Source organism: Myotis yumanensis, unplaced genomic scaffold, assembly GCF_028538775.1.
Source record: "Myotis yumanensis isolate MYYU_CA2020_CCGP unplaced genomic scaffold, mMyoYum1.0.hap1 SCAF_1, whole genome shotgun sequence".
NCBI lineage: Eukaryota > Metazoa > Chordata > Mammalia > Chiroptera > Vespertilionidae > Myotis > Myotis yumanensis.
In genome coordinates this window covers 98,685,321-98,741,239 of record NW_027223752.1, presented here as the reverse complement: position 1 = coordinate 98,741,239, position 55,919 = coordinate 98,685,321, and the positions used below count along the sequence as shown (strand labels likewise).

General features: G+C 41.2%; 1 protein-coding gene across 3 annotated transcripts; it reads left to right on the top strand.

Moving 5' to 3' along the window:
* The first annotated feature begins 1,212 nt into the window (after nt 1–1,212).
* Nucleotides 1,213–55,713, top strand: OPTN (optineurin). Of its 3 annotated transcripts, none has more exons than XM_070428376.1 (14): nt 1,213–1,385; nt 8,673–8,849; nt 9,525–9,727; nt 16,667–16,849; nt 18,809–18,882; nt 20,937–21,071; nt 30,342–30,444; nt 31,563–31,678; nt 32,972–33,121; nt 33,662–33,755; nt 37,232–37,390; nt 45,877–46,007; nt 46,931–47,010; nt 51,953–55,713. In XM_070428376.1, the coding sequence occupies exons 2-14, from the start codon at nt 8,684–8,686 to the stop codon at nt 52,078–52,080; spliced, it is 1,722 nt and encodes a 573-aa protein (XP_070284477.1). In that variant the 5' UTR covers nt 1,213–1,385; nt 8,673–8,683; the 3' UTR covers nt 52,081–55,713. The 3 variants fall into 3 exon arrangements, with proteins under 3 accessions (XP_070284477.1, XP_070284473.1, XP_070284481.1); XM_070428372.1 differs by having other exon boundaries at nt 46,928–47,010; XM_070428380.1 differs by lacking the exon at nt 51,953–55,713 and adding an exon at nt 48,349–48,544 and having other exon boundaries at nt 46,928–47,010.
* The last annotated feature ends 206 nt before the right edge of the window (nt 55,714–55,919 follow it).

Below are 55,919 nucleotides of genomic sequence, written 5' to 3'. Positions count from 1 at the left end.
CCCTCGGGAATTGGATCTGGGAGTAGATAAGACTTGCTAGCCACCCTACCCTGTTCAGGGGTTAACTTCAGGATGGTGTGAAGGGGAGTTGCCCTGGAGTAGGCAGTCTAGATAGCAGGAAGCTGAATCCCAAGGGGATGCCAGGAAAAGGAATCTGCCTTTTCTCATTTGCATTAGGATCCAACCCCAAAAGCCCCGCCTTCCGTTTCTTTCCAACCAGTCAGCAGCATGGACATGCAACTATATGCTGCTTATTCCCACTGATTTCAGCAGCATCAGCTCCTTCATAAATCAAGTTCTTCCTGGTAAGACGTCCTTCTTAGTCTTCAGCACAAACTGGCTCCCAGACTCTCTCTTCCAGACCACCTGGGACCTGCCCTGATTTCTGTTTTCTTGTCTTGGCCTGCCGGGTGCACAGGCTGCACCACCTTGGCCAAGACCTTCACACACACACACACACACAGTAATCAGATGCCTTCTGTGCCCCGTGTTCTCATCCTTACTCATTCATCCCTGCTCTCAGTGCTTAGGATGCAAACTAGGCCATTTCCCCTCCTTCCTCGTCGTCTTGTTTCCTCCCTTTTAAATCTGTCTAATCCGGAGGCATCCTCCCCGCTCTGGTCTAGCAGATCCATGCTCCTGCTTCCCAGGTGCAATCCAGGTCAATCCAGTAACCCCTCTCCCTGGGGCAGCTGAAGCATGCGGGTGTCAAAGTTGGCCTGCTCCCTAGGAGCAAGTGCCCAAGCAGCATCCTGCAAGCTTTTTGTTTGTAATTAAAGGTCTATTTTAAGGTCAAAATTGGGTGGAAAGCCACGCATGCTCAGTTAACTATGTCCAGATGTAAGACTTAACAGAGATCGAAGTCTCTTTGCAAAGATGCCTGGGACCACCCTCTTTCCATGGGATCTGACCTTCCATAGGGACCCCCGCGGGGAAGACCGAGTCCGCGTGCTTGATTTAATTAATAATTTATTTTAATTCACTTCATCCGTCACGGTCACACTGACACCTAGGCAGGCGGTGGCTCTGGGTCCTCGCCCGGACCCGAAGCGAGCTGTGGGGTTGGGTCGCTGCAGGCCTGCTCCCGGGGAAAGGAGGGGCGGGACATGTGGGCGGGGCCTCCTGAGGGGCGGGGCCTGCGCCAGGGCAGGGGCGGGGCCTGAGCCGGGGCAGGCCCTGGAAATTCCCCGGCGGAGACTGGAGGCCCGCGCGGCCGGCTGTCAGCTGAGCGCCGCTTGGCGGAGTCGGAAAGGTTCCCGACCGCTCGAGGCTCCCCGAGTCCCCGCCGCCGTCCCCGGGCCGCGTCTGCATCCCGTCCGGAGTCCTCCCCCAGCGGGCGCGATGCCCAGGAAGCCGTGAGGAGTGAGGCGAGAGCGCGGGCGCCGGTGAGCCGGGCAGGGGGTCAGGGGCTGGGCGGGGCGGCGACTCCTCCTCTGCCCAGGAAGCTCTTCCCGCAGCCCCTTCCCTGCCGCCCTGAGCCAGCAGGGGTGTGGGTGGAGAGGGGGTGGGGTGCCCCTCGGATGGGCAGGTTTCCAGGTCCTGGCGGAGCCTGGCCTGGTGGGAAAGGGCAGCGGGGCGGCAGTCCCCAGCGCCCTTCCCCCCTTTTACTGGCCTGGCGAACTGCGGGTGACAGTCTGCGGGTCAGGAGGGTGTTGCAGCGGTTCTCAACCTGTGGGTCGTGACCCCTTTGGCGGTCGAACGACCCTTTCACAGGGGTCGCCTAAGACCATCCTGCATATCAGATATTTACTTTACGATTCATAACAGTAGCAACATTACAGTTATGGAGTAGCAACGAAAATAATTTTATGGTTGGGTCACAACATGAGGAACTGTATTTAAAGAGCCAGAAGGTTGAGAACCACTGTTTAGAGGTTGACTCCCTCAGGTTGGGAATGATTAAACAGCCAGTTCCTCATTAGAAGGGAAGTGGTTAAGGGTACACCTTTGGAAGACGTAAATGCTAAAATGTACCCTGGCTTTTGGAGATGGCCGGGAACACTAAAGAACAGGTGACCTCTCCCTAAGGTGGGGGGTACTGAACAGCTGGAAGGAATCTTCATAAACCGCAAATCTTCACACACACACGCAGAGAGAGAGAGAGAATATTTGATGAGACAGGAATTGGTTTTACTGTCTTAGTGTGTAAGCTGGAGGCAGTAAACATCTCTAAGAGAAAGTGAAACCCAGATCTGGGTTTGCTACCTCCACCAGGAAAACGGTTGTATGAAATGTATGCCACGAGCTGTTTAAAAGTGAAATGGACACCCAAACTGGAGGACAGTAAGGTGGTGTTAGGGCATCAAAAGCCTCAGGTCTGAGCAAGTGGCGCTTAGGAGAGCCACCTTGCTCTTTGCTGGGGGCCCTGGCTGACCCCCAGGATGTGCCCAGTTTGTAGTGGACTGGGGAGATCCAGGGCAGAGGCCAAGGTCAGAGTCTGCCCTGGAATGGACTAGGCAAGTGAAGTTTAAATGTAGCCCATAGAGAAAGGACAACCATTAGAGTCTTTGGGGGTGGTCGATCTGTTTTCCTACAGGGCCAGTTTAGCTATTCTTTATGTATTGTGAATAACTTTATAAAAGTAGTATCTTTTTTTTTTTTGTAATTGACCTCAGATTGCATTTTATGCTATGGAATTCAACGAAGCCCTCCAAAAAACAAACTTTATTCTTGAAAGGAATTTGTCACTATTATCTTCCCATGGAAATAAGTAGAACTAGCACATGGGTACTCTCTTCTCTGCTTTTCTCTGAATTTTATAGAGACTTGGACTGTTCGTTATATTCTTTGGAATCTATAGAATAGTAAATCCAAAGAAAAGGAAAATAAATTAAACTTTGTTTTTTTAAAATAAAATCTATAAAATCTATATCAAATGGAAAGAAAAAACATTTTATTATAAGTTTTCATTGTTTTCACTTTGATATATGTATGAAGATTGAATAATAGAATATGTGTTATGAAATGACATCCAGGTACCTTTGTAGTGATATAAAAAAAAAACAGCACTAATTTTCAAAGTAAGTTTTTAAAAAGTTGAGTTTAAAAATCAGGAAATGAGTGCCATAGAACTGTAGAAAAACTCGTAATACTAGAATGCCCGGTTGTCATCTACACAGCAGGAAGTGTTTTACTGGTGTTAGAGTTAGACTTTAAAATACCTTGTTAAACTGTATTTTCATTTCATTTCAACAAACATTTACTGAGAGCCTGCTGTGTGCCAGTCTCTAGGAAGAATAAAATAGAGATCTTAGCTTAAGTTTGACGGAGAGATGGACTAGCATCTTTGCTTTGCAGAAAAGGGCCAAAGAGATGGAACACACAAAGTGCTATTGGGTGCTCAGAGGAAAGAACAGTTGCTTTCACGTAGGACATCTCTTTGAGCTGAATATTGAACTGTCCAGTGGGTGTTTGCCAGGGCAAAAGGGGGCCAGCATTTCAGGCAGAGGGCAGAACAGATACAAGGGTACAGAAGCAAAAGAGTACAAGGAATTGTCCCTGAAAGGCTGTATTTATCTTGCTCAGGGGCTGGAATTCTGTCTTGTATGGGAAGGGTTTTAAGCAGTCAGCTGAGCTCGTACTAGAAAAGAAACTACGGAGGAAATGAGGCTGAGATGAAAAGAGACGAGAGTCAGACCTTGTAGGAGGCTATGAAAATTCATTCAGCAATTATTTGTTGAATCCCCAAATATGTCAAGTTGTGTTCTAGGTGTGGTGGACACAGCAGTGGACAAAATAGGTAAAAATCCCGTACTCTTTGGAGTGCAATGTTGTTGTAGTCCAGACATCTCTAAGAGAAAGTGAAACCCAGATCTGGGTTTGCTACCTCCACCAGGAAAACGGTTGTATGAAGCTGGTGGGATGGAGAGAAGGTGGAAGTGATAGCACTAATATATTAGACTTGGGGGGAGAGGGAATGGAAAGAATCAATCATAACTCCTAGGTTCCTGCCTGGGACGATAAGGTAAAATCTATTTCCATTTTCTGTATGTTAGCAAACTACAAAATCAGAATACCATTTCTGTCACAAAAGGTGAGGCTTTTCTTACCCTCTTAGTAGGATACGCAGTTTTTCTTTTTCCAGGATGGTGATGGGTTTAGTTGATGTGATCTTGGAATCTTACTCAGCCTCCTTGTGAACCCAAACCAGAATTTGCCCATAGCCAGCTATGGTCTCCAATCAACAAATACATTTTCACTCTTTAAACCTAATTTATCCTCTTGATGACAGACTCATAGAGAAGAGACTGGGGGTGGAGGGGGTAAGCACAAAAGAAAAAAAAAGAGAGAAAACTCATGGATATGGATAACAGTGTGGTGATTTCCGCAAGGTGGGAGGGGAGGTATAGAGGGAAGTGGAGGAGGGTATAGGGGGATAAATGGTGATGGACGGAGACTTGACTTGGGGTAGTGAACACACAGTACAGTGTACAGATGGTGTGTTGTGAAATTGTGCACCTGAAATCTATGTAATTTAGTTAACCATTGTCACCCCAATAAATTCAATAAAAAGGAAAAAACTAATTTATTCACTTGGAGATTGAACCTATGAATACTTAATCAGCAAATCTGGAGAATCAGCCACACCAGGGTTTGGGCCTGTGCTTATTCTGTATATGCCTGTTGGTCTAATGTCCAGTGGGTGGAAGTCAATATAAAGCAGATTTCAAAATGACTTTCTGACAATTAGAGTTATCCTGTAATATAATGAGCAGTTGCCTGCTAAGGTCATTGCTTATATTTTCTATCATTGAAATCATTCAAGCCTGGTCAAGACATTCTTGCACTGAATAAAGGAGTTGGACTGGATCATTTTTAAGGCCAACTCAGGAATGAGATTTAAGCTCATGCCTACAAAGTCAAGTCATTGCTATAATGACTTGACTTCTGGAATTAAGAACGATAAAAACATATAATCAGGAATTCAAATAGCAGATCTAGGAATTAAATCTAGGAGATTTTGCTTTGGATCTTATACCTTCCAGCTAGTTCTCATTCTTTCTCATTGGCAAAATCTTGACAAATCCTGTGCTAAATTAATTCACCTCTTTGTAGTTAAATATCACCTTTGCTTACAAATGACACGTTTCAGATCCAGATTAGTTGGTTTTTTATGAAAAATTCTGTTATTAGATAGAACCTTGGAATAAATGGCTTAGTTCAAATTTTCATAACCTTTGAAGATGTGAGCAAGGATTTCTAATGTATCTCTATGTTTGCTTAATTGAAAGTAGCTCAAGGTAATGTTAAAAACAGAGAATTCAGTGTCCTCTACCAATAGACAGTTCCCATATGCACTGCACTGTGATAACTCCTAATGAGGCCCTCCAAATATTCTAAAGCCATAAGTGCCCTTTGAGTCACCAAAACTGATTAAATTGCTTTTAGTAAAAATTTGGTAATAATTTACATGCTTATAATTTTGGTTTTTACATGCTTATGTTCAGCATATGTACTAACTTTTCATTTACTATGACATTTGCATTTCCAAATAAATTTTCCTAACAATGCCGGGTAATGAAAAGTTTAACTAGGACAGGCATATATATTACTAGAGGCCCAGTGCATGAATTTCGTGCACTGGTAGAGTCCCTAGCAGCTGCCGGCTGCCAGCCGAGTATTCCCTCCCTTCCCCCAGTTGCCTGCCACCGTTGCCACCACCACCACCACAACCACCAACACCACTGGCAGCCAGGGCCTCCCTCCCTTCCCCTGGCTGGCCCCGCCCCCTGGTTGAACTCCCGGACAAGTCCCGAGGGAACAATTTGCATACTATGCTTTTATTATATAGGATTAGTGAGAGGGGGTATCACAGCCATGAAAGTGTTAGGGTGTGCTGAATGGTGTGGGTTGAACTGTGATCTTGCTAGATGCTTAAGAATACTTTCTGAGCTGAAACCAACTGTAATGATTATCATTTGCTAGACAAGTTGATAAACCATAGCAAGAGGCTAGGTGACTTCTAAAGGTCACACATCTGGTTAGTGGCACCTGGTATATTTACTGCTGTCTCCTTAGTATAACCCTGTCTTTTTTCCTGGTGTCCTTATAAAATCTGGGCAACCTGAAAAAGTGAGAAGTATCTGTTTAACAACTAGAACCACTTTAACTGTATTATGGTTATGTCTGAAAGCTTGGTAGAGGTACAAAGGCAAGGAAAGGAGGAAAATATCTGCCCAATTTTCAAAGGAAAATCTCTCTTTTTCCCCCCTCCTTCTCTTGCCTCCTTTCCCCTGTCTTTCCTCCCCTCCCCTCCCCCCCTCCCCTCCCCTCTCTTCTCCTCTCCTCTCTTTTTTTTCCTCTTAACCCTCTCTTGGAAAAAACATTAAGAAGAAATGTGTGCATATAATACAATGAAATCAAACCCATCTACAGATACCTGCTTAGACACTTTAAAAATATATTTTCTTTATTGCCCTGACTGGTGTGGCTCAGTTGGTTGAGCATCATCCCATGCACTGAAAGGTCGCCAGTCCATTCTCAGTCAGGGCACATGCCCAGGTTGCAGGTTCGTCCTGGGTCAGGATGCATATAGGATGTTTCTCTCTCACATCAATGTTTCTCTCTATCTGTCTCCCTCTCCCTTCCTCTCTCTCTAACAAATATCAGTAAAAACATTTAAAATATTTTTATTGATTTTTAGAGAGAGAGGAAGGGAAAGGAGATAAATAACTATCTATGTGAGGGAAACATCAATTGGCTGCCTCCTGCATGACCCCTGCCGGGGATCAGGCTTGCTACCCAGGCATGTGCCCTGACCAGGAATCAAACCAGCAACCTTTTGGCGCACAGGACAATGCCCAACCTACTGAGCAACCTGGTCAAGGCAGTAAAAGCCTATTTTTATGAAATGTTAGCACCAACATCATTCTGTGCAAAAGTGAATTTTATAGAAAGCCAGAAAAACTGGTGTTACTCAAATTATTTTTATCCAAATTATTTCATGCAAAATAATGTAGATTATTTTATTTGGGAAAACAAAAGCAGTCCATCTAGTCACCTGATGCTGAGAGAGCACACTTCAGCATTATTCCTCTTTTCTAAATGAATTAGGATGTGTAAATCGTAGATGCCTTCAAAAGGCTTACAGTTGAGTATGTTTTATTAGTGTTTTTTACCTCCTGAAATTGCCATCCTAATTAAGGAATTCCATGAGACTGCCTTTCTTTGTGCTACCTGCCTTAGGGAGAAGTCACGAAGGTGACAGTGTCGTGGGGCCTGCTGTCCCATCAATAGTAGCACCATCTCTGATTACCTACAAGTTCCTTCAGACCAAAGGCAGGTCGCCAGCCTCTCAGATCCAGGGGACCTCCAGAGAGCCCAGGTATCACCTCCTATTGGATTGGGAAGAAGCACCGCCCTGCAGTCGGTGTGTAGCTACATTTTATTACATGGACACAGAGAGAGTGCTCGTGGATGTTATGATATAGTGACAGAGCAGATAGTGCATGTCTTTCTCCTCAGCTTCCAGTGACTGATTCACTGACTCTGCAGTTCTTCGTGAAAAGGCTTATTATCATCTTCATAAAGTGTGAAAAAAGAAAATGTTTGCCTAGCCTGGCCAGTGTGGCTCAGTGGTTGAGTGCTAACCCATGAACCAGAAGGTCAGGTCACGGTTCAATTCCCAGTCAGGGCACATGCCCGGGTTGCAGACTTGATCCCCAGTGTGGGGTGTGCTTGAGGCAGCCAATCAATGATTCTTTCTCATCATTGATGTTTCTATCTCCCTCTCCCTTCTTCTCTCGGAAATCAATAAAAATATATATTTTTTAAAAATGTTTTCCTATAACATGTAGCCAGTCATTAGAAGAGATTTCTGTTTGCCCAGGTGGTAGGCCATACAGAAGTAAAGTTAGAATACACTTTCTCTTATTTATATCCACTTTGACCCCTCTACAAAATAAAGTGATATTCAGACATTCTCAGAATATGCAATAATTAGGCAGGATTTTCTAGTCTTTTTAATGGGCTTTGCAAAATTATCGAATACTGAAGCCTAAATATTCAGTCATTCCTTTATCATATTACAGGTCTGGGTTTGGAATCACCATTTGTATTTGGTTGCGCCTCTTGTTAAGTGACCTTGGGTGAGCTATGACACCTCAGTGAACCCAGCTTCTTCCCCTGTAAAAGAGATGTATGTTGAGTTTCAATGAGGATTAGAAACTGACATGTGGTACAGTAATTAAGCATCCAAAATATGTTAGTTCCCCTTTCTTCTTAGCCTAAAATATGAAGATTATGAGAAACTTTATTGAGATATAATTCACCCAAAATATGGAGATCTGAGTTTAAAGATTTGCATGGGAAAATCAATTTAATGATACTTTGCACATGTATACAAATATATATATGGAAACCCTCTTGAATGACTTGTGTTAGGATACCTGATCATCATGATATGCCCTCTCTTCCTCCTCCACATTCCAGCTCCTCACTCCACCCCTCTGCACACCCATAAACACAGACATACACATGCACACACATACACACTGAAGCTAGGATCTACCTTTTTTGTTTAAAAGGTAGAATCATAAATGTTCAATTATATTTGGAGAGAAAGTAGGCAACTCTTGGGGTATTTATTAGCAATTGCTAATGGATTTGGGGGACTCTTGGGGACCCCTTGCAGAGGGGGGACAGCTATTTTTCAGTTTGTAACTTTTTCATAGGAACTGCTGCCATGTCCTACCAACCACTTAACTGCCTGACTGAAAAGGGGGACAGCCCCAATGAAGCCACAGGAAATGGACCCCCCAATCTGCCTCACCCAAACCTGAACATGTTTACTCCAGAGGAGCTGCTGCAGCAAATGAAAGAACTCCTGACTGAGAACCATCAGCTGAAAGGTAAGCAGCACCTGGCACCTGACCCCTGTGTTTCTCCATTCATCCCAGGCCTTCCCGAACCTAATCCCTTTGTAATAAGGCCTGTAGGTGAACTCCCTATTCTCTGTCTGAGTCCCTGGGGGCAGGAAGAGTACAGCATTTAGCTTTTAGTGAGGCTAACACGGTTTTCATTATTTACCTTTGGGTACAGGTCAGAATAAAAAGTTTGTTTTTTTTTTTATCTCAGGGAAATGGCATAAAGACATTTAGCCCAATTAAAAGGAAAAAGAAAGAAAGGCTGCTATTATTTCAGTTGGTCCTAAATACTGCCTTGTTAAGAGGAAGGATTCTAATATTAAGCCATGGCTTTTGGCAGGTCCAGTGTTCGAATTTAAGAGTCACAGATGTTTGTCCGTCTAGTTAGTTATTCACAGGTACTTGTGCTATATGGAGGCACCCAGGTCAATCTTACTTTATTGAGACTTTGGAGACGTTAGACCTGCTAGTCCTGTCTGGAAGCAAAAACCACTCATCTTGCCACAGTCCTTCTTCTGACTAACCCTTGGGCCCAGACCCAGCATGGCATCGTTCAATTCAGAGCCTCAGGTTGAAGTGGCTTGAGGGGCGGTTTGATTCGTTAAGTCCAGTTTGTGTGACCCCCTTGTTGTGTGACCCCTTACTCTGAACCCCATACAGAAGCCATGAAGCTAAATAACCAAGCAATGAAAGGGCGATTTCAGGAGCTCTCAGCCTGGACAGAGAAACAGAAGGAGGAACGCCATTTTTTTGAGATCCAGAGCAAAGAAGCCAAAGAGCGTCTAATGGCTGTGAGTCATGAAAATGAAAAATTAAAGGAAGAACTTGGAAAACTAAAAGGGAAAACAGAAAGGTCATTAGAGGTGAGCAGACAAATTAGTTGGGATTTTATTTTATTAATATTTGTAGTGGAATCTTATTTGTCTAGACTTCTAGATCAAACCCTTTTATGGTTTAGATTAGATGGGTGTTTTGCATTATCTTGAAAGAAATGTTCTTGCTGAGAAGATTGGTTGTGATTTTAAGGGTCATGAATAATCTCTTGTTGGGAGAAAGAAATTTGTAAAGCTTTGACCATAATGATTTTAATCAGAAGAATGTTGAGGTTATAAATCACTATTTTGTACTCATTATAGACAGAGCAGAAGGACCTCTGCTTAGAACCGTGCAAGTGTTAGTTTTTGATGTATATCTTTGATATAAAATTACATTTTTAAAATTTACTGTCCTAACCAGTTTGGCTCAGTGGATAGAGCGTAGGACTGCGGTCCAAAGGGTCCCAGGTTTGATTCCGGTCAAGGGCTCGTACCTCGGTTGCAGGCTCCTCCCCAGCCCTGGCCAGGGCGCATGCAGGCAGCAACCAATTGATGTTTCTCTCACATTGATATTTCTCTCACATTGATATACTCATGGGTCTTTCCCTCTCTTTTCCACTCTCTCTAAAAATCAATGGAAAAATACCTTCAGGTGAGTATACATACATACATAAATAAATAATAAAATAAAATTTATTATAACTCAGAATTTTTACTTATTGACCTTGTCCTTTCTCTCAGTCTAAAATAGATTTTTTGCTTTAAGTTTTATATTTACTTCTGAAAAATGGTTTGACAAATGTCGTGTTGTGATATGAGATTATATAAGGTTGCCATGTTTTCATTGACCCAAAGAATCTAGGAATGTGCTCACAACCAAGACTGGGTGTCAAAGATGATAGTGAAAAAAACAAATCAGAATACATATGAAGCCTCTGCCCATACGCTAACGCTCACTGCGTAATATTTGTTTTGGTGGATATCTACTGTCCAAACCTACAACTTAATAACCCTTTGGAAGATGCAGGAGCCCTGGGTTAATTGAAGGAGATGTAATCCTGGATATCAGTGATTTTTCTTGAGACTTTACTTTGAACTTTGTTGATCTGTAATTTCTTAGATGAGTAAAGAATACAGACAAATACAATGGAAAGAAAATAATGAAAAAGGGATGATATTGAATAATCTAATGAATGAAAAGTTTTTTAGAACAAGATCATAGTTTATATCAATGACCTACTCATCAACTCATGCTCATGGGATAATGAAAACATTCAGCTTTAATACATTTATATTTGTATTGGAAATGTTTCACTGTTGACAGGGTTTATCACCTCTGATGCTTCAATGTGTCTTACAGTTCCAAGAGCATTAAGTCACTTTTCTTGGGGAAATCTCTCATTCTCCAAATATTTTTGAGGTACAGGACTCTGAAGAAATGATCACCTGGAATACATGAGTAATTTTCTGTTCTCTGGAATGAAATACCTTACAGATATATCCCTTGCCTTTTGGGATGTGACCTAACAGTTGGCTTCAGCCATTGGTGCCTATCACATTGAAACCAAAAAGGAAGCTTCCAGAAGCAGTTTGTCTACCTCAGGTAGTCTGCCTGTAGGTTTTGGAAGAAGTTGAGATCAGAAGCTAAAGCCCTAGACAGCTTCTTTCAATCCAGATGATAAGTGAGCTACAAGCAGGACTCAGAAGTGAGTCCTTGAGACCAAGGACTTGGAAGTTTGGGACAAAGCGACACTTAAAGCTCTTCAAGACTCTTGGTCATCAGCTTTCTCCCCCAACTGTGCCTCCCAGGCCCACACCTGTCTCCTTGCCTCTTCCTTAATTTTTGTTTCATGGGTCATTTGAGATGATTTTTTAAATTTAGGCGCTCATGGAGACCAAGATGGCGGCGTAGGTAAACACCGGAGACCGCTGCCGCAAACAACCATTTCAAAAATACAACTAAAAGACTGAACGGACATCACCCAGAACCACAGGAAGGCTGGCTGAAGAGAGACTCTACAACTAGAAGGAAAGAGAACAGCAAATTGAGGCTCAGAGGCGGCGCAGTGTGGAAAATACAAAGGTACCGAGGTGCGCGCGCAAAGCGGGCTGGTGGCTGAGGGCGCGGTTGTCGTTCTCTGTCGGGAGTGAGTCTCAGACTCTGGGCTCCAGATCCGGGCGAGTCTCTAGGGACCCAGACTCAAACAGGAGAAGCGGGATTATCCGGCATCAGTTGGAACCTGAGGGCAGCTTTCTCTCCGAGGTTTGCAGTGGCTGCCGGGGTTCTGAGAAGCAGAGCCTCTGGGAACGGGACTGAGAGTGGCCATAACTGCTCCCTCCGCCCGCCCTGTGGATCCCGCCCCGCCCAAACCCTGCGCACAGCCATTTGCCGATCGCCTCAGGCAAAGGCTGGATTAGCGCCTCCCCAGAAGGAAGACGTTTTCCATACAGCTGATTCCTATAGCCAGTCGGCCTGGGGGTCAAAGCCCTCTAGTGTTAACTACAACAATTAAGGCTTGGCTAGAACAAGACTGCGCACAGAGACCACAAGGGGGTGCACCAAGAAAGCATAAAAGATGCGGAGACAAAAAAACATGACAGAAATGGAGGATATGGAGCTAAGAATCGCAATTTTGAGGGCTTGCCATAAATTTGTGCAGAGCCTCACGAAAACTAATGAGACCCTCGATGCTACGATAAAGAAATTAGAAAGTAAGCATACACGGACTGAAATAAAGAATATTATACCCAATAGCAGACCAGAGGAGTACAATAATCAAACCAAAGATTCGACAAAAAACACCCAATTGGAAAAGCAAAATGAAAAAAGAATCCGAAAGTGTGAAGATAGTGTAAGGAGCCTGTGGGACAGCTTTAAGCGGTCTAATATCAGAGTCATTGGAGTGCCAGAAGATGAGAGACAGCAAGATATTGAAAACCTATTTCAAGAAATAATGGCAGAAAACTTCCCCCACCTGGAGAAAGAAATGGACTTACAGGTCCAAGAAGCGCAGAGAACCCCAAACAAAAGGAATCCAAAGAGGACCACACCAAGACACATCATCATTAAAATGCCAAGAGCAAAAGACAAAGAGAAAATCTTAAAAGCAGCAAGAGAAAGAGGCTCAATTACCTACAAGGGAATACCCATACGACTGTCAGCTGATTTCTCAACAGAAACTTTGCAGGCCAGAAGGGAATGGCAAGAAATATTCAAAGTGCTGAATACCAAGAACCTACAACCAAGATTACTTTATCCAGCAAAGCTATCATTCAGAATTGAAGGTCAGATAAAGAGCTTCACAGATAAGGAAAAGCTAAAGAAGTTCATCACCGCCAAACCAGTATTATATGAAATGCTGAAAGGTATCCTTTAAGAAGAGGAAGAAGAAGAAAAAGGTAAAGATACAAATTATGAACAACAAACATGCATCTATCAACAAATGAATCTAAGAATCAAGTGAATAAATAACCTGATGTACAGAATGAACTGGTGATTATAATAGAATCAGGGACATAGAAAGGGAATAGACTGACTATTCTTGGGGGGAAAAGGGGTGTGGGAGATGCGGGAAGTGACTGGACAAAAATCATGCACCTATGGATGAACACAGTGGGTGGGGAGTGAGGGTGGAGGGTGGGGTGGGAGCTGGAAGGAGGGGAGTTATGGGGGGAAAAAAAGAGGAACAAATGTAATAATCTGAACAATAAAGATTTAATTTAAAAAAATAAATAAATAAATAAATAAATAAATTTAGGCGCTCATCTTCCTGACTTAGTAAAGGTTTTAAGGCAGTGGTTCTCAGCCTTCTGGCCCTTTAAATGCAGTTCCTCATGTTGTGACCCAACCATAAAATTATTTTCGTTGCTACTTCATAACTGTAATGTTGCTACTGTTATGAATCGTAATGTAAATATCTGATATGAAGGATGGTCTTAGGCGACCCCTGTGAAAGGGTCGTTCAACCGCCAAAGGGGTCTCGACCCACAGGTTGAGAACCGCTGTTTTAAGGCCTTGGACTTCTCTCATTCATGCTGACCCATCTTTGCCACTGTTTCTACAGGAAATGGCCCCCAACCATCAGGGCTTCTCATGCCTCTGTGCCACTCCAGGCCAGGGAGTTGGAATTTCCTTTAGAGAGCTGCCTTCTGATCCTCAGGGTGAAGCTGAGGCATTAATGGTCTGTCCGATTTCACTGAATTACTATACATTAGTTTTTCTAAGGAGTACTTTTTAACTCTTAATTGCAGATTACTAGGCAAAGGTCATTAGATAGACTTTTCTTCTTGGATTATAAAATGGCATAACAACCTGCACACATTGCCAGGACAGTAGGATAGAGACATTACACAAATACACAGAAAGACCGGAAGCTGCTGTGTCCCACAAGGTCAACAGTAAGTGCTCAAAAATAATGACAGTGTAACAAATAGTGGAGTGGGGGTTGAGATTTGGGAAAATAAACCATAAGAGTTCTATTCCACGAAGGCAGGGAAAAGACTCCCAGTGTTAAAATGGAGAGGAACTTAAAGTGTTATCCTACATTCTTTTACATGTATGTTTCCACAGTGTTTATGGACAAATAAATAGATCCATAATTTCCCAAGGATAATTAAGAGATGCTCACAAGTGGCAAAAAGACAATTAACCTGACAGTCCGAGATTCTAGTGTCATGACCTCATATCACTGGTCTGCTAATTAACCTGACAGTCCGAGATTCTAGTGTCATGACCTCAGACACTTGTTTAAAACTCTCTTCCCAGGAACATACTTTCATAAGGAGACAGAAAATTCAAATAAAGCTCTAAAGGCTTCTTTAAAATAATAAAATAAAACTTTCTTACCTTTCTGCCAAGGTAGTGTTTTTGTTTTGTTTTTCGTTAATCCTCACCTGAGGATATTTTTCCATTGATTTTTAGAGAGAGTGGAAGGGAAGAGGAGAGACAGAGAGAGGAACATCGATGTGAGAGAGACACAGCAATTGGTTGCTTTAAAGGGCACGCACCCTGACCAGAATCAAACCTACGACCCTTCAGTTTGAGGACCAATGCTTTATCCACTGAGCCAAACCGGCTAGGGCTATGCCAAGGTAGTTTTTAAAAGTCCATTCTATCAAATGTCCCCCAAGAGGTCAGGTAGATAAATGTAAAGATTCCTATGTGGCATAGTCTTGCCCTCACCTGCTTACTTCCTAATTCCAGGCTGAGCAGTGTCTTTCCTTATATGTTTTCATTCTTTTACATGTATGTTTCCACAGTGTGAGTCATTACTGAGAGATAGCATAAGCTTGGAGCCTTTCTTTGTCCACCTGACTTTGTTTCACAATGAGTTGCTTTTCTCTAAGGCTTGTGGTAGATTCCTGGCAAGAGACTGCTGCAAATGAAGAAGAGCATGATCTTGATGGTGGAGGGGCACTTCCCTGCTATACTTTTTAATATTTCATAAACAAGCTGGTTTATGATCCAGGCACATGCCCTTCTGACACTTATTGGTTCCACTGCTAGCCTTTGGACCTGTTTGCCACTCCTTAGGAAATCTGTCACAGAGGGTAAATGTGTTTGTGTGTAGGGGTCAATTCTCTAATGTGTTGCGTCATCTGATAATCACAAGTGCATGCATTTCTGGTGGTGCCAAGAGCAGTGAAGGTTTCCTGAGGAGGAAATCCGAGAGGACGAGAAGGTCACAGCTGGAAGAGACCACAGAGACCATGGGGTACTGTCTTTCTTTCTAACTCAAGAAAACTGAGGCCAAGACATGAAGTGAATCTACTCAAGGCAACACATGCACTGATTAGCAGAGTGTGCCAAGCAAAACACCGCAGCTAAACAGGGTCTTGCTCTTCTGACTTTGTCATATTCAGTAATTGCAACAGCAGGAACACAACATGTACTTGACATTAGTGAAATATTAACCTTTATAATTAATGTTTATAGGGGCTGAAAATCATTTTTCCATTTTGTTACCAGCCTCTGAATTGTCAGTTTGCTTATTTCTCACCGGACTTAACGTTTAACAAGCTTAAAACAGCACAAGGTTTTACACTACCCAGACTACATTCCTGGGAGAATTTTGAACCTTTCGTTGTGTTTTGCCAGTACTGTACCAGGTGATATCCTTGGTGCTTTGCCTTCTGAGTAGACATGACAGGTACGGGGAGAGTGATGATGGGTATACATTCGTGTGTGCGGGGACGGGGGGAGCAAGAGGTTGAATTGTGGTAGCTTTTTGTCCTTATTTTCTAGTATTTTGGGACTATAACTTACAATTCTGCCATTGACAAAGTTTGGTTGTTTTTTAATTTTTTTTTTAACTTACTGCAAAAGCGCCCTGGTGGGGTAGCATGGTTGATTGGAGCATCATCCTATACACCAAAAGGTGCTGGTTTCCATTTCTGGTCAGGGCATATGCCCAGGTTCCAGGTTAGATCCCCAGTCAGGGCGATTACTCTTTCTCTTTCATCTCTCTCTCTCCCCTACCCTTCCCTCTTCTTCCTCTTCCTCTCCCTCTCCCTCTCCCTTCCTCTAAAATTGATTTAAAAATAATAAAAATAAAGCATTAAAAAGTTACTTCAGAAACACTGTCTTTTTTATTGAATTTATTTGGGTTAACAAAATTATACAGGTTTTAGGTGCACAAGTCTACAACACATCCTATGTACACTGTATCATGTGTTCACCACCCCAAGTCAAGTCTCCATTGTAGTTGGTTGTTATTATGATATCAGATTATTCCAGCATGCTGAGGAAGCATGTCTTTCTTGTCATGAGGTTCAAAAATTTTTTTTATTATTTGAATACAATAAAATTATATTAAAATGTTTATTTTAAATGTTATGTCAAAATAAATTGCCAAGGAAACGTGAGAATTTTCACAGTAAAGCACAGGGGATCAAGTTGTTGAGAAACTGCCTTGTCAGTGGGCATGGGGCACTGGAGTTTGGTGCCGGGGCCTTAGTTTAATGTGCTTTCCTCTTGGTCATTTCCAGGAACCCACTGGGGACCCCCAGGTCCCGGAGGCAGAAGCAGAACAGGAAATGGGACAACTGAAGACCCAAGTGTCCCGACTTCAAGCTGAAAAGGCAGATCTGCTGGGCATTGTGTCTGAATTACAACTCAAGCTGAGCTCCGGAGGCCCCTCCGAAGACTCCTTTGTTGAAATAAGGATGGCTGTAAGTATTTTGGTTTTGTGTTAAGCAAATTCCAAAACCTCACCTAGGCAATTGATACAAATACCACCATTTCTTTCTCAACACAGGGAAGCCACTTAGTGGGGACATTTCAGTAGTAAAGGTAAATTGGCTCTTGTTTTTTAAGTATAACACAATGCTTGTGAGGGTTATCATAGCTGAAATGGAAAAACATCTGTTACCTTTTATGACAAAATAGCTAGTCCTTCTTTTTTTCGTCCTCACAAATCAGACATTTATGTGACTGACCTAAAAGGCAAAAGAAAAGCATAATCATTTTCAGACCAGGTCTCAAAGCTGTGTTCAGCATTTCACTTAGGTGAGCAGAATCGTGATCAGATGCAGTAAATGTTTTTAAAACATTTTTTAATATTAGAACCCTCTTTTCAAACAAGGTCTTGTGAGGAACCATGGTTTGTAAAAATAAGTGAAGAAAAGGAGCAGAGCTCTGGTGGTTGTAGGGGGAGGGACTATCTCAGCTTCTCTAACAGCAGCTACTCAGGAACCTGAGAACAGAGTTTGAAGCTGATGCTCTCTAACTCCCATTTATGTGCCACCGAAATGAAGTGAGCTAAGCGAGATGGCATGTCCTGGCCCGTGTGCAGCACCCATTGTGGCTGTGTCTGGGTGTGTGGCAGTCCTACTAAAATCGTGGATGAACCACAAAGGACTTCTTGCTACTAAAAAAGAGTGAGAAGAGGGGAAAAACATGTGAAGGTCCAATCCTCTGTCATACACACTGTCATTTTAGCTTTGTCAAAGTGCATGTCTGCTAAAGAAAAAGAGATTGTGTCTCTGAAAGAGAAAAATGTACCTTGAAGATGGGGGGACAGGTGAAGGAGTTGGAGGGGCAATTTGCAAAAAGCTAAACTACTGATGTGTCTGAAATATTAGAGTGTGACTTCCTTTACTTCCTGATTCATTTGCTGCACTAAAGATTGATAGAGTTGGAGAATGGCTCTTAATAACTTTGTCATCCATGCCCCTAGTAAATCTAAGCATTAAAAGTGGCTGAAATTAAGAAAATTAAAATACCATTTGAAAGCACACTTTGCCAGAATATTCTTTCTGCAAGTGACTAAAGATTAGGAAACACAAGTTTGATCAAAGAGCATTAACCTTCTGCAAATAACTGATAACATCCAGGAAGCTCAAAGGGCCTATCAGAAGTTTCCAAAAGGCTCCTGCCTCCAGGGCGCGTGGTGAGCATGGTATGTGCCCTCACTGATGAGTGACAGTTATTTTTAGTGTAAACCTGTTTTTCTTGGCCTTGCTTCTGTGAACTGGGTAGCACTGCCCAATATTTAGGAAGAATGCACACATTCAGAACTATCCAGAACATCTTTGTGCATTTTTGGGAGATTATCCTGCTACCTCATTAGAATAGAATTGCCCTTCAAGTCAATGAAGTCGTCTTAATCCTCTGGTTTCCTAAATGGCTCAAGATGCCTAAGGTTTCTAATAGGAGCTGATTTTGTGTTCTGTGAGCTTTGTTCACAGAAAACTGCCTCTTTTTCAACTTTGCTTCAGGAAATTCTAGCATTTTGCGTTTTGAAGGACTGTACAGGAAAGGTGTGTGGAATAGTTGTCACTAGCTCCATGTGACCTTAACCTAGGAAAGAAGGGAACTGCCAAAGAGAGCAGGAGATAAGCTTTCATGTTATGGGGTCAGATTGACTGTGCTGAATGAGAGGAGACCAACCTTCGTCGAGATATTTATAATCCTGACAGCGCATGTGGGGTGAGGGAAGGGTACATTTCCATTCCATTTGACTGACCGAATTTAAACATCTCACATTTAAATGTTTGGTAGGCTCCTTAGGTTGAATGTCATCAAAATTCTTGATCTTTTGACTTTTTCTTTTTTTGCCTTTTTATCTTTTGATAACATTTGTCTTGTAGACATATTGTATTATATCCCTTTCATTTCTGGTTCTACAGGATGGAGAAGCAGATGTGGCAGTGAAAGAAATCAAGAGGAGTCTTGGGCCCACGAGAATTGACTCCATTGACATGTATGTGAAGAAAGACTTGGGCTGTTGGACAGGCTTCCCGGATAGTTTTGTCACTTCCAGGTCCCCACTGAGAGGTCAAACATGGGCCGAAAAAGTCACTTATTATTAATTTATACCAGGACCTCTCAAGAATGTTGGGTGAAAATGCTGTTTAATGTTGTAGCTAAAACTGGCATAGAATAAGAACAATGTTTGATGCCTTTTCAGGCTAACTAACCCTCACCCTCAAGGTGTTTCTTCTCCTTCAGATAAAAAGTGAAAGACCTCTGTTTCCTAATTTGCATACAGTGTAGTTTGAGCTGGACCAGGCTGCCCAGCCTGATTAAGTGGGATATTTCCATTTCCTCTGCCCTGTTCATTCCTGAGTACAAGCCACGGTGACTGATACTAATGGGTAATCTTCCATAGCAATGACTATCACTGCGCAGTCTCTGGGTGTTTCTTGAAAGTGCCCAGGTATTTTACCTGTGGAGTCTCAAGTCAAGACTCCTAAGTACTTATTAGGAAGTAGACCTTGTAATTGATGGGGGGACTTTGAGGGGATGGTAGAAGGACTGGGCCCCTGACACTTGCATGTAGCACTCCCCAGAGCAGGCTGTTGGCTCATCCTCTTTACGCCAGTTATTACTGTATTAGTCTACAAGAAACAGACAGTTATCTGAAAGTTTCTCTAAGGATCTCTTCCCTCGTAGACTTAAAAAGGAATTATTTCTCTTTATTGTTGAGGGTTTTACAGATGACCCCATTCCCCACCTCCTAGACTTTTAATATCTTTTTTCTATAACTTGATGAATGTATTTATAAAACATGAAAATGGGTTGTTGTTTTTTCTGTTATGCTCCCAAGCCCTGGTATAAGGAAGAAAATAAGTATTAGCTAATACCCTTCCTTCAAGCAGGGCAATTGGCATAAATGAAAGTTATTCCCATTTTTAGTTAGAAATTCCTCAGTTTTTCTCTATATTACTTTTTAAAAAATATCAGATGACTTTACTGGAAATGGAGGGAAGGAAGGAAGCCCTGTTTGAAATTTCTAAGCCACTTCCTCCTCATTTAGATCCATAGGCACAGACCACTTCCCCTTTCAGGCCACAGAGCTGTTTTTTATTGCAGCTTCTTTATCCTGTTTGAGACTATATTAAGGAATCAGATAGTGATTTCTAGGTTTGCAGTTTGAGCTTAGGAGTTGGGAACCAGAATTTACTCCTGGCTGTTTATTAGATGGGTGAATTTGAATAGATTACTGAAAGAGTAGCTGCCATTGGCATCAGCATAGTCATCTGGAATGTTTTGTTGTTGTAGTGATGGTCATCGTTTTGTTTGCTTGTCATTAAACTGCCTCTAGATTTAATCACATTTTGAAATCAAGAAAAATATTTGACATACCAATAATGCCTACATTTCTCTGCTCTAATTATTTGAATTTTTTCTTGACTTGAGAATGTGGTGCTTTTGTCAAGGTGGAGAAAGGCCGGTGGCCTGCATGTCACCACCAGCAGCATGTGTGCTGTGTACTTTTTTTAAAAAAATATATTTTATTGATTTTTTACAGAGAGGAAGGGAGAGAGAGATAGAGAGTTAGAAACATCGATCTGCTGCCTCCTGCACACTCCCTACTGGATATGTGCCCACAACCAAGGTACATGCCCTTGACTGGAATCGAACCTGGGACCCTTGAGTCCGCAGGCTGACGCCCTATCCTCTGAGCCAAACCAGTTAGGGCTGTGCTGTGTACTTTGACTGTGGTTCTCTTGAGACTAGTTTTCTAGGAAAGCTGGGCACCGGAAACCAGGACTACCCCTGCTTCGCTATTTGTGTGGGTCCTGAGTCTGCTGCTGTGAGCACGTGCAGTATAAGGCAAGCCTACTCCTAGTCTCCACTCTTTCCCTGGAAAGCATGGAGGCCTGTAGCGTGGGGGTCAAGGGCCAGTGCTGCTTGTCAGTAAATGAGAGTTAACTGGAGAGTATTCTGGAAAGCAGTTCCTTTAAGTTTGTTCCAGTTATATTCTTAGACTCTGACATTTTTGTTTTCTAACTCTATATCGCCTTGATGTAGGAGCAGATCTGCAGAAGGTGCCAGGAGTTGTTTGGAATCTGAGGAATTAACTGTGCGCCAGCTCCTGCTTTGCCTGAGGGAAGGGACCCAGAAGGTGGAAAGGCTTGAAAAGGCATTGAAAGAAGCCAAAGGAAGGTAGGAAATAGGCAACTTGAAATATGCATACACTGCTTTTGTTTTTTTAATTATAAGTCTTTTAAATTTATCTTTATTGTTGAAAGTATTGCAGATGTCCCCTTTTTTTCCCCATTGACCCCCTCCACACTGCCCCCCTCTAGCCATTTACCACACTATTGCCTGTGTCCATGGGTTATGCATAGAAGCATATATATCCTGAAACACCAGTCAGAAAGAATGTATGCACTCCTATGTCCATAGCAGTACTATTTATAATAGCTAAGATCTGGAAACAGCCCAGGTGCCCATCAGTAGATGAATGGATAAAAAAGCTGTGTACATTTACACCATGAAATACTATGCAGCTGTAAAAAAGAAGGATCTCTTACCCTTTGAGACAGCAAGGGGGGACCTGGAGAGTATTATGCTAAGCGAAATAAGCTAGTCAGAGAAAGACAAGTGTCACATGATCTCACTTATATGTGGAATCTAGTGAACAACATAAACTGATGAACAAAATAGATCCAGAGATATAGAAGCATGGAATAGACTGACAAATCTCAGAGGGTAGGTGGGTGGTAGGGGACTGAGGGGTAGAGAGAGATTAACCAAAGAATTTACATACGTTGCTTTTTTAACAGCTTTTTGAGATAGCATTAAGATACCATCCAATTCATCCCTTTAAAGTGTACATTCCAATGATTTTTAGGATATTTACAGAGTTATATAACCATTAGTACTTTGTAATTTTAGAAGGTTTTTCCCCCAAATAAGAAAACCAGTAGCCATTAGTGCTCATTCCTCTCAGTAATCTTTCTCTTTGAGGATTTACCTATTATGGACATTTCATATAATTAGAATCATAAAATACGTGGTTTTTCGTGATTGCCTTCAGGTAATGTTTTCAAAGTTTATCTATGATATAGCATGTATTGGTTTTTCATTTTTGTTGCCTAATAATATTCCATTGTATGACTAGACAACATTTTGTTTATTCATCAATTGATGAACATTTTTGTTGTTCCAACTTTGTGCCTGTCTACACTAATAAAAGACAAACATGCAAATTGACCATACCTTCACTGTGCCTTAAGCCATGCCCACCAGCCAATCAGAGCAACTATATGCAAATTAACCCAACCAAGATGGCAGCTGGCAGCCACGGAGCTGGAGCAAGCAGGAGGCTTGGTTGCCCCAATGATGGAGGAAGCCAGGCTTCCCAGCTGCCACGGCGGCTCTGAGCTCCACTCAAAGCAACAAAGTTTCAATTATAGAAGATAAATAAACCCCAGATACCTGCTTTCAGCCAGCCGTGGCCACGGAGCTGGAGCGAGAAAGGAGTGGGTTGCCCCTGGCGATGGAGGAAGCCAAGCTTCCCTCCCACCCGCCCTGGCCTGCTCTAAGCTCCTCTCAAGGCTACAAAGTTTTAATTATAGAAGGTAAATAAATCCCAGAATAAATAAATAAATAAAAGAAAAAAAGGAGAGGCTGGGAGCTTCCATCGCTGGGGGGGGCTTGGCCATCCTGAAAACGGCCCTCAGCCCCTCACCCAGACTGGCCAGGCACCCCAGTGGGGACCCCCCACCCTAAAGTGGGTGTGGCCATCCTGAAAACAGCCATCAGCCCCTCACCCAGGCTGGCCAAACCTCCATGAGGTGAGGGTCCCCACTTGGGGGGGGGGCTTGACCAACCTGCAAACAGCCATCAGCCCCTCACCCAGACTGGCCAGGCACCCCATTGGGGACTCCCACCCTGAAGGGGGTGTCACCAGCTGCAAACAGCCATCAGCCCCTCACCCAGGCTGCCCAGGCACCCCAGTGGGGCCCCCACCCTGATCTGGGACACCCTTCAGGGCAAACCAGCCGGCCCCCACCCATGCACCAGGCCTCTATCCTATATAATAAAAGGGTAATATGCAAACTGATCCTAACAGCAGAACGACTGGGAATGACTGGTCACTATGACACACACTGACCACCAGGGGGCAGATGCTCAATGCAGGAGCTGCCCCCTGGTGGTCAGTGCGCTCCCACAGGGGGAGCTCTGCTCAGCCATAAGCCAGGCTGATGGCTGCCAGTACAGCGGTGGTGGTGGGAGCCTCTCCTGCCTTCTCAGCAGCACTAAGGATGTCTGACTGCAGCTTAGGCCTGCTCCCGCTGGCAAGTGGACATCCCCCGAGGGCTGCCGGGCTGCCAGAGCGATGTCTGACTGCCAGCTTAGGCCTGCTCCCCCAGGGAACGGGCCTAAGCCAGCAGGTGGACATCCTCTGAGGGGTCCCAGACTGCAAGAGGGCATAAGCCAGGCTGAGGGACCCCCCCGAGTGCACAAATTTTTGTGCACCAGGCCTCTAGTTATGAATGTTAGTTCTGAACATTCATCTACAATGTTTTGTGTTAATGTAAAGGGTGTCCCAAAATTCTCGCAAGAAGTAATTTTAATAGAAAACACAGGTTTATAATTAAAAATTGTAAATTTTTTATTGATTCATAAAGTATACAGTATAGGGTTATGTGTGGAGTAGCATATCGGGTAAATGGCCTCCATGGCTTTGCTGGCACATACACACTTTTTTGTTATTGCCTGACCAGCCGCATTTTCGAAGAAGAATGGTCCGATGTTGCCTCCAGCCCAAAAGCCACACCAAACAGTGACACGTTGTGGATGCATTTGTTTCTCAACAATCACTTGTGGATTTTCTGAACCCCAAATGCGACAATTTTGTTGATTAACCACTCCATCAAGATGAAAATGAGCCTCATCGAAATTCAGTCACATTTATCCAAAACAGTCATGGAAAATTTCAACAAAAGAGTGCATATGTGCCAGCAAAGCCGTGGAGGCCATTTACCCGATATGCTATTCCATACATAACCCTATACTGTATATTTTATGAATCAATAAAAAATTTACAATTTTTAATTATAAACCTGTGTTTACTATCAAAATTACTTCTTGCGTGAATTTTGGGACACCCTTTATTTTTTAAATTATGTTTGGTGTATACTAAGGAGTGAAATTGCTGGTTCATGTGGTTACTATATACTCAAGTTTCAGAAACTACCAAACTTTAGGCCATAGTGGCTGCACCATTTTATATTCCCACCAGCAATGAAGGAGGGTTCCAATTTCTCTACATCCTCAACAACACTTGTTATTGTCTGTCTTCCTAATTATGGCCATCCTGATGGATGTGAAGTGGTGTCTCACTATGATTTTGATTTTATTTTCCCAATGACTAATAATGTTGAGTATCTTTTCATGTTGACCGTTTTATACATCTTCTTTGAAGAAATATCTATTCAAATCCTTTGCCTATTTAAAAAAAAATTGCCGTCTTCTTATTATGAGCTCATTATATATTCTGGATACAAGTCCTTTATGAGACTTTTTATTTGCAAATATTTTCTCCCATTCTTTGGGTTATCTTTTTCATCTCTTTGATGGTATCATTTGTAGCACACTTTTTAAAAAATATGTTTTTTTATTGATTTCAGAGAGGAAGGGAGAGGGAGAGAGTGATAGAAAGATCAGTGATGAGAGAGAATCATTGATCAGCTGCCTCCTGCATGCCCACCACTGGGGATCGAGCCTACAACCCGGTCATGTGCCCTTGACCGGAAAGAAACCTGGGACTCTTCAGTCCACATGCCAACACTATCCGCTGAGCCAAACCAACTAGGCACACACTTTTTTTTTTAACGTAGTCCAATTTATGTTTTCTTTTGTCTCTTGTGCTTTTGGTATCATATCTAAAAGACCACTCACTAACCCAAGGTCACAAAGTTTCCCTCCTATGTTTTTTCCTAAGAGTTTTATAGTTTTAATACTTACATTTAAGTGTATGATCCATTTTTAGTTCATTCTTTATGGTGTGAGGTAGGGTTCAACTTCATTGTTTGGTGTATAGATATCTAGTTGTCCTAACACTATTTGTTGAAAAGATTATTCTTTCCCACACTGCAGTGTCTTGGTACCCTTGGGGTAAATCAATTGACCATAAAGGCAAAAATTAATTTCTAAACCTCCAATTTTATTCCATCAATCTATTTAACTATCCTTATGCCAGTACTACACTGTCACAAATACTATAGTTTTGTTGTAAATTTTGAAGTGGGGAAGTGTGAGTCATCCAACTCTTTTCTACTTTTAAAAGATAGTTTTAGCCATTCAGAGTTGCTTGTATTTCTATATAAACTTACGGTAAGTTTGTTAATTTCTGGTGGGGGCAAGGCTAGCTTGGATTTTGTTAGTGTTTGCAGTGATTCTATAGATCAACTGAGGGAGCACTGCCATCTTAACAATAGTAAGTCTTCTGATTCATGGACATGGGGTATTTAGGTCATCTTTAATCTCTTTCAGTGATGTGTTATAGTTTTCAGCATAAAACAGGTCTTACATTTCTTTTTCAAAATTTATTCCCATACATTCTAGTGTTTTGGTGCTTAATTTGGTGTTTTCTTAATTTCATTTTTGGATTATTCATTGCTAGTTATAGAAATACATCTTATTTTTGTATATTGATCTTGTAGCCTGCGACTTTGCTGAACACACTTATTAGCATTAATAATTTTTAATGAGTTCCTTAATATTTTCTACATACAAGATCATGTCATCTACAAATATAGTTTTGCTTCTTCCTTACCAACCAGGATATTTTCTTCTTGCCTGATGGCAGTGGCTAGAACTTCCAGTACAATCTATAATAATAAAAGCGTAATATGCTAATTAGACCAGACGACCTTCCGGATGAAGCTGGAGCTGCAAGGGAAGCCTGGGTCCTGGGTGCCTGCCGGCGTCTGGAGGGAAGCCTGGGTCCCGGGTGCCAGAGGGAAGCTGGTGCCGGCAGCGAGGGGAAGGAAGACCTGCTCTTGCACAAATTTTGTGCATCAGGCCTCTAGCATTATATATACTATTTTGACACGTAAATTTTTGCAGTAACGTAATTATCGCACAAATCTTTCTTCTAATTAATTTTCTTTCAATGTGCACGAATCCATACACTGGGTCACTAGTGTTAAATAAAAGTGGAGAGAGGAGACATCCTTGTCTTGTTCCTAATCTTAGGAGGAAAGCTTTTAGACTTTCACCATTAAATATAACTACTCATCAGGGTGATGGAGACTCAGATATGGTGCCTGCCTGCTGGCTCTGTGTAGGGAGGGCTCAAAAAAGAAGCAGTAGCCTTTACCAGTACTTCTCCCTTGGAAAAAGCTGCCCCTCCAGCTCTTGCCCTGAAACCAGACACTTCAGTTCCTCCCCGTATGTCCCTGTGCCTTTTGAGCTACTGCCCCAGCACTGGAGCTCAGAGTGAGTGAGTCTGCTGGTTTTTACAGCCAGATGTTACTTGAGACTTCTCTTCCTGGCACTGAAATCCTGAGCTGGAGGGCCTGGTGTGGGGCTGGGACCCCTCACCCTCACAAGGGACCTCTGGAGCCTAGCTATCCCTCCTGATTTTTATCTGCCGCATGTGTGAGTGGGACCAGCCAATTCTGCATTCCATCCCTCCTACCAGTCTCAGTGTGGCTTCTTTATATCCTTAATTATAGGACTTCTAGATTTCATGCAGTTCTGAATGATAGTTATTCTATAGTTTGGTTGTAATTTTGATGTGGTTTTGGGAGGATGTGAGTACTGCATTTATCTACTCTGCCATCTTATTACAGCTGATTTTAAAGGTAAAATATTATCCTATATAATAAAAGCCTAACATGCAAATCAACTGAATGGTGGAATGACCGGTGGAACAACCAGTCGTGATGACACTCACTGACCACCAGGGGGCAGACACTCAACACAGGAGCTTCCCCCAGCCCGCAGGACCCAGGCCAGCCAAGGCGGGTGCCAGTGGGGGCCCCCTCAATTGCCCCACCAGTCGCCCTGAAGATCGGCCCTGATCACCAGCCAGGCCTAGAGATCCTACCCGTTCACTAATTTCATGCACTGGGCCTCTAGTGCTTTAATAGTTATGAGTAATCAGTGTGTTAGTTTATTTCAGGCATGTTTCCTCTCCTAAGTTCTGTACACCATTCTAAGTGTCAAGTGTAGCCAGTAATTCATCCTTATTTAGACAACATGATTAGCTTTAATAATAAAAGTATAAACTTAGGCCCTGGTCAGTGTTGCTTAGTGGTTAGAGCAGTGATGGCGAACCTATGACATGCGTGTCAGAGGTGACACGTGAACTCATTTTTGGGGTTGATTTTTCTTTTTTAAATGGCATTTAAATATATAAAATAAATATCAAAAATATAAGTCTTTGTTTTACTATGGTTGCAAAGATCAAAAAACGTCTATATGTGACACGGCACCAGAGTTAAGTTAGGGTTTTTCAAAATGCTGACACGCCAAGCTCAAAAGGTTCGCCATCACTGGGTTAGAGTGTCTAGTATATATACACATACTAGAGGCCCAGTGCATGACATTCGTGCACTGGGGGGTGTGGGGGTCCCTCAACCTGACCTGCACCCTCTCTAATCTGGGAGCCCTCAGGGGAGCCCTCTCCAATCTGGGAGTTTCTGTCTGTCTTTGCAATCATATGAGCAAATTGTCTGAGACCCCAACTCAGTTTGGTTTGTTGCTCACAGAATAGTAGAGGCTCTCCTTTAACCCTGCCCCAATTGGATCCTAATCCACTTATTTGCTTAGCTGGGAACAGTGTCTGTGCACCAATTAGGTTTGGCAATTTGCAACAGATACCATTATTGTTTGTTTTATTTTTTATTACCATTAAGTTCCTTTTTAAAAATCAGTTTTGCATTCATATAAAGACTTGTTTGTTACATAGTTTCTTATGGGAAAATAGCAGCTCCTTGACCAAATCCCTTGCTTCCTTTTCCTGCTTCCCACACAACCATTTTCAACATATTTACCTGGTTCATTTGATATTTACCTTCATATATCAGGCTTAAATGGCTACTTAAAATTTCCCCCCTATATTAAACATAATCTGTTGACCTCCCACTGTAAAGACTGAAGATTTAACTGTCTTTCACCCCCATCATCACCACCAAACACATGCTTCTGGACCCTTCTTCCCCTCCTAGCCCAACTCTGAAATTGATTATAATACATTGAAACTTAGTTAAATCATGAATTAGTGTTTTTATTATGCACATACACACAGTTCTCAGTTAAGCTGTGCTCTATGTCTTGACCAGCTTTCCTTCTGTGTGTATGTATGTGTGTGTGTGTGCGTGTGTGTATTTTTTTTTAACTCTCTGCATATTTACCTTTCAAATTTTTGCTTATTTTCCCCCTTTCCAAATGGGGAAATCTGTCAGTTACATTCAAACATGTTAGTACTATCCAGTAGTAGTTTCTTCTTGATGACTTTTTCCCTGGTGTCTGGCCTGTTTGCTTTCTAGGACCTGCTGTATTTCAGTTACCTTGGAATCTCCCTTTCCCATCTTCCTGTGGAATTCCTTCCGCTCTCCTGTGTTGGATCACCTGTTCCCTGAATCCGATGTTTTTCTTAATCTTAAAAAAAAAATTTCAAATAGGGCTCATGACATCCCTAATTTACTAAGAAAATATATGGGGAGTATATTTTCTAAGATCTGCATATCTGAAAATCTCTCTATCTTCATACTTTATGGATAGTTTGGCTAGATATAAAATTCTATGCTGGACATAATTTTCCTGAATTTTGAATGCATTACTTCATTGTATTATACCTTCTGATATTACTGCTAAGAAAGCCATTATAATTTGATTCTTAATCTTCTGGAATGGAATTTCTCATGTGCTTTGGAGTGAGCCTCTTTTCATGCACTTATTCTGGACACTTGGGCTTTCATTTTGCAAATTTGTGTCCTTCAGTTCTTGAAAAATTGTCTTGAATTAATTTAGGTATAATCTCTTATCCTCATTTTTTTTTCTGTTCTCTCTAACACTACTCATTATGAATTGGACAAATCCTGGACAAATCCTCTAATTTCCTTAACTCTGTTCTTCTTTCTCTCTTTCTTCTCCTTTCTGATACATTTGATCAACTTTCATCTTCCTTTTTGGAGGGAGGGTGGGGTCCTTTGAATGTTCCTTTTTTATAATGTTGCATTTTGTTTTGGTTGTAATGTTTCCTGTGTCTTTAAGGATATTAATGATAGTTCTTTGGAAGTTCCAACCCCCACTCCAGCATATTCTAATTTAAGTAAATTGCATTTGTTGTCATTTACTTTTTTCTGTTTCTGTTTAAGATTTTCCTCAAGTGTCTGGTAATCTTGCTGTCTGATCAAATATAAGAGGGGGAATTAGAAGCTAACTGTGTCACGTGTAGGGAGATCTGGCTTGGAGATTTCCTTAGGGAACCCCATGTTAGAAACATTAAATCTTTTCAATCCTCCTGATCACATACTCCAGAGGAAACTTCCAGTTTCCTGCCTGGAGGGTACTCTTCCAGATGCCAGGATTCTTGAGATTAATAGAAGACTGAGGTTCTCAGTACTCTGTGTGTAAGCTCCCTGGTTTTCAGTAGGAAACCCTAGCCCTCAACTCTGACTAATGAAGGGTCCCTTTATTTTGCTATCTTATAGTCCTTTTTACTAGTAAACATACCCTTTCTTTACCCAGAGGTACCTGTTGTCACCAACCCCTGAGCCTTTTGGGTTCAAATTGAGTTACATCTTGGCTCTGTTGGCTTCAGATCCAGACTTTTGGGGCTGCCAAGTGAGTTCCCACTCACATCTATGCTTCCCAAATCTTATTATTTTTTCTTCTTCTTCCTTTCTCTTTGTTCTTGTAGTATATGGCTTTTTAAGTCATTTGGGGTAGGGGGAAAATTGCATATATTCAATCTACCATCTTTAACCACAAGTCTCTTTCATTTTTATTGGGGCTTTCATTGATTATGATTCAGTGGAAGAATGTTGCTACATTTGTTTGTTTTTAGGGACTTGTAAACTTAGATGGGTCCAACAAGAAAAGTCTTTCCTTTGCTGAATTCTTATAAAGGACACACACACTCATGTAACACACAAGCATGCACATGTGTATACACACAAATTTTTAAAATATTTGTGTTTATGTCAGTGACATGAAAAGAGGCCGTGTTTTTCAGTATTCAGGATGAATTATACCTTTTACCTCTGTGTGCATTCATTTCTTAATTCAGTTCTAGCCAATTTTAGGATGAAAGCTAAACCAAAGCTAATACATTGAATGCAAAGAGATTTTTAAAACCCCTGATCCTTTATCCAAAATTTGAAAAGTGTTCTTTTTGGTGCTTCTGCAATTGTTATTCCTTTTGAAATCAAAGATAAAGTAATTTCTCTATATTCTGTAAATTTTTAGAATTTCAGATTTTGAAAAGAAAGCCAATGATCGTTCGGAGATGGAGACCCAGACAGAGGGGAACACAGAAAAAGAGGAAGAAGAGAAGAAAGACACAGAAACTGTGGGTACTACATTTGTAAAATTGTTCTCACGCCCATAACGAACATAAGAGTAGTACAGAACCTGGAGTCGAATATTGTAATGTGTTATTAGCTTTAGAAATTTAGAAATAATTTTAACATTGAATATTTTCTTCTTCTGTCATAGTTCCTTATCCTGATTTGAATTTCACTCATTGTAAATTGTAGTGAGATGTATTCCTAACCTAGTGATTTTAGGAAATCACTCTTCTTCCTCTTCTTGACTGATTTCCTCTCCTGAATTCCTAAGTGAAAAGGCCTGGTAATAGAGAAAGAATGTTGACTACTTTATAATGAGATCATTTGAGGATATGGCTCAGAAACTTGAATAGAAGTGAAAGATATTGGTTCTATCCCACTACTGGTTTCAGTAAAATAGTTTCAATGAGAAAAGTTCATTGTTTAATGGCAACTCATTGACTATCTTGGAGTCTGAAACATAGTCTTAAACCTAGGGAAAGTTGATGAAGCCAGGAAGTTGTAAGAGCCACAATAACCCATACAATTTAGCTAATTCATTTATTTAACAAATATATATTGAAAGACCCTCTACTTTCTAGAAAATGGAGAACATTTAAAAAACTGAGATGAAGGGACAACCCGTGAGTAATAGTACCCAGTTCACTAAAACTATTTGATAACCAATAATAGATAAAGAAGTACTGAGACCTCCAAGGCACCATAAAAGTCACTGACAAAATTTCTAGAGCTTCCAGGAGAAAGGTGGTACAGAGAAAAGAGTTGAGGTTACTAGAAACATAAACCTGACAGGAATATGGGTTTGAGTTGCTAATTGAATAAATTAGATTGTGCTTTGACACCACTGTGATCTATGATCCCCTGAACTATGATCAGGATTAATTTTAATTATGGCAAAGTTATTATCACAAGTGCATCCCAATTGATCTATTAATACTCTATGAGGGAACAGTTGTATCCAAAACTTTTTTTTTATACAAGATATTTGGGGCATTCATTGTCAAAAGTTAAATCCTATCACCAGTCAGTCTTAACTGGACACTAATGGTTCACACTGTTTCCTCACAAAGAGGTGCTTTTAATGTGATGCAAATTATGTTTGGGATTTTCTGTACAACAGGTTGGAAGTGAAGTGGAAGCCTTGAACCTTCAGGTGACAGCTCTGTTTAAGGAGCTTCAGGAGGCTCATATGAAACTCAGTGAAGCTGAGCTAATGAAGAAGAGACTTCAAGAAAAGTAAGAATGAGAGATGAATTTTATCTTCCTTCATAAAATGTACATTTTTATATAATATATTACTGTATGAAAACATAGTTTTGTTACTGTGTTACTGACCAAAACAAAAATAGAGATCTAATTAAAATATGAATTCAGAAAACACTAATGTTCAGGTTAATATATAAACATGAAATACTTACAGTGATGTGGGGGAATGGGGCCTGGGGACACCGATTCTGCTGTTTGGGGACATTTGTTAAGCATACTAGCCTATCTGAGGACCTGTAGAAAGCAGTGAAGTGGATCTTTTGTGACTTACATTAGCTGACATGTGAACAAACATAAAAGAAAGCTGCAAATATCAAGAACTTGAGTGAGATTTACTTAGAAAAAAATTTTTTTCAAATAATTATAAAGGCTAACATATAAATTGAGAATTTTGCATTTGCTGGTTTCTCTTGATGTAAGAGGTTACCCCCACCCCCCCAAATTTAAAAAAGTTAAGTTGATGTTGTTCTTTTGGCTTAGTAGGCAAACATATTCCCAGCATAACATACAAACATGTTTGCTTCGAGTTACATTTTCCAAGGCTATAATTTCCAGCATGGCAGTTATAGCTAAGAATTTGGCCAAACAGACCTTAGGTTGAAATATGGATCTACAATTTATTTGTGGTATTAACATTGGGCAAGTTATTTATTTAACCTCTCTGAGCCTCAGTTTTATTATTTGTAAAATTTGTGTCATAATTCCTATGTCATAATGCATTAAGTGAGATCATGTTTAACATGCTTGGCATTGATGCCTTGCACATAATTATCACTGATTCATATTTGCTATTATTATATTGAAATTCTTTTTTTGATCTTTAAGAGAATTTAGGGTATTTCCCTTTCCCCTGTTGAATCTTTGTCAGAAGTCATAGTCTTTTTGCTTAACAGAACCCATCACTTTTTAAAATACAGAAGATATCCATGGATCACCATATGAGAGGCATCTTCAGGCAATTTACTACTCTGGTCTGTGACTAAAAAACAAAAATATATTTGCATGACTACTTAATTATTACAAGTGGGCAGTAGTTTGTGTGATCTTATATCTGTGCTTTTTTATGTGTAGGCATAGGGGTTCAGAAAAACTACTTGCTTCTAGTCAAGAAGGAGGATAGAATATTTTATTTTGTACTACTAAATCCTTGAAAAATGCAATCCCAAAATTCTTTATATTTGCTACATAATCTTTGGATTTGTTTAAAAACCACAGAAAATGAAGGAGCATTGTATATCTTCATGTTATTTTTATCTTTCTTAGATGTCAGGCCCTTGAAAGGAAAAATTCTGCAACCCCATCAGAGCTGAATGAAAAGCAAGAGCTTGTTTATAATAACAAAAAGTTAGAGCTACAAGTGGAAAGCATGCAATCAGATATCAAAATGGAGCAAGCAAAAACAGAAGAGGAAAAGTGAGTATGCTGTGATTGAATGGCTACTTGCACCAAGAAGATAGAATAGCTCTTTTATACAGATTGAAATTAGGATTTGAAAATACATTTACATTTTTTTCTTTTATTTGAAGGAGTGCTAGGAGACTTTTCTGAGGAGATAAAATTTAAGTTTTATAACAAACATAAAAATTACTTGTAATCTTATTTTGATTTTTTGGAAAAAACTGTTTTCTTTGAGAGTAAGAAAATGCTTGTAGGTGGTAAAAATAAGAGAAAAGAGCCCTGGCTGGTGTGGCTCAGTTGGTTGAACATTGTCCCATACACTGGAAGGTCGCCAATTTGATTCCCAGTCAGGGCACATGGCCAGGTTGTGGGATTGGTCCCCAGACAACACAATCAATGTTTCTCTCTATTAAAAAAAAAAATCAATAAAAATCTTTTTTTTTAAGTAGGAGAAAAGATTTTGCTCCTTGAGTGTTCAGAAGGTTGAGAGGCAAGACTGTAAGTTTCCATGATATTTTCCCCCAAGATTCCATTTCTCAATTTCTTTTTAAACAGGTCCAAATTAGCCACTCTACAGTTGACACACAACAAACTTCTTCAAGAATTCAGTAATGCATTGAAAACAGTTGAAGAATTAAAACGGAAAGAGGTACTCATAGAAAAAAATTACTTTGATAGCCTAGTAAGGGATGGAAACTATTGAACATTTTATATGTAAAGTAGTTGCATTGATCTTTAACTAAATCTGGTTTCAAAGGTTGTTTTTCAGTTTAAAATTGACTAGAGGCCTGGTGCACAAGATTCGTGCACTAGGGGGTGAGGGGAGTCCCTCAGCCTGGCTTGCGTCCTCTCGTAGTCCGGGACTCCTTGGGGAATAGCCAGCAGTCAGGCACCCCTCTCGCAGTCCGGGGCTCTCGCAATCCAAGTCCCCTCGCTCATTACCGCCTGCCTGCGCTTGCCAGCCATGAGCCCGGCTTCTGGCTGAGCAGCGCTCCCCCTGTGGAAGCGCACTGACCACCAAGGGGCAGCTCCTGCATTAAGCATCTGCCCCCTGGTGGTCAGTGCGCATCATAGCGACTGGTAGTTCCGTCGTTCGGTCAATTTGCATATTATGCTTTTATTATATAGGATAGGATTTCTTGTGTCTAAGTGCTTATAACTTCTGATGTTCCATGTATGTACAGGCATACCTCAGAGATATTACAGGTTCCCTTCCAGACCACTGCAATAAAGCAAGTCACTTGAATTTTTTGGTATCTGAGGGTGTATAAAAATTATGTTTCACTACACTATAGTTTATTAAGTGTACAATAGCTTTATGTCTAAAAAATCTGCATACCTTAATTTAAAAAATACTTTATTGATAAAAAATGCTAACCATCATCTGAGCCTGTAGCAAGTTTAATGTCTTTGCTTGTGGAGGGCAAATTTGTAATAAACACAGTATCTGCAAAGCACAATAAAGCCAAGTGCAATAAAATGAGGTATGCCTGTATAATGTGCTTTTTGTACAAAGTGGTGCTAATGTCCTATCATCAGGGAGTAAACTAGCATTTCTTACAGTGGGTTGGTTTGTAGGAGAGCTGAGAGCATGGGCTCCTCTGTGAGTAGTGCATAGTGAGATTGCTGGCTGGGGTTGGAGAGGACATCTACTGAATGGAGCTATTACAAGGCTAGCTTGTCTGCTATCAGTGAACCTAAGACCCTGGACTTATTGGGCTGCAACTTAAATTAGTAATAATGCCCAGCATGATGTGATCATTTTAACACCATGAATAGGTATGTGAGGTTACAAATGTGTTAAATAACCTAATGGGAGGAGTCCTTTCACAATGTATACATATATCAAATCATCACATTGTACATTTTAAATATCTTATAATTTTATAATTTTATTTGCCCATTTTACCTCAGTAAAGCTGGAATAAATAAAGATGATGGAAGCTTTGACTTAGATGGAGTCTTTGAGCTTAACCTATATAATAAAAGAGAAACATGGTAATTAGCTGTACGGCCACTACCCTTCCCATTGGCTAATCAGTGAGATATGCAAATTAACTGCCAACCAAGATGGCAGCCGGCAGCCAGGCAGCTGACGTGAACAGGGAGGCTTGCTTGCTTCAGTGACGGAGGAAGCCAAGCTTCCCCGCCTGCCTTGCCAGCCTCTCAGCTGCACTCTAAGCAACACTGTAACAAATATAGAAGCTAAACAAAACCCGGGGCTTCAGCCAGCAGGACCGCAACATTGTTTCAAATACAGAAGGTAAACAAAGGCCAGAAACCTGCTTTCAGCAGAGGAGGTCTCATAGCTGGAGCCGAGCCTCAGAGCTAAAACTGGCCCAGAATAAAAAAAAAAAAAGAAAAAAGGACAGGTTGGGAGCTTCAGTCACCCGCCAGCCTGAAAACGGCCCTCAGCCCCTCACCCAGGCTGGCCAGGCACCCCAGTGGGGACCCCCCACCCTAAAGGGGGTGTGACCAGATGCAAACAGCCATCATCCCCTCACCCAGGCTGGCCAGGCACCCCAGTGGGGACCCCCACCCTAAAGGGGGTGTGACCAGATGCAAACAGCCATCATCCCCTCACCCAGGCTGGCCAGGCACCCAAGCGGGACCCCCACCCTGAAGGGGGTGTGACCAGTTGCAAACAGCCATCATCCCCCCACCCAGGCTGGCCAGGCACCCAAGCGGGACCCCCACCCTGATCCAGGACACCCTTCAGGGCAAACCAGCCGGCCCCACCCGTGCACCAGGCTTCTATCCTATATAGTAAAAGGGTAATATGCCTCCCAGCACCAGGATCAGCGGAGCAGCGAGGCCTCCCGGCACCGGGATCAGTGTGACAGGGGGCAGCGACCAAACTCCCTGATCGCCCTGTGGCTCTGTGTGTGACAGGGGGCAGGGCCACAACCTCCCTATCCGCCCTGCTCTGTTCGTGACAGGGGGGAGCTCCTCAACCCCCTGATCGGCCCTGTTCTGTGCGTGACAGGGGGGAGCTCCCCAAACCCCTGATCGCCCTGCGACTCTGTGTGTGACAGGGTGCGGCACCCCAACCCCCCCCCCCCATCGGCCCTGCCCTGAGTGTGATAGTGGCGGCGCCCCAACCCCCTGATCCGCTCTGCTCTGTGTGTGACAGGGGGCGGTGCCCCAACTCCCCTATCGACCCTGCCTTGAGTGTGACAGGGGGCGGTGCCCCAACCCCCCAATCAGTCCTACCCTGAGCGTGACTAGGGGTGGCATCGCAACCTCCCGATCCGCCCTTCTCTGTGCATGACAGGGGGCGGTGCCCCAACTCCCCAATCGGCCCTGCTCTGAGCCCGACCAGGGGCTGCACCTAGGGATTGGGCCTGCCCTCTGCCACCCGGGAGCAGGCCTAAGCCAGCAGGTCATTATCTCCCGAGCGGTCCCAGACTGCGAGAGGGCACAGGCCAGGCTGAGGGACCCCTTCTTCCCCCCCCCCCCCCCGAGTGCACAAATTTTTGTGCACCGGGCCTCTAGTATCCTTATAAATACACTTTTTGGGTTTTCATTTATTTTTTAATAGGTTATTATTCCTCTCTAGGACCTATTACATTTTTTAAAATATATTTTTATTGATTTCAGAGAGGAAAGGAGAGGGAGAGATAGAAACATCGATGATGAGAGTCATTGATTGAATGCCTCCTGTACGCCCCCTACTGGTGATCAAGCCCACAACCTGGGCATGTGTCCTTGACTAGAATCGAACCGGGACTCTTCAGTCCACAAGCTGACGCTCTATCCACTGAGCCAAACTGGCTAGGGCTAGGGTATACATTTTTAATGTAAACGTTTTTCATCTTTCCACCGACTTTACAAAGTAAGAGTAATGTGAATGAAAAAGTAGCAATATTAGCAAGTTACAACCTCACTGAAATGAATCATAATTTCCCTTATTTTAATGTCTTCTTTTTTATTGTTTTAAATTAGATAATTATTATTTGTAAGTCATAAGTTAAATGAATATAACTTTCCAAGTAAGTTATCATTGCTAATTAACAAAACCGCATAGAGCCAATCATTTAAGAAAAATAAACCGTTAGATAATCTTTAACTAAAATAGACTGAATTGTTTGAAAACCATTTCTAGAATAAACTTGTCTTTTACAGTCAGAAAAAGTGGATAAGGTGGTGCTGCAGCAGCTAAATGAAAAACTGGAACTGGCAGAGAAGGCGCTGGCTTCCAAGCAGCTTCAAATGGATGAGATGAAGCAGACCATCGCCAAGCAGGAGGAGGACCTGGAAACCATGACAGTTCTTAGGGCGCAGGTAAGCCGAGTGAAGCCAACCCTACTTATATTCTCAAATAGGATGTTTTTGTATTTTATATTATTTCCATTAATATTTTTTAAAAAATTTTAAGTGAAGTATATCACATGTGGAAAGTGCACCAAACTTTTAAGTGTAGAGCTCAGTGAAGTTATCCATTCTACAGTTGATAGTTGAATTATTTCCAGTTTGCAGAATTGTGATTAATGTTACTGACATTCTTGTGCATGTCTCTTTGTTTACCTATACATTTTTTTCTGTTAGCTACATAACTAGGAGTGGAATTGCAGGTTCATAGAGTGTGCACCTACTGAGTGGTTCTTTTTTTAATGAAAAAAATTTTTTACTTAATAATTCTTTCATGTTGAAAACATTACATATGTCCTCCCTTTTCCCCCCATTGACCCCCTCCAGCCCCACCCCCACCCCAGGCCTTCAGCGCCTTATTGTCTGTGTCCGTGGGCTATGCATACATGCATACAAGGTCTTTGGTTGATTACCTTCCACCCACCCACCCTCCCCCACCTTCCTTCTGAGATTCCACACTCTGTTCCATGCTTCCATGTCTCTGAATTCACTCTGTTCATCAGTTTATTTTGTTACTTAGATATGAGTGCGATCATGTGATACTTGTCTTTCTCTGACTGACTTATTTCACTTAGCATGATACTCTCCGGGTCCCTCCATGCTGTCTCAAAGGGTAAGAGAGTCTTCTTTTGTACTGCTGCATAGTATTCCATGGTATAAATGTACCACAGTTTTTTTGTCCACTCATCTACTAATGGGCACTTGAGGTGCGTAATAGGTGATGTCAAACAGTTTTCCTCAGTGGTTGTACCTATTTTCATTCCAATCAACAGTATTATCAGTACTCATGCTTGTATATCCATATTTTTACATTTATTTTTAAGCATTCTGGTGGGTATATAATGATGTCTCATTCACTTTGCATTTCCTTGATGGCTTATAACAGCAGTCACCGACTGGTGGTCCGCGGGCTACTGGTGGTCAGTGAGGTCTGAAAGGTTGGCGACTGCTGGTTTAAGGAAACCTTTGGAGCAGCAGTTGCCAACCAGTGATCTGCGGAGGTCTGAAAGGTTGGCGACCGCTGGCTTATAAGATTGAGTACCTTTTCAAATGTTTATTGACCATCTAGGTATCCCCTTTGTGAAGTGCCTCATCAGGTCTTTGCCCATTTTTCTTCTGATTTGCTGACTTTTTCTTAATTTTTATAGGAGTTCTTCATATTTGTTGCATATTTTTTCACTCTGTGATTTGCTTTTTCACTCTTATCAAGGTATCTTTTGATGGACAAAAGTTCATTTGTTGTTATAGTCCCATTTATCAGTTTTTCATTTATGATTAATACTTTTTGTGGCCTATTTAAAAAACTTTCACTACCTTGAAGCCATGAAGATTTCCTCTATAGTGTCTTCTAAAAGTTTATTGTTTTTCCTTTTACATTAGAATCTAGAAACCACCTAGAATTAACTTTTCTATATGGAGATACAGATAAAGATGAACATTTTTTCCTATATGAATATCCTGTTGACATGGCACTACTTATTAAAAAGGGCATCTTTTCTTAAGTATTCTGGTGCCTTCTTTGTCACATATTGTATCTATGTACCCATGAGTCTATTTCTGGACTCAGTACTGTTCCATTGGGCTATTTATATATCCTTGCGCTGTCTTTCTTATAAAGCATCAGAAGTTTTGAATTTTGGTAGAATAAGTCTTCCTTTACCTCAGTGATATAAGAAGTCTTCAGGTCTTCCTTCCCTTTTTCGTTTTCATATAAATTTTAGAAACCACTGATATTTTCCACTCACACAGAAAAGCCAACTGGGGTTTTGATTGGAATTGTATTAAATATATATCAATCTGCCGAAACCGGTTTGGCTCAGTGGATAGAGCGTCGGCCTGCGGACTGAGGGGTCCCGGGTTCGATTCCGGTCAGGGGCATGTGCCTGGGTTGCGGGCACATCCCCAGTGGGAGATGTGCAGGAGGCAGCTGATCGATGTTTCTCACTCATCGATGTTTCTAACTCTCTATCTCTCTCCCTTCCTCTCTGTAAAAAATCAATAAAATATATTTAAAAAATATATATATATATATCAATCAATGTGGAGATAACTGACATCTTTACAGCATTGGCTCTTTCAATCCATGAATATGGCATATCTTCTTTAATTCTACTCAATAATTTACATATATAAAAGCCTAAGTGACCGTTATGTCAGATGTCCAGGATGACTGTGATGCGCACTGACCACCAGGGGGCAGACGCTCAACACAGGAGTTGTCCCCTGGTGGTCAGTGCGCTCCCACAGGGGGAGTACTGATCAGCTAGAAGCCGGGCTCATGGCTGGCGAGCACAGTTGTAGTGGTGGGAGCCTCTCTCAACACTGTGGTGGTGCTACCAAGCAGCGGTGGCAGGCGCAGCAGGCCGGGATGAGCGTGAGTGGCCTGGTGCCTGGCCCCAGCTCAGGCTCCTCCCTGGGCACCTGCCACTTGGCACTGCTACATCCCTTGGGGGATGTCTGACTGCCGGTTTAGGCCCGATCCCCTGGCCTGTAGGGATCAGGCCTAAACCGGCAGTCAGACATCTCTCAAGGGATCCCAGATTGCAAGAGGGCACAGGCCAGGCTGAGGGATTCCCCCTCGCCCCCCGTGCATGAATCCGTGCACCCGGCCTCTAGTATTTTTGTAATCTTAGTAAAGATTTTGTTCTTTTATTAGATCACTAGAGACCCAGTGCATGAGATTCGTGCACTGGGTGGGTGGGGGGAGCGTTCCTTAGCCCAGCCTGTGCCCTTTCACAGTCCGGATCCCCTCAGGAGATGTTCACCTGCCTGCTTAGGCCCAATCCCCCTAAGCTGGCAGGCAGACATCCCTCTCACAGTCCAGGACCCCTTGCTCCTTACCATCTGCCTGGAGTGGAGACAGGAGAGGTGGGAGAAGCTGGGCTTGCCAGCCGTGAGCCCAGCTTCTGGCTGAGCAGCGCTCCCCCTGTGGGAGTGCACTGACCACCAGGGGACAGCTCCTGCATTAAGCATCTGCCCCCTGGTGGTCAGTGTGTGTCATAGCGACAGGTCATTCCGCCATTTGGTCTATTTGCATATTATGCTTTTATTATATAGGATTCCTAGATATTTTATATTTTGATGATACTATTATAAATAGCATCTTTTTAAAAACTCCATTTTCTAAAGATTGCTGTTATATAGAAATACAATTGATTTTCATATATTGACTTTGTATGCAGTAAACTTGCTCAACTCACATTTTAATTCTAAAATTTCTGAATTGTTTTAGACTAATTATATCATCTGAATAATGATAGGGTTTGGTTTTTTTTTCCTTTCCAGTCTTTCTACTTTTTGTTTCTTTATCTTACCTTGTTGCACTGGCTGAGACCCCAGTATCCTATATAATAAAAGGCTAATATGCAAATTGTCCCCTCAACTGGGAGTTCAACCGGGGGGGAGCCAGCCGGCCAAGCGCCCACAACTCCTCCCCCCCACCCCAATCAGGGGTGGAGCCAGCTGGTCAACTGTGCACAGCCCCTCAACCCTGCCAGCCCAGCCCCATCAGCCCTGATCAGGGCAAGCCAGCTGCACCCCACCCATGCACGAATTCGTGCACCAGGCCTCTAGTAATCCTATATAATAAAAGGCTAATATGCAAATTGTCCCTTTGAGTGGAAGTTCAATCTACCGAGAGTTAGATGTGCACTGACCACCAAGGGGTGACATGGAACATGATGGGCATCAGCAACGGGGCAGGCAGCCAGGGGAAGGGAGGCCCCCTGGCTGGCAGCCGCTAGGGACCCTACCAGTGCACAATTCTTGTGCACTGGGCCTCTAGTGTTATCTATAATAAAAAAAGTGTAATATGCTAATTAGACTGGACAGCCAAACGACCTTACGGATGTCCTTCCAGACAACCTTCTGGACGAAGCCGGGGTTGCAAGGGCCGAGGCAAGCCACAGCAGCTCCAAGGGCAGAGTCCCTTGTACAAATTTCATGCATCAGGCCTCTAGTATAACTATAGAGATGGCAGACAGTCTTGCCTTACTCCCACCTGAGACTATGCTTTCAACATTTCACTATTGTGTGATGTTTGCTATGGGCTTTTTGTAGATATCACTTATCAAACTTACGAAATTTCCTTCTATCCTTGTTTGCCAAAAATGTTTATTTTGAATAGATGTTGGATTTTATGTAAGAAACTAGAGGCCTGGTGCACGAAATTCATTCCAGGGGGTTGTCCCTCAGCCCGACCTGCACCCTCTCCAATCCAGAACCCCTCAGGGGATGTCCTACTGCCAGTTTAGGCCCAATCCCACAGGGAGTCAGACATGTCCAGCAGTCAGACATCCCTCTCGCAATCCAGGACCACTGGCTCCTAACCACTCACCTGCCTGCCTGCCTAATGCCCCCAACTGCCCTCCCCTGCTGGCCTGGTCACCCCCAATGTCCTCCCCTGCAGGCCAGTTCACCCCCAACTGCCCTCCCCTGCCAGCCTGATCTTGCCCCCAACTGCCCTCCCCTGCCGGCCTGGTCACCCCCAACTGCCCTCCCCTACAGGCCTGATCTTGCCCCTAACTTCCCTCCCCTGCTGGCCTGATCTTGCCCCCAACTGCCCTCTCTTACCAGCCTGATCTCGCCCCTAACTGCACTCCCCTGCTCGCCTGATCACCCCTAACTGCCTCTGCATTGGCCCCCACCACCATGGCTTTGTCTGGAAGGAAGTCGGACATCTGGAAGATGGCCGGTCAACCTGGTCTAATTAGCATATTACGATTTTATTAGTGTAGATGTTTTTTCTTTATATATAGTTAGGTAATTATAGGCCTTTTTCCTTTAATTTACTAATCGTGAGACAAATTGATTTCTTAAATATTAAGCAAACTGCATTTCTTGAATTATTTTCTCTAAATATATATTAGGATTTTTGTATCTATATTCTCAAGGAAACTTGGCCTAGAATTTTCCTTTTGCTAATGTACTTGTCAAGTTTTGATATCAAGTTTCCACTGGCCTTATAAAACCAAGTTAAGACACATTTCTTCTTTTATTGTCTGGAAGAATTTGTGTACAGTTGGTTTGTGACTGTTCGGGCCTGTTTTTACTCTGGTTTCTGGTCGGTGAAGTACTTGGAGGAGAGTTAGTGAGTGAGAATACATCCTGCCTGAGATTTAAAAATCACAAAAAAAGTGGGAAATAACTTTTTCTTTCTCAGTAACTAGAGATCTATTTCAGAGATCGTTTTAGGATTATATGGTAATAAAATACGTTTATTTTTGAATTACATAAACAATACTATTCACTATAAAATATAATTTTTAGGCTATAGAGAAATGTATAAAGTAGAAAGTGGAAATCCAACTGCCCCAAATTCCATTTTGGGGAGTGTATATTTCTTCTGTTTTTATTTGTTTGCTTAATTAAAAATGGGATTACACACCTTAGCCGGTTTGGCTCAGTGGACAGAGCATTGGCCTGCAGGCTACGGGGTCCTGAGTTTGTTTCCAGTCAAGGGCACATACATGCCTGGGTTGTGGGTTCGAACCCCAATGGGAGGTGTGCAGGAAGCAGCCAATCAATGAGTCTCATCATTGATGTTTCTATCTCTCTCCCTCTCCCTTCCTCTCTGAAATAAAAATATTTTTTTAAAAAACAAGATTACACTATCTGTACTTATTGTTCTACAATATTTTTACTCATGATATATCTTGCCAAGTTGTTTTTCAGAAATGAACATCCAAGATTATTCCTTCACCAAAAGTAGATGAGTGATCTTGTTTCCCCACATGCTTGCATCATTCTTTGAAATGTTTCCCAACCTGATAAATACATTATCTTATATAATAAAAGCCTAATATGCAAATTGTCCCCTTGACTGGGAGTTCAACCAGGAGTTTGACCACTAGCTATGACATGCACTGACCACCAGGGGGCAGCACGGAACATGGCAGGATGCGGTGACGCGCTGTGACCTCTCGCAGGCTACCTGTGGGCGGGGCTGACGGGGACAGAGGTACAGTGAGAATATGGGGTATCTGCTGAGCTCGCTCTCACTCCCCCTGCTACCCTCCCCCGGGATGCCAGGGCTCGTGTGCCAGGGAAGCCCCCATGCTCAGGTGCCGGGTGCCCGCAAGAAGACCGGCCCGTACCCCGCACGGCCTCTTCTGGGTAAGCCAGGCCACAGCTGCCAGGACCGCATGGGCCGGTCGGGCTCCCCATGGGTTCGCGCAGGAGCCGGTCTTCAAGGCCAGCTGGGAGAGAGCACGCTGCCGGCCCAGCTTCCGTGCAGTGCCTCTGGGTGGCCCAGAGGCCCATGCTGTGCCCGGGCCCATAGTGTCTGGCCGCGCTCACCGCATCTCCGCATGGGGACTCAGGCACAGTGACTCAGGCAGAGGGGGGCACGCAGGGGCCTGGCGGCCCAGGGCCCAGAGATCAGCTGGGACCTGCCCTTCCATGCCAGATGCTCACACTTTGATCACCGGCCAGGCCTAGAGACCGCACCCGTGCACAGATTTCGTGCACCAGGTGTCTAGTTTTTAATATAACAATGTTGAATGGACTTAGGGCTTTAATTTTATTTCTATAGGAACAGAATCTCAACCTGAGCTCTTTATAAAGTGTTTTCTTTGTTTGGGCACCTCATGATACTGTAGTCATGTACTTCTGCCACATTCTACACACAGACATTTGTTTTGTTTTGATGAATATTCTTGTTCATTTACTCAACAAGTCTCTTTTTGAGCTGGGGATATAGGAATGGACAAAACAAAGACCCAGTTCTTAGTGGCTCAAATCTGAATTGAAGACTTTTTTTTTTTAAATACATTTTATTGATTTTTTACAGAGAGGAAGGGAGAGGGAGAGGGATACAGAGCCAGAAACATCGATTCAGCTGCCTCCTGCACGCCCCCCACTGGGGATATGCCTGCAACCCAGGTACATGCCCTTGACCGGAACCAAACCTGGGACCCCTCAGTCCGCAGGCCGACGCTCTATCCGCTGAGCCAAACTGGTCAGGGCTGAATTGAAGACTCTTAACTCGAATTTAGGTCTGACTTAAAGAAGTCCATGATCCATCAATGATAACATAAAATTTTGGATTACTCGCAAAATGGCAGGAACTCCCTTCAAAGATCTCTTTATTTACATGCTTTCTTTTTGAACTACAATTGTGATGGAATACTTAAAATTTTATTAATTTTACTTTTAAAAGCAATAGATGAAAATTTATATCCTAGAACCCCTAAATTTGAAAATAAAAACCCCCTAATTTTAAATATAGCAAGTTAAAAACTGGCATTAGAATAATGCTCAATTCACTATTAAGTAGTTCATTTTTACTTTATAATTTTATAACTTAAGAAATTGCTATCATGATATAATATTTATCTATTTCTAGATAACAAATTGCTCTCCAAACTTAGCAGCTAAAACAATAAGCACTTTTTATCTCACACACTTTCTGTGGGCCAGGAATCCAGGAGCAGCTTAGCAGGGTGATTCTGGCTTAGGGTTTCTTAGGAGGCTGCACTCAAGAAGGAAGATCCATTTCCAACATGTTTCACTCACCTGGCTGTGTGTGGAAAGCCTCAGTTCCTCACCTGTGGGCCTCTCTATATGGCTACTAGAGCACTCCATGATGGCAGCTAGCTTCCCCCAGAGCAAGTGATCCAGGAGAGAACAAGGCAGAAGCAGAAGCCACACACCATCACTTCTGCAGTATCCTAGTGGTTACACAGGTTAGCCCTATTCATTGTGGGAGGGGAATACATGAGGTCATGAATACCAACAGGTGGGGATCACTGGCGCCATCTTGGAGGCTGCCTCCCTCTATGGGAAGTGATGTGGTATATGGAAGAGTCCATGGTTTATGGGCTTCAATCTGAGTTCAAATGCTGGCTTGACCTCTTAAATAATCTCCCAAAGATGAAGAGCTATTGAACTTGTAATATGAAATGAGCATAGCAATTTTACATTCCCAGGATTTTTGATAAACTGAAATAAGATAGTCAGCATAGGACTTCACATGTGTTTAGAATTCAATAAATAGCATCTATTTATTATTTTAAATTTAACTTAAGGCCAGCCTTCATAAATATACTTGACAAAGTAAATAAACCATTTACTAGTACTATATTAAGCTAATCCTGAATATTAGTTTTTAAAAAGAGACCAAAGAATTTTACTGAATTGATGCTATATACAGTACTTAAACCATCTCTATCAATGTAATTGCTGAGTTCTAATTGTTTAAAGTGCACACACATACACAACTTGTGTCTTTTACTTGAAGGTAGTTGCAAAGTCCTGGTCACTATATTTGTTTCTAGCAGGAACATGTACCTGTCATAGACATACCACAGCTGCAGCAATGCCTGTTCACCTCAACAGGTGAGCTACAGAGAATCCACCTCATCTAGATAGTAACTGCTGTCTCTTTCTTCCTCTAACAGATGGAGGTTTACTGCTCGGACTTTCATGCTGAAAGAGCAGCAAGAGAGAAGATTCATGAAGAAAAGGAGCAACTGGCATTGCAGCTGGCAATTCTGCTGAAAGACAATAATGTTTTTGAAGATGGAGGCAGGTAAGGTGAAGGGAAGACAGAGCATATTTCAACATGGGGCCTGTCAAAGATGGTTCCTAATTTGAGCTATAAGAATCTCTGGCTGCACTTCACTTGGGTGCCTATGCTTAGTTTGACTTACAAGACTCGGTAGTGTTTTGTGGAAACCTGATCAAGGTCTTTGCTTTTAGATTAGCTGTAAAAACATGACACTGAGTTTCAAAGTCATATCTTGCCATTGTTATAGATGAAATAGTCCTAACACTTTAAATAAATCTGTAATATATCTTAAAAGAAATACTGCTAAGTTACTTCTGTCCTCTACATTTTCATTTTGAGAAAAAATTGAAATATGTAGAAAAATAAAAATACAGAGATCAAAATACACTCCAATATGAATCCCATCCAGAATTGAGAGTTACTCATATTTCTTTTATTTGCTTCAAGTATATTTTTATTAAAAGAAAAAAGTATATTTTTATTGCAGATGAGATTGAAGTCTTGTTGTTCCCCAGCCTGCATTATATTTCTCTCTCCCTTTCCCCATACTGCCTGGAATTTTGTGGGTAGCATCCCCATGTTTTATATTTTTACATACATACACATCTATATAATATCTTAAAATAAATTAATACTAATTTCTCTATGCTTAAGGTACAAAATGATCACTACAAATATTGTTTTGCAACTTGCTTTACATAACATTGTGATTTTTTGAATTGTGTAGATATGTTTAGATTTAATTAATTCTGTTTAATTGCACTGTAGTGTTTCCAATAATATTTCCAACTCAAGTTAGTCTTAAGTTCTGGTTTCTATGCAGCTTGGCATTGTATACAGTTCAGCTCTTTTTTTTCCTCATATTTCTACTGAATGTGTGCTTAATGTTGTCATGTTTCAGGATTTTAGAACATCACATAGAGTAATGCTTTTAATCCCAGCAGGGAGTCCTTGATGGAAATGCAGAGCCGTCATGGAGCCAGAACCAATGACCCTGACCAACAGGACTACCTTGTTCAAAGAGGTGAGTCATGTGTGATTTTAAGCTTTCAAGAATCCAGGGAATAACTATCCTTGAAGAAGATGCTAGAAAAAAAATTCACCTACATCCTATATAATGGATTTCAAATCAAGCTATCAAAAAATGTAGTACCCATCAGCCTATTTCCATAGTACTCCGCTCTCCATCCATTACCTATTGAATCCAGACCAGACTCTTCATGCTGACAGTTAAGGGCTGGCATAGCCAAACTTTTAAGCCTTCTCTCACTGCATTCCCCTACAGCAATTAGCCAACTAAATCATTCCTTGTTCCTTGAACTTGTCATAAACTTGTATACCTACATATTCTTGTTTATGGAGTATCCTTCATGTAGATGCCCTTCCCTCATATCCTTGTATTCCTCCAGTCTCTCTCATCCCATCTTTAAAAACCATTTCAAATACCAGCTTTATGATACCAACAGAATGTGACGTCTCCCTCCTGAATTTCCAAAGTACTTTATTCCTGTTTTAGTACTTACCTGCTATCTATAATAATATCTATAATAATAAAAGCATAATATGCTAATTAGACTAGAGACCCAAACGTCCTTCCTGACAAAGCCGCAGCGGCTGCGAAAGCCGAGGGCAGGCAGCCGCAGCGTGTGCTGAGGGCGGTGCCTTCCCCTGATCGGCTGGTCACCTTCCGAAGAGGGAGGCCAGACTACGGCTTAGGCCCGTGGGGAGTGGGCCTAAGCCGTCAATAGGACATCCCCTGAGGACTCTTGGACTGTGAGGAGGGGGCAGGATGGGCCGAGGGACCCCTTGCCAGTGCACGAATTTTTGTGTACCGGGCCTCTAGTTTATTATAATTATTTATATGTTCTAAATAAACAGGTAAGTCTCTTTTAAATAAGCTCTCTCAGAGCATATATCTTCACCCACCATCTGTTACCATTTATTGAGAGTTTATTATGAGTGGTCCCTGTGCTGATCATTTCATTCATATACATTATTTCATGTAATCCTCACAAAATTCTATCAGATATATATATCATCACTACCTTACAGAAGGCAAGGTTAAATTACTCAGGATCACAAGGTGAATTAGGGGCAGAAGTGGACCATCAAACCCAAGGCTATATGAGCCTCATGGAACCCAAGGTTATCTGTCCCTTAACCTAACTATATGGTATGCATGAAATACTGTCATTAATTATGTACTACAAACAGATTTTAATTTCCTGAATGAAATTGATCATGACACTTAATTAAAAGTAAGATGCTATGTTTATATGGTTTTAATACACTAGTAATAATCTGTAATTTGTAATAAATCACAGTCTTAGTACTAAAAAGGGAAGTGTGTCCTTGATTCTAGATATGAAAAAAACAACAACACTCAAAGGATCAAAGACTGACATGACAAGAGGAAAAGTTAATACAATGCCAGTAAGAAGACTCTGGGTTTAGGATGTCATCCTAAATTTCACATAAAACTGTGAAATTTCTTTAAATTCTTTTTTAACGCTGGACAAGTCTGCCCCTTCCACATAGCAACTGACTATTGAAATGGAACTAGATCACAATGTTATCAGCAGCAAGGAAGTAATATTAGTATGTATAGTTAAATGTTAAATCTTGGGGAAATGCCTCTGAGTACCCCTTTTACCTTCCACCTCCTCCTATTCCCCTTACCACCACCACCAAAATTCTTTTACAAGAAAAAAAAATAGGCTAAAGTAAATATTAGCAGTAGTAATTCAGGGTACAAGTAAACATAGTATTCACGGGGCAGAGGTAGCAGCATGTGAACTGGCATAAATAAGAGCCTCGGGCATTTTTAGCATCAGTGGGTAAAGTTATGTTCTCTGAAAGCTGCATCTACTCACTTGAGCACCGCTATGCATTTTCTCTAACCTAATTTTAAATATCCTGGGAACATCAATATACCTCATACCTAGAAGTACCTACACACTTGTCTTTAGTCAAAAGGGTGATCTCTTGCACCTGGATTTTTAAGGAACGATTTCCATTCATTATTAACTATATAAGACAAATGCGTATTTACATGAAAAAGAATTGAAACAAGAATTGGTCAAACACTCTTTGGTTTACATTTATAATCTAAAAATCATCACAAAGTGTAAATTTATTCCTAATAAGTTTTGTTTTATAAAAAACAATATTCCAGAGATAAGATGTCTTAAGATTTTTTTTTTCATTTTCTAACAAAGCTGCCTTAAATAGGAGCCCCTCTCAGTAATAGCAGCAGCAGCAGCAGCAGCAGCCATCTAAGTGTTTAATCTGGTCTAGGTCACTGGCTGAGAACAAGGAAACAAATGGGCATAAATCATGGTCAGATCCGTGAGGGCTTATGGTCCAGTGCAGCGGTTCTCAACCTGTGGGTTGAGACACCTTTTGTTGGGGGGGAGCGGGGGGGGGGGGGGGGGGGAGTCAAACGACCCTTTCACAGGGGTCGCCTAAGACCATCAGAAAACACATATATAATTACATATTGTTTTTGTGAATAATCACTATGCTTTAATTATGTTCAATTTGTAACAATGAAAATACATCCTGCATATCAGATATTTACATTACGATTCATAACAGTAGCAACATTACAGTTATGAAGTAACAATGAAAATAATTTTATGGTTGGGGGTCACCACAAAATGAGGAACTGTATTAAAGGGTCTCGGCATTAGGAAGGTTGAGAACCACTGGTCTAGTGGGAGAGATAGGATGTGCACATACAAATATGAATTCATAATACAAGATAAGACTTCAGTAATAGAAATAATACTGCTAAAGATAAGAAGAAAGGATGATCATTAAGGGCCAGACAAGTTGAGATAGGCTTTGAAAAGATGTGACTGTAAGCTTGACCTTTAAGCTAGGATTTAGATAAGTTCAGTATGAGAACGAAAGGGCAAAGGCTGAAATGAGTGTAATGTGTTAATAATGAAAACTGACTAAGCTTATTTTATAGTGAAGAGCCAGGAGGTAGAGGGAACCCATAATCCCAAGTCTGAGTCTTTAAACCTAGGCTAGGACAAAAAAAAAAAAAAAAAGGCACACTTTAATGCAATGGAACTTTAAATGAAAGTCAACAATCCCTGAGAGTTGGCTGGTTGTTCTCTAGAGCAGGGTTTGACAAACTGCAGTTCACAGGCCAAATCTGCCCTGTTTGAATAAATAAAGTTTTATTGGGACATAGTCATGCACTTTTGTTGACTTATTGTCTTTGGCTACTTTCATGCTATAGCAGCAGAGTTGAGTAGCTATGACAGAAATTATATGACATGCAAAGTCTAAAATATAGGGTGGGGCAAAAGTAGGTTTATAGTTGTGAGTATGTGAAACAGAATTTATTCTTGTATTATTTTTTAATTATTGTATTATTTTCCATTCAAACAAGTATAAACCTACTTTTGCCCCCCCCCTGTACAGTGGGGCCTTGACCAGCTGTCTCTCCACCGATTTTTTTGCATTGAGTTGATAGAGTAATTTGAGTTAACGAGCTCCTTAACGAGCTTGGTTTCGGAACGAATTAAACTCCTAAGTCAAGGCCCCACTGTATTTATTCTCTGGCCCTTTACAGAAAAAGTTTACTGATCCCTAATGTAGAACAATGAGACCATTAGAAAGCTCCCTGCTACAGGGACAACAATGTGGGGGTGCCAGAGCAGGGTGTGGGAGTGGCAGTGAAGGAGAGTATGGGGGGTGAGGGGGCTGGTGGACACACCATGTAGTGTGCAGATGTGTGTTGTGGAATTGTGCACCTGAAACCTATATGATTTGTTGACCAGTGTCATCCCAATAAATTCAATAAAATGGGGGGAGGGGGCAGGAGAAGAAATCTCCCTGCTTTAGAAATCATGCCTGTGATCAATATTTCTATTCAAGGGTACTTCTAAAGTTTGCTAAACACAAACTTTCTATAATAGTCTCAAATGTTTTTCAATTCAAATATGCTCAGAAGCAAATAGCCATGTTAAACGTTACCTCCAGTCATCTTCCAAAAAAACAAACATTTGGGGATTTGAATGAAATTCTGGAGATCTGTGTGGAGACGCTTCAAAACCAAAATGGTCTGCATTTGTCCAGAAAGGTCAGATGAAGGAGATGCCCCGGGAGCCAGAAATCATTTCCAGCACTGACCACAGTTTACTCATGTGGGACCTACCTAGAGTCAATGCTCATTTCAAGCATTCTTTGATTTAGACTCAGTCCCATTCCAAAATTGGGGGAAATAATTCTTCAATTCTTTCTCCTCACTTACTTTACCTGGATAACCCTTATTCATTCTTAGGCCTCCTCTCAAGTAGAGTCAGCCTCAATCAGGGGGCCTTGTCTGCACATAGCAGTCTGAGCCAGGTGCCTTTCTGTCTTCCCACTAAACCACCTTGTGCATGACACAGCCATGGCACTTCCCTCCCATGCCACGCTTTCACTTTTCTTGTCTCACACCCCCATCATATTTGTGTCCCTCCCCTCCATCTCACAGGGTACTCAAAAGTATTTGCTGAATTAACACAATTATTGTCTTTGCTTCTAGGAAGATACATACTGTTCTAGGATACCACCTCTCCCTGCTTTCTCATCATTTTCTCTACATCTCTCCTCTTTAGCTTATATCCTCATCTATGTCTTTCTTCTCTCAAATATTCTAGGTTTTACTAGAGCATCTATTTCCTGGTATCTAGAAATAAAACCATGTATTTTTATGTACCTAGAATCCAGAATAAAGCCTAAATCTTAAAATAATAGGGAAGCAGGTACTACTTTTGGAGATTTTCTGTGTGTGTATAGATTACTTCAGTAAAAAACAAAAATGACCTAGATTCACTTCCTACTAGGTATAGATTACAATGTTTAACTGATATTAAAATTAACCATCTGTTATTAAAGTCCATCAAGTAAGACTGCTTGTAACATGGAAGGAATGGAATAATATTTCACTTAATGCTTATTCTCAGGAGCTGATGGTAGTAACTGGCAGCAACAGCAGCAGCAAAATAGACCAGTTCATTCTTGCCCCAAATGTGGAGAAGTCCTGCCTGACATAGATACATTACAAATTCATGTCATGGACTGCATCATCTAAGTGTTGACATTTCGCCTCCCCCAAACTGCTGGTAAATGTCAGATTTCTTTTCTCCAAGAGTTCTACTTTTGTGTTATTTGTTTTCACTCAAATATTTTGGCTCATTATGTTTGTTTTAGGAGAAAGAAAACCAGTATGTTCCATATAGGACATATTTTTGTGTGGATTTCCATAAAATCGCAAAATAGAATTCTTAACATACCATTCTTCTGATAATAGAATCATTTCTTTAAATGTTCAGTTTAGGTGAGCATTGAACTATTTGTTCATGCAGTTAATGAGGGTATGACATCATGGGACATAATAAATGTAATTATGTGGAAGAAGTATTACTGGTAAACTTTACCTTTTAAATAGGCAGGAAAAATGAAGTGGTCACAGATTTCTTCAAGAAAAAGATCTCTGAAGTATTTGTGAAATAAATTATATTATTATTTTTCTTCCTCCACTTAAGACAAACCTATTTGGGTTATGTATATATGTGTATGTTGTAGTTCTACTGCAGCCACAGTTGTACCAAAGTTATAATGTGGCTTTTTTCATATGAGCATTCTGAGCTTTTACTTGGCCATCAGGACAAAGGGAAAAATTTTGGCCTAGATGAAGTGGATACATTAGGGTCACTGGATTTGATATAACCACAGTGCAAATAAGTCATCTTTATTCTTTCATTGTGCTGCAGGTATGTGGGCTTGTACAGTAGAAAGTTTATTCATTTCTAAAAAGAACCACTATTTATTTATTCATTCTCTTCCTAGATTAGGCTATCTAATCACAACCATAAAAAAGTTATTGCAAAATAAAATTTTGCTTATGACTCATTCACATTGTTCATATGTGATTAGCTAATTTCATAGGATGCATTTTCTGGATTCAGCTTCATATAAGCTTATTGCTTGATTCAGATCTGTTCTGTTAATTCTATAAATATGAGCAAATCCCTTTACTAGAGACCAGTATGTGTTGTTTGAATTAGAAAGTGTTCTAGCTAAGGAGGTGAAAACATAGGGATGTGCCATATTTTGTGAACCTACAGTTATTAGCTAATACTGGGCCTGCCATAAAAGTAAACAATAACCTATGTATCTAGAGCCTATAACATTTAACAGAAAATGAAAATATCTCCTGTTTGGCTTTGTCATAAGAATCTCTCCTAGACAAACTTGATTTAATACACTCATATACACACACATATGGAATCAAACAGGAAATCAAAGAGAAATGAAATCAAAATAGTTCATTATGCCTTCATGCCAAGAGAACACACTGTACAAATTCAATAGCAATTTAGATTAAAAGATTTTCCCACTTCAGCCCAGGGAGAATGTTTGCTTAAAAACATTTCTAAAATTAATTATGAAAATTTTACTTTTAATTTCTTGCTTAAGGCTTCTAGTTTAATTTGTCTCTACTACTTTATACCAGAGAAAATAGATTTCTATATTATCTTAAATAGAAAAGCAAACCAAATGGTTTTACATTTAAGTTTTGGGGGATATTCTTTTACTTTGTTCAAGTAAAAATATTAAGTTGGTCACAACTCTGAGATACCTAGAAATCCTCCAAACACCTGGAGATTAAATAACACACTTGTATGTAGTACATGGGTTGAGAAAGTCTCAAGAGAAATTTTAACAAATAAAATGAAAATACAACATCAATATTTCGGGAATGAAGCAAAAGCAATGCTTAGCAGGAAACCTATAGCATTGAATGCCTATATAGAAAAGAAGAAAGATCTAAAATCAATAATCTAAGCTTCCACTTTAAGTAACTAAAAAAAGAATGGTAAATTAACCCCCCCCAAACAGCAGAAGAAAATAAATAATAAAAATTAGGGCGGAAATCAGTTAAATTGAAACCAGGAAATCAATAGAGAAAAATCAGTAAAACCAAAAACTGATTCTTTGAAATTATCTATAAAATTGGCAAAGCTCCAGCCAGGTTAACTAAAATTTTAAGACACAAATTACTAATATCACCAGCAGTGAATAATTGGAACTTGAAATTAAAAAGCACAGTAACATTTATATGAGCACCAAAACGTGAAATAGGTATAAATAGAATAAAATATGTACAAGATCTGATGAAAGAACTCAAAGAACTAAGTGGAAAGATATTCCACATTCACGTAAAGGGAGACTCAGTATTGAGATGTCAATTCTTCCCACCCTGATCTATAGATTCCACATGATCACAATCAAAATCTCAATATGTTATTTTGTAGATATCAACAAACTGATTATAAAATTTATACAGAGGCAAAAGACCTTCAGAATGGCCAACACAGTATTGCAGGAGAATAAAATTGGAGGCTACTACCAGAGTTCAAGAAATACTATAAAGCTATAATAATCAAGATAGCATGGTGCTGGTGAAAGAATAGACAAATATATCAAAGGAACAGAATAGCAAGCCCAGAAATAGACCCAGAGAGTTCACTGGTCTTTGACAGAGGAGAAAAAGCAATTTTATGGAGAAAGGATAGTATTTTTAACAAATGGTGCTGGCACAACTGGACATCCATGTGCAAAAGAAAAAAAAAAAACTGAATCTATACACAGACCTTACACCTTCTACAAAAACTAACTCAAGCCACAGACTGGGAATAGATCTTTATAAAACAGATATCTGATGAAGGACTAGTATCCAAAATATAAAGAACTCTCAAGACTCAACAGTAATAAAACAACCCAATTTTTTAAATGGGAAAAATAGGTACCTCACCAAAGAAAATATACAGAAGGCTAATAAGCATATGAAAAGATGCTCAATAGTATATGTCATTAGGGAATTGCAAATTAAAACGAGATGCTACCACACACTTATTAAATGGTTAAAATCCAAAACAACAACAACACCACATGCTGGCAAGGATATGGAACAACAGGAACTCACACTTATTGTTGGTGGAAATGCAAAATAGTACTTTGGAAGACAGTTTGGCAATTTCTTGGGAAACCAGGCATGCAATCCTTGGCATTTACCCAATTGAATTGAAAACTTATTTCCACACAGACCCTGCACATGAATGTTTATGATAACTTTACTCATAATTGCCAAAACTTGAAAGCAACCAAGATGCCTTTCAACAGGTAAAAGATAAACAAACTGTGATACATCCAGACAATGGAATATTATTCAGTGCTAAAAAGAAATGAGCTATGAAACCATGGAAAGACAAAGTTTAAGGAGGAACCTTAAATGCATATTGCTAAGTGAAAGAAGCCAATCTGAAAAGGTTACATACTGTATGATTCCAACTATATAACATTCTGGAAAAGGCAAAACTATAGAGACAGTAAAAGGATTAGTGGTTTTCAAGAGTTGGGGGTTGGGAAGGAGGGGTGAATAGATAAGAGGACAAAGGAGTTTTAGGGCAGTTAAACAATTCTGCATGAATGTATAACATAAAGAGAGCACCCTAATGTAAACTATGAACTTAGATTAATAATAATGTATCAATATTATAATAATGTACAATTGTAATAAATGTCCCATACTAATGCAAGATGTTAATAACGGGAAATTATGTGTTGAAGGGGCTATATGAGAACTCTGTTCTTTCCACTCAATTTTTCTGTAATCCTTTCATTGTTCTAAAAAAATAAAGTATTATTTTCTAAAAAATAACTTTGAACTATGATTATTTAATACAAACACAGATAAAATGTATTGTGTGCATCATAAAATCAAGATTCTTGTGAAGACTGGCTAACACTTCCATCTGACCTATAATAAAAGGGCTAACTTGGAATTGCCTTTAATGAAATGTCAAATTCATTTTGCCATCATCAGAAATCAAGTATATGAACTGATATTCAAATATTTTTTTTAAA

What these genes read in the sequence shown, in the direction of transcription:
- OPTN (XM_070428372.1), top strand. Translation starts at nt 8,684, where the DNA reads ATGTCCTACCAACCACTTAACTGCCTGACTGAAAAGGGGGACAGCCCC. An exon ending in TGACAGTTCTTAGGGCGCAG is followed by an intron (nt 37,391 to 45,876) that starts GTAAGCCGAGTG and finishes TTCCTCTAACAG; the next exon opens with ATGGAGGTTTACTGCTCGGA. An exon ending in GGACTACCTTGTTCAAAGAG is followed by an intron (nt 47,011 to 51,952) that starts GTGAGTCATGTG and finishes GCTTATTCTCAG; the next exon opens with GAGCTGATGGTAGTAACTGG.